This window comes from Podarcis filfolensis (genome assembly GCF_964270895.1).
Source record: "Podarcis filfolensis genome assembly, chromosome: 9".
Taxonomy (NCBI): domain Eukaryota; kingdom Metazoa; phylum Chordata; class Lepidosauria; order Squamata; family Lacertidae; genus Podarcis; species Podarcis filfolensis.
In genome coordinates this window covers 49,791,832-49,863,327 of record NC_139610.1, presented here as the reverse complement: position 1 = coordinate 49,863,327, position 71,496 = coordinate 49,791,832, and the positions used below count along the sequence as shown (strand labels likewise).

The window sequence follows — 71,496 nt, the reverse complement described above, 5'->3', positions numbered from 1 at the left end:
TTTTCTCTTGGGTATAGTCGGCCATTTGGTGCCAAAGAAGGATAGAATCTTTTTTATGTATGCTACAACGGCAGCAAGAATACTTATAGCAAAGCACTGGAAGACTCAAGATTTACCCACTCTGGAAGAATGGCAGATGAAGTTGATTGACTGTATGGGATTAGCAGAAATGACCGGCAGAATCCGCGACCAGGGAGAAAAGTCAGCAGAAGAAGATTGGAAGAAATTTAAGGAATACCTACAGAAATATTATAAAACTAATGAACTTTGAAAAGATGTTGGTTTGAACTTTGGTGGTCTCCAGCTGTTATGATAAAGATAATGGGGATTATAATTGTTTTTGTTACTAAATTTAAAAAAGTTGAGTGGAAAATAAGGTGATATTTTAAAAGGAATGTTAAGAGATTAGGATTTGCTGAACTAACAAATTGAACTAGAGAACAAGAAGGGGAGGTATGAGGAAGTCAAAGAAACATGTGATTGAAAATTGTTATTGATATTGAATTGTTTTTAATTCTTTTCTTTTTCTTTTTCGTTTGTCTTTACATAAAATTGGAAAATTTAATAAATATTCATTTTAAAAAATAACAGAATGGCTTTGCAAGAGCTCTACCTCATTATTCACTGAAAATGCAGGTTCCCAAGTGTTAGTCAAAATACAGGCAAATGCAATGAGTGGCAGAATGGTGCCAAAGCCTCTGTTGTTCATTCCTGGGAGCTGGGAAGGTTTAAAAATCCCTTTGGTTGTGCCTAAGTTGAGGTGGTACTGCTTCCCCTCTCAAGTCCCTGCTCAGTTCAGAAATATGGCCCATTTCTAAAATTAATTATTGACTAGAGCTTTGGGTATTTTTGTTCACTCTGTCTATCGTCCACTGAAATTATTTGAGTTTGTGGCCTTGTGCAACTCCTGACTAAGCAAGAAACATTTGAAGAGGATTGTATTTTAAGGAAGCGTGCAGCAAGTCTCCCCACATTTTATTCCCAATAAAAAGTGAGATTGTGGTATAGCTTGGCCAGAACTGGATACATAAAACAACAACAACAAGGGTTGCAACCCTGCATGCTACCACTCACATTCAATTCACACGGATGTCAGCAGGACTTTGAGGTTTATGTGCCCAAATTGCTAGCATGCCCCAAAATGCTGGTGTGTAATAACAGTTGCACAATCACTGACAGAAACACTACTGATCTGGACCACAACAATCCTAGCAGTTGTCACTTCACTAATTAAAGCTATGTTAACTGGAAAAGATAGAGAAGTGGAAAACAACCCCCCCTCACCAAGACACCTGAGTCAGCCAACATTGCTCCAATCCAGTGATGAAATAAAGTGAGGGCGCTGAGAACAACAGCCTGTTCAAGAGGCAACCAGCCCTGCATCCACAGTGGCTAGCTGAAAGCTTCAAACTTCCCCTAAAGTGTTACAAATATTCAGGAATGTTGAAAGGTATCGTTGTTATTTTAAAAAGAAACGCTTGAATTGGATGTTCAAATTCCACTGAGCACCCTGGCACTTTCCAGCTTGTGTCATTTATACTGTTGTCTCCTGTGAAGGAGGAAACAGCTTGCAATGTGCAAATGAGTGTGGCTGTGTGTCCTGTTTTATAAGACAGTTGTTTATTTAAAGGAGATTTCTGTTCCAAGAAAAGACCCCTTTTGAACCATAAGATACTTTTCTGTCTGGTTAGGTGCTCGCTGCTTGCAGCACTGCAATGGTTCAGTATCTGTGATCAAGGAGCACGCAGAGAACAACTTGGCCACACCCCCATGACCTGTTATTGGACACACCCTTGGGAGACCCTAGCAGACCCACCAGGCCCAGTGGGCAGCAGCCACCACTGGGTATTTTATTTCTATTGCAATATATTAGTATCTATAATATTTTATTATATTACTGTATACTTCAATTACAGTAATTTATTGCATCTATACATATAGCTTATAGGGTTGCAGGTGGTGCTGTGGGTTAAACGACAGAGCCTAGGACTTGCCGATCAGAAGGTCGGCAGTTCAAATCCCTGCGATGGGATGAGCTCCCGTTGCTCGGTCCCAGCTCCTGCCAACCTAGCAGTTTGAAAGCACGTCAAAGTGCAAGTAGATAAATAGGTACTGCTCCGGCAGGAAGGTAAACGGCATTTCCATGCACTGCTCTGGTTCAACAGAAGCGGCTTAGTCATGTTGGCCACATGACCCGGAAGCTGTACGCCGGCTCCCTCAGCCAATAAAGCGAGATGAGTGCCGCAACCCCAGAGTTGGTTACGATTGGACCTAATGGTCAGGGGTCCCTTTACCTTTACATTTATACATATAGCTTAGCATATACCGGTACTAATTATTTGCACACCTGTGCCCTGGGTGTTGCATTTCCTCTCCTTTTTCCTTCAATGTGTATATGTCAGACATGCGTTAAGTTCAGCGTTCACAACCTCCTGGCTTAGCCCACATTTTAGAAGTTTTCTTAAGAGATGATGCAGGTTGGATAACTCAAAAGATCAGCCACAGCTCTAGTACCACCATACAGCATGCTTCGGCAAATGCTCGAGTCTATGCCACCCCACCGGTGATACCTTCAAGCAGAGGTCACAGCTGCCTAAGCCAGCCCCCACCCCCACTCCAAATTCTTTATCAGCTGTGGTTGCCATCTTTATTTCCACAAAATGCAGTGCACTGGAAGTTCTGGTTCCAGTGCTTTGTGTGTGGGGGGGGGGCTCTATGGCTTCCATCATGATAAATAGGGGCTGCTTTTTTGCAATAACAGCCATGTGCTGTTGTTTTTTTATATATAAAAAACCATAATGCCCTGCAACTAGAACATCCACCCAGCCGGATGCCAAACATTCAAAATCATGGAGCCAGCCCTGATCACTGACGACTGGAAATTATGGGCATGGTTCAACTAAGTGATACTCTTGTACTTCTTGTTTTCCTTGCAGCACTCACTGCTTGCTGATGCGGTGGACCACTTTTTCCACACAGAATGGCATCATCTCTCACAAAGGGAATTGCTGTAGGGAAAACAATGAGCAATGCTGCGTGTCAAGTTCTCTCTAGTGAGCACATTATGCTACACTGGTTCCTGTCCCATAAGTGCAGCTATCAAAAAAAGCCACACAATACAGCCGTACTTGGGTGTTTTTAGCTATGGTGTACAACATAGGAGCAAGGAGCCCTACCACTTATATAGCATGAACATCTGTAGGGAGAGGGTCATCACACATATGATTGCACAGGCCAATGTTCTTCCGGGTTTGGGGTTTTAGATACCAGAGAAACCTTCACATACAACTATATGTGGAAGGCACTCTTCCCTGCACATATTCATGCTGCTATAAACACAGAAGTTGGGGAGGGCAAGCATGCAATGTTGGGGCAGCATGACCCTGTTCCTTGCTCCAATGTTATGGGTTATCTATGGTGATGCATTTTAAAAATAAAAAATGAATTGGATTCCACCAGTTTTAAAAGTCCCTGTGCAAAAACGCAAGCCAGGAAACATCAGAAAGCCGCGGTATCATATTTCTAATCAGATTTGAAAGGCAAGGATGAAGGAATACGCTTGAGCCTAAACAGAACTCTTGATAGTTGCTATAAGTCAAAGGCAGTTAGCATAATTTTGTGGATGGATAGCAGGTGGGAGCATAAATTCCAGTCCAGGGTTTAGTACTGGCTTGGGTTACTTTCAGACTGAATCAACAGGCCGATTTTCGATTACCTTAATAAGCTAGCTATTCTTGGGGGTCAGCTTTAATGTGTCTCTTGCTAAGAATGTAAGATGAGGCTGCTGGATGAGGCCAATGGCCCTTCTAGTCCAGCATCCCGTTCTCACATCCGCCAACCAGATGCCTATGGTAAGCCTGCAAGTAGGACATGAGTGCAACAACACTCTGCCCAGCTGTAGTTCCCAGCAGCTGCCATTCAGAGCCATAATTCTTCTGACCATGGAGGCAAGACATAGCCTTGTCCTCCATTAATTTTTCTAATCCTCTTTTAAAGCCATACAAGCTGGTGGCCATCACTGCGTCCTGTGGTAGTGAGTTAATGTGCTGCATGAAGAACTAATTTCTTTTATCTGTCCAGGTAAAGTGTGCGTATAAATGTATACTGTATTTACTCGAGTCTAATGCGCACCTCAATTTTCAGAACCTTGAAACCCAAAAAAGTATTTGCTGGCAAATGTAAATGTGCCAGCAAATCTAATGTGCACCTTAATTTTCACAACATAATTTGGCCAAAAAAGATGAGCATTAGATTTGAGTAAATATGGTATATCCATGGGGGGGAAATAGGGGGAAAGGTTTTGCAAAAAATATGCTGATTAGGAAAAATCCAGACACAAAAACATGTATGTTAGGGTAAATTCACTCTAAAATGGTGACGAATTTCATTGAGGATTTAAAAAAAAAATAAAAAAGTTGCAAGCTGATTTTGAAATGATGAAAACTGAACCAAGTATTGGCAAATGAGAGAAACTGACATTGACAAATTTCCCACATCCTAGTGAATCTAGGTCTCCCCAAGCCATCATTTAACACTTCATGAACTGTTCATGAACACAGTCTTTTTGATGAATCCTGTACAACAGGAGTACTTCTCATTGGATTGAGCTCCAAATCTGTCAAAATCCATCAACTCTTGTTTAATATACTGTCCCATTGTGGCGATCACACAGGGCCCCCGGACATTTGACAGTCTATTGACCCTGTGCCACCACTATGATTGCTTACTTCGCTGCCACCACCCCGCTTCTCACGGGGACACACGGAGTCCAGACAGTTAACATTAACAAATAATCAAGTTTATTTTTAAATGCAGGAACAAGCGTATGGTTTCAGTTTATTTTTCTCTTGTCAGTTTCTTAATCTTAGTTCCTAACAACTCCAAACTGATTATTCCAACTATTTATCTGACTCAACCTAACAATTCTTCTCACTCTCTCACAATACAACTCGACCAACCCACTGCCTATTCCTCCCTCTTCCTTCTTCAACTCCCAAACCTCAACTCACTTTCAAAACCTCCCACTCTAACTTTTACTCCCCCTTGCATTCTCACTGGCCAATCACATCACATCCATTTTAACCCTTTCCTTATGACCCATCCTAGGAGGCAAACGCCACACCCATCATTTTTGCTTTCAACTTCAAAATGGAGAAAATCAGTTCCTCAGTACAGCAATTGTAACATTTAACGATTCAAAGGCACAGAGCAAGTAGAAAAAAAAGAGGACTGTTGCCGTTGTCAATGTGCAACTCTACCCCTAATCTGTTCATCTTGTTGCTAGTCTTGAAATGAAGATGGCCAGCCTGCATCTGACAGCGTATTGGCTTACCGTCTCTCCTTCCAAAACAGATGGTCAGGCATAGAGTTGGATAGGAAAACTGCTGTTTAGCTTAATAGTGAAAGTGTTGAATGTGCATTGAAAGCACTACTGTGGTAGTGAGGACACCCCTTTTAAACATCTGTGACCAAAGAGATTGGCTTCTATATATTAAGGTGGTGCTTGTGGATAAGAGAGGCAGACATTTACAGAAAAATATGCAGTTCCTGGATAAGTGATTTAAAGTAGAACTATGCAGCTTATGCAGCTGTTCCTTGCCATTACCAGAGAATCTAAATATCTTAAAACACACACACACACTCTTCAGAAAAAGATGTTATTAAATTCCTGAAGAGACTAGGTGGTGATTCTTAGGAAAGGGGGAAGTTAAAGCCTCCAGAACTATGTAAGAAAAAAAGTGAACCATTTCTGCTTGAAGATAACCATATAAAGTATGGCCACCCAGGAAAAGTTTAACAAAATCCATGATATAAACGAACAGCTTTATCCTTAAATAAAAAATCTAAAAAATCAACATAGCACTGAAAGTGGCTCCCTGTTAAAAAAAAAGGGTTTAAATATGCAGTTTCCAAACCTATTTGCAGTGGATGGGGAAAAACTATTCCTCACATGGTCAGTTTTACATTTTTTTAAAAAAATAATATTTATTGCTTTTAAAGATTACAAAAAAGGAAAAGAAAAGAAAAGAAGACAAGAGAAAAAAACAAAATAGAAAAAAGCAATACAATACAATATATAAACAATACAAAACACAACCTAAACACATTAAACTAAACTAAACAAAATCCTAACCCTAACCCCAACCCTAAACAAAACAAAACAAAAACAATTTAAAAACATACATCACACCTTTTCCATACTCTATCTTTCATTCCCTTGTTTCCTCGACCTCCTCTCACCTCCCTTTTTGTATTCCACTTCTATTAATTGTTTCAGCAAATCCTTTCCATCTTTCTCTATTTTCTATCATATTATAAATATCTCAACATATTTTTAACCTTATTTTCCATTAAGACTAAAATACTTATATATGCTTAACTCCTTATACCATTTCTGCTAAGGCCATAAAATTTCATTCCACCATTTTTCTATCACTCATTAATTTTACAGTATTTCTATATATAAACTTTAAATTTTCCAATCTTCTTCCACCATCTCCTCTCCCTGGTTTCGGATTCTGCCAGTCCTTTCCGTCAATTCCATATAGTCCATCAACCTGGAGATCTTATGTTCGAGGCTCTTAACTCTTTTCCAGGTCACTTCTGCAGGTCTTCTTCATATTCTTTAATGCAAAAGAGCAGATCTCGGGAAGACTCCAACCTAACAATACTTTTATTCCTTCTGGACAGGTCAGCCAAATTTCCATAGTTGAAGCTAAGATCCATAAAGTGTTTCAGGACATGTTTCAAGATTCCTCCAAATCCAAAGGCCCCCAGAACTTCAATCTCCTCCAGACCCAAGTCCATGTCCCAGAAGTCAGTTAATCCCTGCATAGAGGGATCTTTCCAACTTTCCTTCTTCAGTCCAGGCCGGGATCTGATCCTCAGAATCTGACTTTTTCTAGATTCGATCATAAAAGGCCTCAACTTGTAGTCCTCAATTTTCTTCTGTAAGACTGGGGATCCCGCTTGTATTACTTTAGGTTCAACCACAACAGCTTTCTCCTTCTCCTCCACAATTTGTCCTGCCAAAGTAGATTCCTGTACCAAGTCCTGAATTATTTCTGTGTTGGTGCTCACTTTTTGTCTCATATTAGTCACTTTTTGTCCCAAGTTGTCAATTTTAAAAGCCATGTCATCCGTCTTCTTATGAAGCTGTTCCAGCGAATAGCTTATCTTGCATAATACAGTCACTATGGCTTCTCCTGTCAACATTTTTAGATGGTCCAAGGTCAATCTCTGGTTCTCACAATTTCTTATCTTGCAGCTGGAGATTCCCCGGTTACACTCCTGTAACAGTTTCAAAAGCTCCCTCTAGAGGGAAACAGTCTCCACTTGTATCAATCCTTTCAAACACAACTCAAGCCATAAAAGATAGTTTCAATTTTCAGTTACTTTTCCTCCTTTTTAAACGCAGAAGAGGACAATGGAAACAGTATCTTTCTCTTATTTAGCTAACTGTCAAATACTTTCTGTTCACAGTCAATGAACTCTCCCAAAACGTCACTCTTTCTGGCAGCCCTTTACCAGGTTCAGAGCAGTGGTAATTTGATTTTTCACTCTCTCCTGCAGGCTCGCTAGGTCCAAAATTTCCCCCCTCTTCTCCTGCTTCCAAGGGGGTTTTTGTAATTTTAACCAATGGAAATTTAATCCTTTGCCAAAGGCTTTCCAAGACTTTAGCTTGTAACGTCTTTGCTTCAATCTATTTACAAAAGAGGAAGGCGGACTTCCTGTTTAAGACCTTCCCGTTTCGGTGCCAAATTAAGGTATTTAAGGATCCAATTTTCCGTTCTACTCACGGGTAGTTGTTTAAAGTCCAATTGTCCACAGGAAAAAGTCAGCGCTCTCTGGCAACAGCAATGCGGCTTCACTCCGTGAAAGAAGCAGTCAATTCGAAGCACCGCGCCACTCACCCCACGTCGCTCCGGATCCCCAAAACAGGGTTTCCCCGCGAGTAGGGGAGGCGCAAAAGGTGCCAGCTGAATCCCAGGTTCACAAGCTTCTCCCGTTTGTGATTTCAATGGGTCTCTGCCTTCGTCGTGGCGGTCAGACCCTGCTTTCCACGGAGCAAGTTCCTCCCGATCGGAGGAGCTCCGCCATTGCCGGAGGCGCCAACCCGGAAGCACAGTTTTACCAACCGATTTTGTTTCTCCTGAAATCTATTTCTCATACAAGAGTCCATGAGGAATCAGAAGATTCCAGAAAGATGTTTTTCTAGAAAGCTCTTTTCTCATATGTCATTCAGCTGATAATTAGGTACATAACAAATATTATGAATAACAGATTAATCTAAATAAACATATTAAATCTCTTTAGGGCTTATTTTTTCTAGTCACTCTAGCCATAGGCATAAAATGGGTTGTTGTTTGTTTACCTTCATTATGCTACAGGGTTTGCAAGGCAGAAGCTTAAAACAACTAGCACAAATGAGGGATACCAAACTATTTCAAAATACTTTCCTCTATATGAATCTAATTTATGTATAAATCGTGGTGTATTACATGATGTAATTTAAATACAATTTTAGTCTTCCATATTAATACTCATCGTTCTAGAATATTTGGCGTCTGGCTGGTGCTGCACTGGTGTAGTGCACAAAATGCCTACTTAGAAATCTAGGGCTCACAGCTCTCACCACATGGGACATGGATAAATCCCATCAAAAAAGGTGGGGGCAACCTTGTACACTGTTTATTAAAAAATGGTATGAGAAGGTCTGGCAATCTGCAATAAAGGCAGAAACAGCTCACTCAGACTCAAAAGTGGTCAACAGAGACAGGATACCTATAGGATGAAATGGATAAACTTTATTCAGTGCAACAGGTTCAGAAAATATACAGGGAACAACCGATTTACACGTGTCCAATTGACACGTGACCGCACACAAGCACATTGCAGCGACCCAGAAGTTGCCAGCAAAGGGGGCATAACAGGACAGGGGTGTAATGGGGCGGAGTGGGCTTATACATGCTCCACTTTTGCGCAGGATGACCTGGAACGCAGCCCCTGTGAAAATCGGAGATTGCCTGTATATCAAATGTAAACAATGAGTTTACAGTATTTTAAATGTAAATATTCTTCTTTGTTCTTCTGGATCTGTAGTAAAATGTTTTTTACTTTGCTTATTTTTATTTATTTAGGCAATGTAAAAATATTTGTAGGAATGTAGGCAGCTGCCTTATACTGAGTCAGATTTATTGGCCTATCTAGCACACTAATGTCTGCACTGGCACAATAGCTTTCAGGGTTTCAGATAGGGGACATTCCCAGCCCTATCTGAAGATGCTAGGGATTGAATTGGGTACCATCTGCTTGCAAAGCAGATCCTTGACCACTAAACTACAATCATTTCCTATTACTACTACTCAGTGCAATTTTTCTATATAAATAGTTGCCAGAACTCACCACGAATGCCTCCCTTTTTCTCTTATAATGGCAAAGGTGCTCACCTGAGAGGTGAGTTCCGGTGAGTTCCAGATGAAAAAAAGCCCCACTACCACGACTACGACTACAGTGGTACCTCAGGTTACATACGCTTCAGGTTACATACACTACAGGTTACAGACTCCGCTAACCCAAAAATAGTGCTTCAGGTTAAGAACTTTGCTTCAGGAAGAGAACAGAAATCATGGTCCGGCAGCGTGGCGGCAGCAGGAGGCCCCATTAGCTAAAGTGGTGTTTCAGGTTAAGAACAGTTTCAGGTTAAGAATGGACCTCCGGAACGAATTAAGTACTTAACCCGAGGTACCACTGTACTACCATAAGCCCATTGTTCCTACAGAACTGGGGAGAGAAACAGAGCTCACCAACACCTCTTACCAACAGTCACATCCATGTGTTTTCTCTGGTGCAGCAATTATTAGCTCTGGAAGGCGATTTACATCAGAAAAACTGTGTGCAGAGCGCATCTGAATACCCTGTTCCTGGTGCCATAGTGCTGATCCAATTTGCACACACAAACACACCAGCAGATATTGTTCAAAAGTTATTTAAAGAGATGGGAGATTCAGCCATGGCTCTCTAATATCTTGTCTGGTTTGGCATTTCTGTTTTCACTGTAAAGAATAAAAATCCTTTAAAAGCAAAACACACACACACTCCAGTTATTTTGGGCAACAGAGAGCAAAGAAAGCAAAAGATGAAGGATAAATTTGGCCCACATATATAAACAGACCATGTCAACACTAAGTAACCAAGGTACTAGTTATACAACAGTCCTAGGCTATTACTGATCTAAGAATGCTTATATAAGGGACTGTAATAAAGTTAAGATGGTATCTTACATTGGGCCCAAGTTGTTTGGGAGTGACTATTCAAGAGTTCAGCTTTGCAAAAAAATAATGAACAAGTAAAAAAAGCAATAAAGTTGATTTGTAAGAGATCAATCTTGGCCCTCATAAATATCATTTTAGTCATCATCATCCCCCCCCCCCCACTATCATTATTTTCTGGAGGAAAACACTCTCTTAGGGAGTCCAGTAGTCATTTTGATATTTTCTGTAACTGCAGCTCTTTTAGTACAACAGTGTTCTTTGCTCAGATGTAGCTTGTCAAAATACAGGATCGTGCCAGAATATTTCTATTTCACTCCTTGTAGATTAATGGGTGATAGTCAGTCCTTTAGGTAAGTAAATCCCATAAATCATAGCAACTCCAGTATGTAACACAGTACGGATTCAGCCCCTCATGCTTCAGGGTGAAGAATAACCCAGGCAAAAGTATAAATCTCCTTCTATGCCAAAGCCAGGTTCTGGCTTCTTGCTCCTGTCTAGAAATACCACAATTTAACTCTGCCTGTGCCACAAATCCAACTCAATGGTGCAACGTTGGAAAATGTCGATCACTTCTCCTACCTAGGCAGTTATCTTTCCACAAGGGCCAACACTGATGCCGAAATCCAGCATTGCCTGAGCTCTGTGAGTGTGGCTTTCTCCCGACTGAAATGCAGAGTGTTTGAGGACATTCACAGGGAAACCAAAATGCTCGTTTACAAAGCTATTGTACTACCAACCTTACTATATGCTTGTGAAACATGGACCACTTATAAACACCATCTCCAACTCCTCGAAAGATTCCATCAACGGTGTCTCCGAAAATTTTTTACACATCACTTGGGAAGATAGGCAAACTAATATCAGTGTACTGGAAGAAGCAAAGATCACCAGTGTTGAAGCAATGATTCTTCAACATCAACTGCGTTGGACTGGTCATGTTGTGTGGATGCCTGATGATCGTCTGCCAAAGCAACTACTCTATTCCAAACTTAAAAATGGAAAGCGTAATGTTGGTGGTCAACAAAAGACGTTTAAAGACTGTCTCAAGGGAAATCTTAAAAAATGTAGTATAAATATTGACAACTGGGAAACACTGGCCTGCGAGCGCTCCAGTTGGAGAACAGCCTTTACCAAAGGTGTCATGGGCTTTGAAGACACTCGAACTCAGGACGCAAGGGAGAAACATGCTAAGAGGAAGGTACACTTGGCAAATCCACACCATGATCAACTCCCACCTGGAAACCAATGTCCCCACTGTGGAAGGACGTGTGAATCCAGAATTGGCTTCCACAGTCACTTACGGACTCATTGTTAAAACCGTGTTTATGGAAGACAATCTTACTCACCTATGAGTGGTCGCCAAAGAAGAAGAAGAAGAAGAGCTCCTTGGAGCACTGATGGTGCAGGTTTGCCATCCTGCAGAACTCCTTACAACACAACTGAACTAGAAAAGGATACTTGAGTACTAGGAAATATGAATGCCTTCTTCTAAAGGTGTACCCCTACAAGCACTCATTTGGATAGTAATGTATGCCCTCTAATAATATATTTATTTCTTTTAGGGCTCAGCTAAAAGCTGCAACATACAGGCATGTGATTTCTGGCATTCTTTCTTTTTTTCCCTCTTCACATTTTAGTTTTTCCATTAATGGATAGCTGTGATCAGAACAGCATGTTTATTTCTCTCTCCCCGGTTAGATTCTGCCTCCAGCAGAGCAGAATGTCCTGATGTGGCCATTAGAACAAAAGATACAGTTTTGCAATGCTTTATTGGTTCTCCCTCCCCTCCTTTTGTAATCTGTCCTTATTGGGAGAAGAGTGGGATAGAAATATGTGGTGGTGGTGGTGGCAGTGCTGGTGGTATCTTCTTTCCCTTGTGTACCCTTTATACTCTTTTATCAAATGGCCAGCTTCTCTCATTTGGCCTTACAGCTTCCTTCTGTCTTCACTAAACTGGCCATCAAGGTTAAGATAGTGTGGCAGGAGTTGCCTTGTCCTCCTGGCCTTAAAATTCTCTTATGCTCTTGAAAAGGAAGTGTTTCAAGGGAAGGCAGAGGAGCCAATATGCTACTGATACCACCAAGGGGAGGGAAAGATAACTTCATCAAGCCCATCTCCCATCATGGGCTTACCATATGCACAGAATTTGCTGAAACCTTGCCAAAAAAAGCTCATAAATTTTTGTGTCTGGATTTTCACTTTTTGAAATATGGTAACCCTACATCAGATAGGAACAAATAAACCTACATTTCTCAGTTATTCCCTTTAACCTTCAGCCTTCGCCAAGGGTTTAACATTCCTGGTATGCAGCCAAATGCACATCTTTGCAATACTACAAAGTCAGCTTCTCCCCTACAGACAGGCAATTGCTCCATCAGAGCATGGGTGTAGCCAGGACTTTTGTTTGGGGGGGGGCAAGTCTTTTGTTGGAGGGGGCAGAACCTCAGTTAGCTATATTGATTTATATTGATTTTTATTGATGGGGGGGGGCAGCTGCCCCTCCCTGCACCACTTGTCTACGCCCATGCATTAGAGCCCTCTTCTCTCACTAGGAACTTCCTGTAATTTGCCTATTTCCTGTGTGTTCTTTGTTTTTCTGCAAAGAAGGAGTTCAGAGGACTGTTATGCAACATCACAACTAGCAGCAAGCTGGCCTGGGGATCCACTGCTGCCATCATTGCCACTCTGGATGAAAAGTTGGCCCAGGTAAGCCAGTAGAAGCAGGTTGCCAGGTTAGCCACAACTTCTGGCCACCAGGTTCACGGCATTAACATTCCCACAGCCTCTGCTCCCTATTAGGGGTTGGGGGCCCTGCATTGCTGTAGAATTGGATCCAGCATAGAGTGCAAGATTGGCCTCGCTGTCTCTTTTCAGATCCAATCCCAACACTGGTGATCCTTTGTTCTCATACCAACATGGACACCTCACAGGTACCACCTCCACCCACGATTGGGAAGGGAAAGGCATGTTCAACTTCCAGAAATACCTTTATGCCTTATCTAATAGTTTCTGTGATAACCCATTACGAAGAAGATACTTAACTGACCCAGCTAAGCTATTTATTTTAGAAAAACTCATTTGACCACCTTAGCAGACCACTCCCCCCCCAAATCCCATGTAAGTAAAGGTAACGGGACACCTGACCATTAGGTCCAGTTGTGGCCGACTCTGGGGTTGCTGCGCTTTTCTTGCTTTATTGGCCGAGGGAGCCGGCGTACAGCTTCCGGGTCATGTGGCCAGCATGACTAAGCCGCTTCTGGCGAACGAGTGCAGCACACAGAAACACCGTTTACCTTCCCACTGGAGTGGTACCTATTTATCTACTTGCACTTTGACGTGCTTTCAAACTGCTAGGTTGGCAGGAGCAGGGACCGAGCAATGGGAGCTCACCCCGTCGCGGGGATTCGAACCGCTGACCTTCTGATCGGCAAGTCCTAGGCTCTGTGGTCCCCAAATCCCATGTAGTTATATATAAAAAATGGCCCTCTTCAGACATTTCAGAAATGTATAGGATTACACCTCCAACCAATTTAGGGAAAATCTTTGATGGAACAGCTGCTAGCCCATTGAAACCCAGGGTAGATTAGAAATTATCCCAGGAGAGTCTTATTTTGAAATCTTGTTTTCTTTTGGATAGTAAAGGAATGTGCTTTGAACTGCTTCCATGTTGTAGTCTTTGGAAGCTCAGTGTTATTCTATGTTGTTCATCTTGTTACGAGTTCATGACAAAGAGTTCTTCTAAACAGGAAGGCTGTTTTATTTCTGTCTCCTGAACAATGATAACTGAACCGAATTCTCTTTTTATAAAAAAAAACACCTCTTGAATATCTTTCTTAATCATTGACATCAGGGAAGGTGTACCAGGTTGACAGCAATTTGTTTGTGTTCGACTTTGGGAACTTCTTAAGGGTGCTGGAAAATTACCACTGCAGACCTACAAGAAGGCAATGAGAAAGAAACCAGTAGTGATGGTGATGGGGAGACATAATCCACCCACATTTTGTCACTTGGATTATTAAGATAAAGACTTTGCCCATCACTGCATTCATTCAAATGAAAGGAACTGTGGTCATTAAACAATTACTTTTGAAGAAAATGATGATAAATCAAAAAAGTATTGCCAGTGACATGGAAATTATGGATTCAGTTAAAAGTTGTCCAGTGGCTCAAGCAGGACCATACAAAGATATTTTAAAGCACACACAACAGGGTTATGAAAAGGATAAACATCTATCGTTGAGGAAGATTAATGTGCAGGGACAGGCAACATAAACAACAATCCCCATCGCCCCTAAAATAGATTGAACTCATGAGAAGGTAAATTTACACATTCAGTTTTTTCATGCATTGGCCATGATGTCCAGGAAATCTCCCAGGGAAAGGTGTTACACCTCACTAATTGGCATGAAGCTTACAAAGCGGAACTAAAGTGCTTTGTTAAGGTACAAGCAGAAGAAAGAAGTGGAAAAAATGCATGTGAAAAAAGATTTAGGCCATAGGGGGAAAAGAAGAAGCTGACCTGTTTCTCTAAGGTATGGGGCATTTGATTAATTCTGGACACGGGCACACACACACAAATACGGACACACACACACAAATACACACACACACATATACATACATACATATATATTCACAAACTTCAAGAAGATTGAAAGGTTTCTTCATGTAATTTGGAACAACTCTCCCTCTATAAATTTGGTTATATCAAAGATTTAAGTGCATACAACCCTGCCACCCTTTGCAGTAGTGCAATCCTATGTAACTCGGATCACAGACTTAGGGTGACTCAAATACTGTCCCCCCAAAAAGCTGTCCACAGTAAACAGCAAGAGTATCTAGGAAGCACGGAGACTTAGGAACAAATTGAAGTTGCTAAAGTTCATACTCTAGACCCTGCCATCTTGGGAGCTTCTGGCTGGGCAATTAAGCCTGTGTAGTCTTCTTTCAGGAAGCCTATATTGAACATAACAGCAGCAAAGGAGCTGAGAAAGTGCAAATGTCACAAAATTGTTTTGGAAACTACTGAATATATTTTTAAATGTTCATTGCAAGGAGTTGGACTAGATGACCCTTATGGTCCCTTCCAACTTTACAATTCTATGATCTGAAAATACGAACAGATTCAAATTTGTTTATTTGCATTTAATCATCAGACCATTATAAAACAAAGGTTTAACAGAATGAAAGTAACACAAAGTAACATCAAGAGACATTTAACTCAGACTCAAATAAACTACAACATAAACAAGCTTGAAATGCTGGATTTGCCTGGCAAATCACAGCATGCTCCGTTAAAGAGGGAAAATTGTTCCTTTTCAAACAAATATTAAAATGCAACAAAGTACAATGACAACCTGAATCAAATTACATAAACCCTAAATGAGTGAAAGCATAAAACAAACCTAGAATTCTGAATTCCTGTCTCCATGGCAGGACATATCATTCTTTCTTAAGAATTTTCTCCTCTCATTTGTTAGTGTCAAAAAGTGTTTATTTCTCTTGTCCACCCAGTAGATCAATTATAGACTCAAAGTCTCCCCATCTCTTGTATAAAAATAGTTAAAGCAATTATGTATATAATGACAGCTAATTACATATATGAAAACAATTTCAAATCCAAAATAGAAACCAGATGGTGTCTAACAGTTTGCTAGAGAATTCTCCAGCTTTGAAAATCATTAGTATTTGGCTCTTCCTGGATAAAAGAATTTAATAATAATTTCCAGCTGATTTTGATAAGGTCTGGCAGTACACCTCGCTGAATACTTATTGCTGGGTATTGCAAGTGGAAAGAATGCTATTGCACCGAAGTCCTGCTTGTGGACTTCCCATAGGCTTCTACTTTGCCACTATGCTAGGGTGTATGGGATGTTAGAGGAGGGGCAATACCTCTGGTGGGGGACATGTCATGCTCCTTCTGGGGTAGCTTGTCCACCCTGCACTCAGCTCATCTGTGGCTCCTAGAAGCTGTCAACATGTAGCAGCAGCCACACCCCAGGAAATGGCCTTGACTGGCCGGCTAAACCAGATGAGGGTAGCTGATGGATCTTCTGCAGCCAAACTGGTGCCAAATGCATTGCACTGTTTCCTTTGGAGCACATCAGTGAGGCTGAGAGACTTGTCATCTGGGCAGCCCAAGACCACTATATATACTGCTAGGGCTTGTGTCCCAGAGAGGTGATGCTAATGCAGCGGTTTGACTTCACCCCCAGAGGCACACTCCAATGTTTCTCAAGACAGATGAATGCCACTGAAAAAGAGAGAACATGATGCTGGACTAGATGGGCCTCTGGCTTAGGGTTACCAGACGTCCCCGTTTCCCGGGGACAGTCCCTGGATTTGCAAATAAGTCCCTGGACAAATTCCATCCCCGGAATGTCCCTGGATTTCATCTAATGTCCCCGGGAAACACAGCAGCGGCAGTCTCAGCACCCTGGAGCAGTTGGCTCTGGCTGGCTTCAGGAGCTGCTCGGAAGTCCCATTATGATGGTGGTGCAGGGGCTCTAAGATGCAGCTTCCGGGCTGCCTCCACCTTCCTTGACCCCAGCAACTAAGCTGTGAAGGGAGGCTTCATGCTGCCTATCGGAGCAGCCACCCAACTCCTACTTGCGTGCAAGCAGGAGCAGGGCAGGGATCTCTCAGCTGTGAAGAGAGGCTTCCAGCTGCCTATCAGAGCTTGTGTGCAAGCAGGAGGGGGCAGGGATCTCTCAGTTAGGCAATGGGAAACCTCGCTTCCCAGCTGAGGGATCCCTGCCCCCTCCTGCTTGCACGCAAGTAGGAATGGGATGGGGCTGCTCCGATGGGAAGGGAGGCATCGTGCTGCCTGGGCCTCACCACTGCCGCTCTCGGCCCTCCTTCTCCGCCTTCCATGCTTGACCCACCGCACACCGCTTCCCCACCACCACCACTGAAGAACCAACAACTCAGGGGCTGCCCAGGCTCATGGAGAAAGCAGATAGAAGCCTCGGAGGAAGGGGAAACATGGCGGTTGAGGTCAAGGCGGCGGCCGCCCCTCTGCCACCGCCATTGCTGCAGCATCGTCCCAAACATGTATTATTTATTTGTTTGTTTATTTATTTATTTGTTTCATTGAAAAAAATCTGGTAACCTTACTCTGGCTTATTTATTTAAAGTGTCCCCGGATTCATTGAAAAAAATCTGGTAACCTTACTCAGCCAGGTTTATCTTACATTCTTTAGCCCATCCGAGTGAGCTTCACTACCATAGGACAAGCCAGTCACGGGGAGGCATCCAGTGTTGTTGCTGCTTGAGTGAAAGGAGAGCTGTAGTCATGGAATGCAAATCTGTCTGTCTAGCGATCTTCCTTTGAAGAGAATTTATAAATGGCCATTTCTCTAGTACGAATCTTACATGGCAAACTGTTGCCTCCTGTTTACAGAAAGTTGTACCAGCATTAAAGCAGAGAATTGCAACAGCCATCATTGTAGGGATGGCACGTTAATTCTGAAAAAAAGAGCATTAATTAAAATAAACAAGCTGAAAACATGTTCAGACTGGAATGCTATGTGATTAGAAAAAAAAATTGAGAATCAGCACTACACAACTGGGCTTCCTACTGCTATAATCCATATGGTCCTTTATCAGGAACATCAAGTGTGCAGCACAGTATCGAAGCAACACAGCAGGAAGATTCTAACTGTTGAGTTCCCCACAATTTTACTTCGGTATGTTTCATCCATACTCATATTAATTTTAATTTTAATTAGAGCTGGACAAAGGCCATGGAAAATATTCTCAAACATTTGTTCAGATAAAAAGCACACAGATGCTTTGATGATATTTCCAACTACAAAAGCTACTGCAAATATTCACACCAACAGATGTTTATTCTGGGACAGGACAATATACTGATATGGCCTCACGATTATGTATATTTGGTAAAGAACTGTTAATATATTTTATTTGACCTTAGTGCACAGCAATTCATACAAAACACCATCACTTGAAGCAATTGTCCAAATACAATAGTACAGGAAGAGGCATATGGTTTGTATGTATAGCACTAAGAAGAAGAGCAGCTAACTTTAATTGTAATTCCTTATGGATGTATTTGATTTTAGAAGGTAAGCTAGAAACCACATTTTCTTCTCTAACTATCACTTGCTCAATCATCATTATAATACAGTTAGTTACATACTTAGGCATTTTTTAACATATTCTGCTCCTCTGTGGCTGCTGTGCTTTGCTAAGCCGTGGTTTAGCAATCTCCAGACAAACCATGAGCTAACCAAGGTATACAGCATGGGTAGGCAAACTAAGGCCCGGGGGCCGGATTTGGCCCAATCGCCTTCTAAATCCAGCCCATGGATGGTCCGGGAATCAGCGTGTTTTTACATGAGTAGAATGTGTCCTTTTATTTAAAATGCATCTCTGGGTTATTTGTGGGGCTTGCCTGGTGTTTTTACATGAGTAGAATGTGTCCTTTTATTTAAAATGCATCTCTGGGTTATTTGTGGGGCCTGCCTGGTGTTTTTACATGGGTAGAATGTGTCCTTTTATTTAAAATGCATCTCTGTCTTCTTTGTGGGGCATAGGAATTTGTTCATTCCCCCCCCAAAAAAAAACTATAGTCCACCCCCCACAAGGTCTGAGGGTCAGTGGACTGGTCCCCTGCTGAAAAAGTTTGCTGACCCCAGCTTTGTTTTGTCTGAGAGAGTTAAACCAGGCATAGGCAAACTCGGCCCTCCAGATGTTTTGGGACAACTCCCAACATCCCTGACCCCTGGTCCTGTTAGCTAGGGATGATGGGAGTTGCAGTCCCAAAACATCTGGAGGGCCGAGTTTGCCTATGCCTGAGTTAAACCCACGAGGCCAGATTTGGACAACCACATAGCACAGCAGCAGTCTCCTCTCTGGGAGCCCACTTGTTTGCTTGTTCATGATAAACCAAGGTTTGGCTGAGCACTACATGTGAACCAGACCATTGGTTGTTACAGCTCATAATAGAGAACCCATACTTTTAATATAAATATGTATTTTAATTATGGACTTCAGAGACAACCTTTTAACACTACTCTTATTTCCAGTTTAAACAAAGCTGATTCTATGGGAATGTTTCTAATACTAATATCCCTGTAAAAAGATGAACTGAAAATTAATCTTAGTCTCTTTACAAAGCGCTTGCACAGACACTTGAATATGCCTGGAACAGAAATATAATATGCTTGGCTGCAGGCCAGAGCACAATTATGCATGCTTAAACCTCATGCTCATATAACTATATAATGAATCGCAGCCTTCGTCAATTATAAATAAAGCCATTTCCCTTTCTAATTATGTTAGGCAGGCATAGACTTCTAACTTTGTCAATTACAGGGGCAGGAATGGTTTCCCTTTTAACTAGATTAGCTAGCAGCAGTCTTCTAAGATTGAGGCCCGTGTATGATGCAAACATTGGAGCCTCCAATATAGAAGAATTTGGTTTTGTAAAAAGGCTGTGCTATTATTTCAGTCTCACTTTCAACAAATATATTGTGTCCTGTAACATGTTAAAAGTTGGGCAGAGGGCCTGGCAGACCTTGGGCAAGGGGTGCGTGGGAAACATTGCCTGATCTATAATGTCAAAAGCCTGTAGGGTCTGTTACCCAGGAGAACTCACTGTGTAGATTTGAACCACCACAGACCGCATGGGTTCAGGCAACCCTCCCACCTATACACATGGTGAAAGAAATGTAGGAGGAGAGCTGGAGGGTGCATGAACTGGCCCTACCACCTGACAATATGTGCCACAGCATGTATACTCCTCTAGCCACCCATTTGACTGGCATGGCAAAGGAATGTGTGCAGCATAAGAGAGATGCAAATGCATGTTGTACCCAATAGCCCTTCAGTCCACAGCCCTGCTGACAGCACAACTTGTGAGCCCTTCCTGGTGAAAAGGATTTCCCTTTCATTGACATCAATAAAAGGAGGGGAATAAAAAATAGCCATCCCCATGTCAACTATACATGTGCATATATGTAAATATATATCTATATATCTGAATGCATTTTTTGAGGATTTGTAACTGCATAAATATGAATGCCATAAGGTCTGCACTTCTTTTAAACAGGTTCGGGTTCTATGTAAAACCGTGCACTTTCTTTAGTGTTGTAATATAACTACAAGTGTCTTACATAAGGGTATATCACCTTATGACCGATGTTCCAGTAACATCAAGTGAAACCATTTTGTAGTTAATTTCCTGTATTCAGACACCCAAAGAACTAAACTTGATTTATTTTGCTATGTTCTGATGTGGAATACTCTATGAAGAAAAACACCTTGTGAACTTCAATTATAACCACTTTTGGTCATTTATGAGAGGTGAGTTTATATAATTTGTAAGGAGACCTACCGACAGCTATATACACAAAAACATGCCAGTGGATTAATTGAGAGATAGACTGGGTGGTCCATGTCTCCGTTTACAAGAAGAAAACAATCATCAGGAGATGAAGTATCTTCTAATATAAACCTTCCCGCAAAATGCCACGGATCCATGCATTTTCTCTTTCTTTTACCCTGCAAAATTATTAGAATTGAATACAGGCTTGCTTTCCCCAGTAATCTCCATAAGTCCTCAACAAATAAAGGAAGGCAGTCCTTTGATGTGGAAGAAAACAAAACAAAATGAAAAACCTAAACAATCTGAATCCTCAGCCTCTGGATTTTACAAATATGCTCTTTCACAACCCAATTGCCATCAAGCTAGAAGAAATCCATATAATCCAGATTTCAACCATTTCCCGAGCCTTGTGCATCATGTGTTTCACACGTGACATGGAAGGCTTGGTGTTCCTGAATTCACTCCATTATGGTAAGCAAGGCATATTGTTGAACGCTCTGCATTAACTTTACAAAGCACTTACGTTTACCTCATAATGGATAATTCCACTCATAGCAGCTGAGTTGTTAAATTGCAAAGGATGTTAGAAATTACTCACCAGAGGCAAGCACCACACCCAGCATAACGTGGCAGTATCTCTAGGGTACAATTATTTTTTCCTGGCCCGAGGCTGCTAACAATATGTAGAAGAAAGCTTAAAGCAAAGGAACCCATAACAACAGTAGTCATTGTCCTAGAATTGGGACTGTTAGGTTGTGGGTGAACATATCAGACGACACAGCGATTCTTCAGACAGCTCTTGTTTATTCACAGGCCAGAACAGAACTGGGCTGAAGGATTCAGCCAACCTGCTTATATAGAGCTCAACTACAAAGCAACAGTAACAACTTTCTGTAACTATCCAATCACTGAACGTCACTTTCAATTCCTTCTTTGCATATGTGGACCTGAGTGAAAACTATCTACAGTGTCCCCCTGCTGGCCCAGGGTGAGAACAGTACATAACAGGGACTAATTCAGTTTTGGTGGTCTTCAGCCTAGGCTGTTTGGGGACTTTACTATGCTTTGGTGGTTGTAGTGCCACTGCAACCTATCTTAGGTCAGGTAGCAGCCCAGTAATGGGTAATGGGTGAGACTAGACGATTATGGGAAAATAACTTTGAAGAACATCATTTGCATATATTGGAGTAAAAGACAACATTTTAACATTTCATCAAGTTCTTGGAAAGCTGAGGCAGCCAACCTGTGGTCTCAGCCGAATTCCATGAAGTCCTCTTGGCACAATTTCATGGTGAAGAGGAGGAAAAGGAGATGGCAGAAAGGGAGAGAGGAAGTGAATAAAGAGATAGAAAAGGGCCCATTTCTCTTAACTCCCTCCCAAGTTTTGTTGGCAGCCCTGCTCATTTGACTCCAGCCCTGCTCACTGTAGGTAACTTGCCCCTGTCAAATTACTCCTGAGGGATAGTGTTCCTCAACAACAACAAAAAGATTGTCCACCTCTGCACATATTAACCATAGTTTGAAACTTTTTGCTAGTATGGGTCAGAGGTGTTCTAAGCACTTGTAATTAATTCTCCCCTAAAGTGCCAAGTACCAGCATGTCCTCACAACTCATTTCCTTTGTTAATTGGCACCAAACTGCTAATGATGATTTATTTCACACAGTACCAAAGTCACACTTTTGAAGAGCACATCATACTTCCTTAACCTTCTATTTCAGAATAATAAAAATGAACACCGTGGATTTCCTTTCTACTTCCTCAGCTTTAGAAGCATTCAATGCATCTCATCCTAAGCACTTGTTTACTGGTTCAGAAAATCTTGTGAGTAGCCCATTAGTGCCATAGCTCTAGTCAAAGCAGAATGCAAGTCCAACTCACATTGAAATTGCAAATTGGTTTAATGATGGCTAAAATAGAATAAAATATAGACAGGCAGACAAAAATATTGCTCCAGAAAGCATAAACTCACCATTCTTGTTATCTTAGGCCTTAAATAGAGGACAAAGTACTACCAATGGTGGTAATGAATAGTAGCAATGCTATTCTAAAAATCTCCTCCAGTAAGTCCTTAAAAGAGATCCTACTGCCTTCAGATGGCAGGCTACCGAAGAGTTTTTTTATGTGGGGGCACACATTTGTGAACTTCCTTCCCATGGCAAATTTGCTTGGTGCTGTCATTTTGGGCGCCAAGTGAAACCTGATCTGTTCACCTGTTTGTTTTAACAGATTTACTAATTTGGATTTACATGATTTGAACAGATCTAATATAAAGAGTAGAATTTCTTATTAATGTACTGCATGCAAAGAGCAAACTTCTCTTTTCTCCCCAAAAGAAATGCAGCCACCCTCAATATTCTCTGCTGAATGACAGGTCCAAATCCTTGCTTATTAAAGCAGCATCAAATTTATGGGGTTGAACTTATATAACTCTGCAGCTGCAGGGTAATCACTTCAGCTGTCTGTAGCTTCAGAGTAGTTTCTGGCAAGAGAGGGGGCGAACCTCAAAGGTATCCAAAGAATTGTTCTGTATATTAATCAAAAGAAACTAGAAAGTATGACCATTTTTGGAGAAACAGAAGGAAAGGTATGGATAAGAACCTAAGTCTACAATCCTAGGTATATTGATCTGGGAGGAGACTCGCAGTACAACATACTTCTGTGTAAATATGAACAAAGCTCCACCCCAATGATAAATTTCAGCCTAAAGTCCTAAGAACTCTTTCGAGTATGGCCCATTTGACTCTGTGGGGCTTACTTAGGAGCAAGCATATCTGATTTGCTAGTCACTCTGTTCTGTATTTTGTCCATCAAAAATATATTCTTTGAGATGGGGTAACCAAAACTGTGTACATTATTATCCTATACACCAAATCGAAGAATCACAGAATTGTGGAGTTGGAAGGCGATTCCAAGGGTTATCCCAACTCCCTGCAATGCAGGAATCACAGCTAAAGAATTCCTGACAGATGGCCATCCAACCGCCACTTTAAAACGTCCAATGAAGTAGAGCCTACCACCTTCCTACGTAGGTAGTCTGTTCCACAGTTGAAAAGCTCTTACCGTCAGAAAGTTCTTCCTAGTATTTGGTCGGAATCTGCTTTCTTGCAATTTGAATCAATTGGCTTGGGTCCTACCCTCTGGAGCAGCAGAAAACAAGCTCACCCCATCATCCATGTGACAGCCCTTCAACCATTTGAAGATGGCTATTATTATTCTCTTCTCCAGACTAAACATACCCAGCTCCGTCAATCATTTATCATAAAGCTTGGTTTCCACCCCATTTATCATCTTGGTCACCTTCCGCACACATCCCAACTTCTCAATATCCTTCTCGGCAGTGGCGCCCTCCTTGTAGAATGCCCTCCAATCAGATGTCAGGGAGATAAAGAATTACACAACTATTAGAAAACATCTGAAGGCAGCACAGTTCAGGGAAGCTTTTAATGCCTGACATTTTATTATTTTTTATATTTTGCTGGAAGCCGCCCAGAGTGGCTGGGGAAACCCAGTCAGATGGACGGGGAAGAAACATTATTATTATTATCATTATCATCATCATCATCATCATCAAACTGTGATGCCGAGAACCGAACACACTGCTCTATGTAGAGTCTGGCCAAGGCAGAATACAATGGTACTATTACTTCCCTTGACACTATACTTAGAGATTTTTTAAGGGGAAGGGTTGTATTCAGTTCACATTTAAGCTGAATTCATACTTTCTGAAGCAAGATGAGAACCAAATAAATCCAAATTTTGCAGTGCATTAATGAACGTATTAGTGAAATTATCATACAAAGTACATTTGTATGCTAGGATAAATTGCTAGCAATAAATGTGTTTATTAAGAGAAATTCACACTAAAATGCTGAATAATTTTTATGAGGATTAAAAAATAACAATTCACAAGCTGCTGCAGAAATTTGGAGAACTGAATTTGAGGCTGGAAAAATGAAAAACAGAACTGAAATGAACGTGGCCTTCCATCCTTAGTGATGACTGGGGAGCTTTTAGTACGGGTTTCTTTTTCTCAGGAATTCAGGTGAGTGGAGAGGTGGTGGCAGACACAAGCTGGGATATAGCCAGCTGGCCGTGTCCTTAAGGCAGCCTGGGCATATTCACATCCTCTACATTAGATGTCAGAAAAGCCTGCCTCATTTGGCAGATCTTCGTGCACATGGGTGGAAAGTGAGAGAAATGTGAGCAGGGAGGTGAGATAGTAGACTGTGAAAAGTTTTCTGGGTTGGTTGAAGTTCTGAGCAACAGCTCAAAAGTTCTTAAAGTTCTTCTGCCCCCTTAAAGCTTCTGGAAACAATTGCTGGCAAAAAGATATGATGTGCATGCATTGTAAATTATGAAACGAAAATTTGTCAGGACTTTAATGTTTGTAGAGGGAGCCACCTAATGGATACATCCTATGCAACCCCATGCGTATATACACATATATGTATAACAAAGCCCCCCTGCAACCCTACACGTCCAGTAAGCCCCACACTAGCAACCCCACTCTGTAAGAAACAAACAGGCACCAATCAACTCTACAAATTACTTACACCTTATGTACTCAGGCAACAGAACTACGTGATGCAGGTAACACAGGTGAATGTACATGTTCAGATCCTTGGTCTATCTAGCCAAGTACTGCACTGCTTATGTTCTCTGGTATCAGCTATTGAAGGTTTTAGGAAGAAATCTTTCTCAGTTCTGCCATCAGAGAACCTCCTAAACTGGAGATGGTGATGAGTATTATGATTACGGTATCTGTTTTTCACCAGCAGGTTCCAGCCAGAGTGGGTTACAATGAGTTAAAAACAGGAATTGAATAGAAGAACTTGCACATGCAACGCGTCTGTTCCAGCTTTGCCTTCAAATATTTGGCTATCTGCTGTCTAGTTGGTGCACATATTTGACTGGTCATGTAGCCTTATTGGAGTTCACTGATTGGGTCTGCACAGAAACCCATTCCTTCAGTCAACCGCCCCCCCCCCAAGAGAACTCCTTACCTGCTCATGGAGAAGGCAACCATGTACTTATTTTAATACGGGTCTTCCATGATTAGTTTTCTATCAGCTTCCCTAGATTTTAAAATATGCAAAGCAAAAAGAAATGTATTGATTCAAGTTTACTTAGGATGAGTTTAAAAATGCCCTGACTCAAGATTCTCTGATGCTATTGCTTTTAATTTTTAAATATTTAGTATTTGTCATTTCTGTCTCTTTTTGGCATTTACACCAAATCCTGATGGCTTTCAAACCAATGGGAGATTTTGTAATTGTTTTACAGTGATTACGCCCTGCCAATGCATTAATATATTATATTCAAAACCATATTTTAATGTGGATTATATATGTTCACAAACATTAGCCAGATACTATTGCCTGTTTAGCTCTCCTGTGAGAATCAATACCTAAACTCTTGTCCCACAAAACAAAGGATATGAGCTTACTTGCACAGCATGGAAGAATAACTTAAGATGAAGGAAACACTACAGACTGAAACTATTAATTTTCATAACATAGCACATGTATTGTTGCCAAAAAAAATTGCTCAATGAATATCACAGATTTGTTGGAAGGAGCAGAAATATATACACAGTTGTGCAAATGACCCTGATACCTGCATTGACTATAACATCAATATTTGTAATATAATATTTATATTATGATTACATGTCTCTAAGGATAAAGTTACTTTATGGCAGAGCTCTTACACCAGATATGTTTATACAAATTTACATCAATTAATCAAAGAGACCGGGAATATGTAATCAAATCAAATCCTACTTAAAGCAAAATTGTTAAGGAGAGAAATTCTCTCAGCTCCCAACAAAACCCCATGGTAGTTTGCTAACTGCTATCACTGCTCACCCTGTTTCAAAATTATCCAAGATGGGAATTTTGAAGATGAATACTGCAGACATAACTAAAGCCATACTCCAGCACAAGAGTTAAGTATATTTAAGTCAATTGATTTTAATGGACTTAAGCATATCTAATTCTACCATTTGATTAAAGTATATTTTATGAGTCTAACTGCACAAGCATTTAATCTCATCGCATGAGGCTACTATGGTCACATTTATGGAGATTCAAATTTTCCTTAGTTACATATACTGTGAGAGGAGACATTGCAGAGAGCAACTGGATTTAATTTGCACCTGCAAAGTGAGATATTGAACCTCATTAACATTTTAGGGTAGAAACAATGCTTGGAAAACACATCTCTAAGTGTTAAAAAAATAAAGGTGGAACACCCGCAAGTCAACCTTTCTTAAAGCTAATTTAAAAGGTGTGGCCATGATTAAAATACATTCCTAGGAAGAAGCATATAGCACAAGCAAGAGAGATCTAACCATTATAGTGCTTAATGCTCCCAGCAGTTACCATAATGAGATGGGGATAATTTTTTAATTTTTTTTAAATTTTTTGGTCATTTGTTAAGTCACTGGGATGACTTGCAGATGGTTTCGGTAGAAAATCCACTGGTTATGGCAAAGTTTGCCCAATTATATTTCATAATATAATGTTCAAAATGTTCATAATTACTTGTTTTTTTTAAAAAAAAGTTTGACACAGTTCAAGCTCTCCATAAGATTGTAATGTACAGCATGTACAGGATTCTGATTGCTGTTGCATTGCATCAAGGATATTGTGGTTTTAAAGTTCAGTTGCCTATTTGGAATGATGCTGCACTGCATCACAGCTTTTCTGCCCATAAAGCTGCATCAGCAACGAATCATTATCACATTTGTTTATTTGGCTGTGATATAAGAAGAGTTATTATGAGATTACATAATGTGGTCTAACATAATAGGATAAAAATACCCTTTAGCCAATATGAATATGTGAGAGCACCAGTCTGGTCCACTGCATGGAGTTGGCATGTTGTCCTAGTCTTCACCATGGCCAGCCATCCAGCAGTCCATCAGTCTACAGAAAACGCATAAAGGTAAAGGTAAAGGGACCCCTGACCATTAGGTCCAGTCATGACTGACTCTGGGGTTGCGGCGCTCATCTCGCTTTATTGGCCGAGGGAGCCAACGTATAGCTTCCGGGTCATATGGCCACCATGACTAAGCTGCTTCTGGTGAACCAGAGCAGCGCACGGAAACACCGTTTACCTTCCCGGCGGAGCAGTACCTATTTATCTACTTGCAGTTTGACGTGCTTTCGAACTGCTAGGTTGGCAGGAGCAGGGACCAAACAATAGGAGCTCACCCTGTCGCGGGGATTCGAACCGCCGACCTTCTGATCGGCAAGTCCTAGGCTCTGTGGTTTAACCCACAGCATCACCCGCGTCCCTCTCAAGATCCCGTTACACACACACACACATATAAAATGACCGTCAATCAATAAACATAGCTGTCAACTTTCCCTTTTTTTGCGGGAAATTCCCTTATTCCAGCGCGTTTCCCACTGCTTCCCTCTGCTATCCCGGATTGTTAGATATCCTGTAGACTGTCCCCGGACAAGCTGAGGCTGCTGATCCCTTGTTTTCAAATCTGAAAGTTGACAGCTATGTCAATAAAAATAAATTGGGCCTCAAGTGTTAAAATAATCATCACTCCTGTTTTCTCCAATGAAATGAGATATTCCACTTCCAAGTCCAATAACTTAGTTCCCCAGAATGCTGTCCTGGCAGGAGCCACACCACAATGTTCAAATCACAATTTGGGCGCCACAGCATTGAACCCTTCTCTCCGATTCACCTCCCTCCCTCCCTGGGATGTTGCCTGGTGGATGACCACGAGGAGGACAGCTCCCCATTTTAATAATCACCTGCCCGCCCGGCAACTCTCCGAGAGTTGCGAATGGACATCCATGGAAAACGCTCTCATTTTACAAGCCCCCTTCTCCGATGCAGCAAAGGCAGCAGCAAAACTCAGGAATTTTCTTTATTCTTATAATTCAGCTCTTCTTTCGTGTAAACAGTAGTGGGGAGCTTGGAGGGGTATGTTTTAACATGCATAAACGGAACATATCCATACTAGACTACATTACAAGGCGGCTGTAAAACACGTGCCATTCACCGCCCCTCGCCCCACTCTCGCATGGCATCAGCATGAACATTTAAAAAGGGGTTTAAAACTGAAGATCATTTTTTCAACACGAAATAAGACACGAAGGGAAGGGAACTGCATTTTCCACTTTTTTTTCTTATTCTGAGCGCTGCTGCTTTATGACAGCTACCCTAAAACCCTGGAATTCTCCGCGTATTTCCTTTTATGGGCAGCTCTCACTGCTCTCCCCAGGATGGAACCTATGTTTAAAAATGAACCCGGAAGTTAGGTTACTAAATTTTCTTAGCTCTATGTTTCTAAGGTTACCGTATATCTCTTGAGGACGAGAACCATAGAGATAGATTCTAGAGCGGATTAAACCATGCCATTTAAGGGCAGCGCCTCCACGCGCCTGTGCGTGAAATGCGAAACGCTTCCTTCCGGAAGGGGTACGCATGCGTAGTGGATCGAAACGGGACACAGGTGGCGAGGAAACATGGCGGAGCCTGAGTGAGTTTTCGAGGGGGGAAGAAGTAGATCGGGAGAGAATCCATGTCCATCCTCCGGGAGGGCTTGGGCTTCTGCTTTTTTTGTTGGATGGAGGCATAGTCAGAGGCCTGTAAGAACAATAGATACTGGTCACAGTTCTTTGTACTGGATCGGTGGAGGGAGATCGTACGATATGGAAACCGACCGCTTCTAGGAGGCTGTGTGTATGTTTTCTAGAACGAATTAAGTCCTTGAATAGGAACCATTTGTGCAACGCATTATGTATATGAATGTGTGAAAATCGCCTTCCATTAGACCTGTTTTTGTGTTCTCTCTGACCCGTTCAAACTCTTGTGTTTTAGACCACCAAAGAAGATTCCCCGGGTGCCAGAAAATCTACTGAAAAAAAGAAAGGCATATCAAGCAATCAAAGCCACCCAAGCAAAGCAGGCGCTGCTGGACAAAAGAAAGGTAGGGGAGGCATATTGTAGGTCAGGACACTGTATGTTCACCTGATCAGCTCAGGCAGGAATTCCCTTGATCAGGTCAGCTGAAATAAATGTTAGATAAATGAGGCATGTAATGTAAAATCAGGTTTCAGTTAAAATCCTTGGGAAAAGAGAAGTGGTAGAAATCAAGGGTGTATATCTTTTTGCTTTAGAAGGATGTAGTCTTGCTTACTTCGATTTGTAGGAAACATTATCACCCTCTTCACCTCTCCAGTATTGTAAGTATAGGTACTCCCTCACAACTTATTCTTAGAATGACTTTTTTTGTCCTTCATCAAACCTTTTTCTTGAAGTTCCTCTGTATGACCGTAACCAAGACTTGCTTGAACTCTTTTGTGACTGAATCAAACTAGGATGCTATTTTTGATACAAAGTTCCAAATTCTATCACATCCCATCTACTTTTCCATGGTAACTTGCCTGCCCCAATTGTAGATTAAGCTCCTTAAACTGAAATCCAGCCCTTTTTCTAAAAGGAAAAGGAAGTAACCACATAAGTATTTCAGTTCAGAGAGCAGAAATAAGGTTAGGTTACATTAAGATAATCTGTTGCTATACTGTTTCCAACAAACTTTGTGGTTAAACATTGCCCTGTAACTTATTGTATTGATACGTATTGAAAATGCTCAGTTTTTCAATAATTTTTTTTGACCTTTACATTATCAGTCACTCAGGTGTGCTTGCTCCCATATTCTTATTCTGTCATCCAGGAAGGAAGTAAGTGCTTTTTCCAGTTATAACAGTAGGCCACGTTAGCCAGGTATATTATGTGTTTTGTGGCTGCTAATAAAACACATTATGGATAGATATATTGGAAGTTCATATCCTGTTATTACTTTATTTCATTTATAACAGTTTCCCTGTATTTTAGGGCATAACCCCAAAGATACAAAACTGTGATACTATTGACTGCTGTACAACAGTTGGCATGTCATTGTACTGAACATTTTGTACTGAAAAAACATGCTGAGCATGTTTACCATTATGTACTGAACTGAGTAGCATGCAGATAGTGACTTAAAATAAAGGCATGTCTTTTAAAATTTAATTTCCTTATTGTAGCATCAGAAAGGAAAACAAATCAGATTCAAACGTCTTGAGACATTTTTGCGGGATTCTCATCGGAAACACAGAGATGATGTCCGTCTGAGGCGCATGGAACATAAGCCCCGGTTGCTGCTAATGCCTGAGGGACACAAACTGGCTTTCGCAGTACGGATTGCAGAGTAAGCATCTGTTTGTCATCTGTAACTTAGTTTTCCAGCAATCTGCTGGTTTTCACTGCTTTGCTCATTCTAGTTTTCCAATTTGCACAGATTATGTGGATTGTTTTGTTGTTGTTTTAAAAAAATTACCATCCATGGATATATTTGCAGAACAGTGAATTGGTGTACAGTGGTACCTTGGGTTACATACGCTTCAGGTTACAGACTCCGCTAAGCCAGAAATAGTACCTCGGGTTAAGAATTTTGCTTCAGGATGACAACAGAAATTGTGCTGCGGTGGCAGCGGGAGGCCCTGTTAGCTAAAGTGGTGCTTCAGGTTAAGAACAGTTTCAGATTAAGTACGGACCTCAGGAACGAATTAAGTACTTAACCCAAGGTACCACTGTACTGTCTTGATGAATTATGACAAAACAAAAAACCTTCTTGAACTGAACACTGAATAAAAGCAGTAAGAGCAAACCTTAGCTTCCTGCTTTTGGTTTGTTTGTGTGAAGCAAACCATGAGCATTGGTTTGGACATTATGCTAAGCCCAAGGGTAGGGAATTTGATCCAACGATGTGACGGGTTCCTAATGTCCCCTCTCTCACACCCATAGTGCACTTCAAAATGTAGGCAGGGGCACCCATTGGACGTCATTATGACACTAGGTGAAGCTTTTTCCTTTACAGAATGGCTTGATTGCAAAGGACCTTTGGGCAACAAAGCACTTCTTGCTTTGTCAGTTGGGGCTTGCACTTACTGTCAAATCTGGTTTGCAGAGAAACAGGCCACTTATGGTCCCTTTACAGCTATGATTTTACCCACCCCACAACTGATGTCAAAGGAGTGGCTCTAGCTAGAGAAAAACAGCCTTGTGGGCCAAATATGACCTGTGGGCTGGAGGTTCCCTATGCCTCTGCTAAGCCAGGGCTCATAGTTTGTTGCTTCCTGCTGAAGGGAGAAATGAAAGATCAGGCTGTAGCTTTAGGACACAACTTTCAAGAAAATGTTAAAAGGTGATTGTTGATGCATATCTATATTTGTTTCCGCTTACTATGGAGCTTTATGTCCAAGGGGAGAATTTGGCTGATTTCTCCTACTTTGCTTTAGAATTAAAGGTGTGAGCCTACGCGTGCGGCATGTCATACATAGGCTACGGTTGAGAAAGATTTACAGTGGCACGTTTGTTAAATTGTCGCCAACATCTCTGAAAATGCTGCGAACTGTGGAGCCTTATGTGGCATGGGGGTTAGTACAACTTTTATTTTTGTGTGTGGGAGGGATGGTTAAAGGCAATGAAATGAATATAAAAGGCATCATAACTTTGAACTTTCTTTTTTGCATGCTAATACTGGCATGTCAGGAAAGATGAACTGGCAAGTACAAAACTGCTCTCAATCTATTTTTCTGTGAGCTTTTTGAGGATGGGGACGGGATCTCTCTACGTGTGTGTTACTGCTGCCTTTGGAAATGGTACAATCATCCAGGGCCTATTAGCCTGACTTGAAATATAGCTATATATACATTTAATATATTTAGTGTGGGTCTTTTTATCTGTTCACATCAATAGACGTTTTGCATGAAGGTGGGTTAACAGCATAATATACATTTGTGCAGGGGGTTAATCGTGTGACACGATTGGGCTCAGATCAGGCGGCGTTGGCAGGCTGCTTCAAATAAGATTTTGTGCATTTGTCTTCTGAAAACAATTTAGGCATGAATCTGCTGCAATAATCCACTTCATAACTTAACTATAACATAGGCTGTTAATACAGTAACAAAACTTTGATAATAAAAATACATGCCACAATGCATTCTGTCTTGGAGCAGTAGTTTGCACAAATCTTGATTAGTTCTATACCTTGTGTCCCATTGAGAAGAGGTATGTTCTAAGGATGGCGGAGTATTAAAAACAAGCAGGAAACTGTTACATACTGTGCTTTAAAATGACTAGTGTTGTGGCCATTCTCTGGGAGCTAAATAGCAGTTACTTACCAAACAAGTTGCCATTTTGGAAGGATCTTGTAGTTTTTGAAAAATTCTCCAGCAGCATCACCACTAATTTTGTTTACACAGTTATCCGAACCTGAAATCTATTCGAGAGTTGATCCTGAAACGAGGCCATGCAAAGGTCAATAAGAAAAAGCTTGCTTTGACAGACAACATTCTGATAGAGGAACATTTGGGTAAGAGATTAAATGTAGGGGAGGACACTAAGCTTTGGGGCAGCATGTGCTTTATTGTGATCTAGGAAAAGGGCAGTGAAATGACCAAAGAAATTGGATGCTACTATGTTTCTAAAATCATTTCTCCCGCTTAGGAAACTCTGGTATTATTTGTTTGGAAGATCTTATTCATGAAATTTACTCAGCTGGGAAACATTTTCATGAAGTCAACAACTTCTTGTGGCCATTCCACCTGTCAGTAGCTCGCCATGCCGCACGCAATAAAGCGGGGTTCCACAAAGAGATTGGCGATACTGGATTTCGAGGTAGTGGAATCAACAAACTCATTCGTCATTTGAACTAGGCTCAGGTGGGTGCTCTTAACACCGGCTTTTATGGATTTCAATCACTGCTTAGTTATATGTTAAAAAATTGTCTTGGAGTTCCTTATGAAGAATGGCCATAGTTCGAAAAAGTGGACCGCATCTGCTGTTGGATTGTGAAATTATAGGAAGATAAGGAAGCCAAAACCATCAAGTTTCAATCTCTGGGTATAAAACCAGAAGATGGGAGTGATCTGAAGTTTGACCCCTCAGCATCTTAAATTTGCAAGATTGGGTAGCAGAAATGGAAAATACTTTTTCTTGGACCTCCTGTAGTGTAGGTGGTAGAGATGGTTGAGCTGATGGTCAGGGCCAGAATGATACAAGTTCATGTGACTTCATATTCAGCTGTCCTCATGTTTGGCAGCTTCTGGTAGATTCCAGTAAGTTGTATGCAAAAAACAGAGAAGGACTAAAAGTTTACTCTGCAGTGGATCATACTTTATAAAAATCCACATGGTTTGTGTATATTATGTCATATGCTTCAGAGAAAGGTGGAGAAAATTCCTGTCAGTAGTAATAGTAATAGTAATAGTAATAGTAGTAGTTTAGGTTCTTACATACTATGAAAACATAACTAACTGGCAATTCATAAACCCAATTCATTTAAAGAGCAGTTAATTCCAAGCACCATCTTAAGTTCTCAGTGTTTTGAGGTGTTTTTTTAAAAACTGTTCAGGATTCCATCTCCAGTTACACTGCATGTTTGTCTGCTAGGCAGTAATGAGTTTAACTCTCAACAGCAACTTCCTTGTATACTTTTTTCCAGCTTAGTCATAAAAATAACATTTGCTCTTAATATTTTTCCAACAGCTTTCTTCAGTAGGCACTGAACATAATTATAGTGATTTCTTTTTACTTTTTCTAACAGGTTATGAACGCTATTAAGGATGTTCTGGAAGATATTTATTTGTACTCCATGATGTACATTGGCTCTTCAGAGACTCCCGAGTCTGCAACATGACATTACTTCTGTTCCTTTCTCTCTGTGTGATGGTGAAACTACACTTCCATAGTTGAGTTGAAAGAGATCCAAGATGTGATTTAAATGTTATCCTGCGCATAGAATAGAATGGAAGAACTCCTAAAATTTCACTTGCACAGCCCTCTGAAATTAATATATTGCTTACAAAGACAGCGGAGATGTTTTGAAACCCAGCACTGCTTTTTGCATGGAGTTTCATTATGCATTTTGAATACAAAAGTGGGAAAACTTGGCATTTTTAAGATGCACACTTGGAATAGGAAACCTAATATGATCTAAACCTGGTGATCACCTGCAGGAATATCCTGAACATGTCAGGATCCTCTTCCCAGATTGCTTGAATTGGCTGGCAACTAGTTGATGCCTTAAATTCTCCTGTCAAACCCTTTGGTCAGCCCATGTCTAAAATAGCCACTTTGAACGTAATCCTCAAACTTCTTTTGTATGTAAAGTCTAGAATAAAAAAGATTTATTAAATTTTTGCTTTGTGGGGCTTGCTTATATACCGGACAAATGCAAGAACTATTAGCTTTTGAAGCTTATAAGCTATTGACTGAAAAGATAGGCAGTTGTTCCTGTTGGAAGTATTTGGAGCTTGTTTCTGAAAGAATCCCCCCCTCTTCCCATTGATGGGCACATTTCCTTCAGGGTATTGAGGGATACAGCAAAAGGTGAGCCATGCCCACCCCAGTTCATACACTTCTCACCATATGTACTATCTCCCCTAGTCCACCCTCCTAGTCCACCATATGTACTGTCTCCCCTAGTCCACCCTCCATCCATGAACTTGGAAAAAATATGATTCTTTCATTAGCCAATATAGCCATGCCTCTTGTTACGTTTGCTTCATGATATATTTTTTCAGGTTGCGTCCCGCAGCGACCCAGAAGTACTAGAAAGGGTTACTTTTGGGTTTCGATGCATGCACAGAAGTGGCGAATTGCGACCTGTGCGCAGATGCGGGTTGCAGTCCTTTCAGGTTGCGAACGGGGCTCCAGAACGGATCCTGTTCACAACCAGAGGTACCACTGTAGTAGAGCTGCAGAGGGAAAAATTAAGCTAGAGCCAATTTGTCAGAATGGCAGTACAGCTGTACCTTGGTTGTTGAATGCCTTGAGAAGCGAACGTTTTGGCTCCCGAATACCGCAAACCCGGAAGTGAGTGTTCCGTTTTGCAAACATTCTTTGGAATGCGAATGTCTGATGCTGCTTCCAGTTGAGTGCAGGAAGCTCTTGCAGCCAATCGGAAGCCACGCCTTCATTTTTGAAAGTCGAATAGATTCAGTTCAAGAACCAAGGTATGGCTGTGTATATATAGATGCCAATATTCTAGTGAAAACGCTCCACAGCAATTAAAATCAGTAGGAAAAACTTCCATTGGTGCCAATCCTAGGTGTCCTAAGCCTAACAGCTATGTGCAGGGCTGTGAGCCAGATCAAGCTGATGTTTCCAGTCCCGAAGGTCTTGTAATATTTTGCTAACTTTAGCCACAACCACAACAAAGACAAAATTAAGTAGTTTATTGGCAGTAGACTCACATTTAAGTAAATATAGGCAGTTATACAGGACACTTATGATACAAAGACCAGTTAAAGTTTTACTTTATTTTTTTATCCTACAAAATACAATTAAAAACATTCAGTCCACACTCCTGTAATAACCAGAATGAGGAAATTCAGTCGCATATCAAAGAACAGGATTTCAGTATTCATTCTTAGAAATACATCCACAGTATATTCAAGCTATGTACAAAGTATGTTTTCCCTGTTAGTTTTACTGGAACGCAAAGGATCTATGCAGAATGTAATTACTATTTGCTAAAGAAGTTAAGAGGAAGCTTATGTACAGTCTAATTTGCACAGTCAGGGGAAGCTGTCCTTTTTGTAGGCCACCATACTGTTGACTTTGTGTATTGTAGTTGTGAAGGAACGAAGACGAACTTCTTCAGAGTTAGCAATGAACTGTGGACCAGACTCTTCCCATTTTTCTGGAACAGCTAAGTCTTTGTCTGTGAAAATCAGCAGGTCAAATGCACCTGCAAGGAAAAACCCAGTGTTACTAGATTTATATTGCATGCCTATATTCTAAATTCATTTTTAAGGGTAGAATAAAATTGTATGCTTGTATTTAAAATTCAAGCACATTCATACTTTTTCTGTATTAATGCTGCAATAATACATTAATTGAACCAAATTAGGACTGGATCATTCATTCATATCCATCACTTGATGGCTAACTACAATATGTTGAAACTGGATTATCAGAACTGCAGTTTACTGAACGAGTGTTAACCAGATTTAGGGTCATTGTCATACTACTAGTTTTAATGCCTCCAAACAATTTTACTGATGCAGCCCACTACACTTACAGCCTTCCTTCCCATGAAAGACCCCATCTATGTTATGTCAACTTAAAGTGAGCTTACAAGGAACCAGACAGAGGGCCTTCTCGGTAGTGGCGCCCGCCCTGTGGAACGCCCTCCCTTCAGATGTGAAGGAAATAAGCAGCTATCTTCTTTTTAAAAGACATCTGAAGGCAGCCCTGTTTAGGGAAGTTTTTAATATTTAATGCTGTATTGTTTTTAACACTTGATTGGAAGCCATCCAGAGTGGCTGGGGAAACTCAGCCAGATGGGCGGGGTATAAATAATAAAATTATTATTATTACTAATGTGAATCACTTTCATTGAACTTTTGACAGCATTTTCTGCAAACAGCAGCAGTCTGCTTTGTTTGAATTGCTGTGAAGTGTGAGTAAGCGGGTGGGATGAGGGTGATAAACCTCTTCCCTTCCACCCTATAACTGTTCCTGCTATCCCACCCTATTTTCTTTCCAACAGGTGTTACACCTGATCTCAGAGCACCACTGAGAAAAGGCTGGGGAGAGCATGGGCAGGGAAAGGATACAGCACCATCTAGTTTGAAGACACTATTTTGGAGCTGTTCAGCCCACTCAGATTTTATAAAATAATATGGCATCATCTGAAAATGAACTCATTATTCACCTTATTTCAGATAAATTGTTTACATTCCTTAAACGCTTGGCAATGCACTTCTTTACAGAAATTAGGTTGTATGTGAAAATGTATTAAGTTGCAGTACTCATTTCCTTGCTTTGTAGCCTATACTATGAATAAGCCCCCAAACAGATTTGCTGCATTCTATCAAGAGCATCAAGTGACAAGATACTTACATGTTGTTTCGAGTAAAGGAAGAAAAGTTACTGTGGCTGTTATCTGTCTGATAACAGATTTTATTTCATCCTGTATAGCTTTCTGAGATTTCTCTCTCGGTGCACTAAAATAGCAATCAAAAGCTGTCGTTAAACAAGTCTGATATCATAAATTAACAAAGCTATTAGTATTTTACATAGTAAATAACCACTGGTCCAACTTACATGCCATGTTTGGTGTGGTTGCTTTGCAGGTTTCCATTGCCTATGCCAGGGAGGAAGAACCATTGGCTTACAGGCCAAGTTAGGCCTGGCAGGCCCTAAACCTACTCCACATCTGATGTAATACACAACATCAGAGGTGGGACAGGAACAATTAGCAGCCTTACAGTTACACTTATGGCAAGCCCACTTCAGGCAGGTATGTGCTAGACTATAGAATTTTGGACTCTTGCTTTACTCCAAGCGCAGCCAATAGCTGACTATAAATTGTGGCTTGGTGAATTCAGAGCAGTGATGAAAGGGAAAAGCTTATTTTGGGTGACTTGATGTCATGCAATTGACAGGACACGCCAGAATGGTCCACGGGAGTGGGGTAGGGTGGTGGAGGTCAGGAGCTGGTCTGCCCGTCAAATCTTTTTCCCCACTCCTGACCTACATCTATAGCATTTTACTTGTGTGCATTTGCTGCTGACACCCCAGGCCTTAGAATGGACTGGCTGACCACTTTGCAAGCACAACCCTTGCTTTACTCATTTGCAAGCCATGTCTCCCCCTTTGGAAGTCCCCATTTTGAAGGAGGCAACTACGTATCTCTATATCCACAAGCATATCCATATCATCCATCTCTCCAAGACAATTATGTTGTCACCACAATTTGCCATATGCTTTTTTTGTACCTGGGGTGAGGGAGGAGCACAATTTGAATACAAAGCTGAATAAATGCCTACATTTTGCACTGTTTGAAACAATGGTGTTTGAATGCACTTACCTTTCATCCTTTGCAGCTTTGTCACATTCAATGTCAAACTGCCACCTTTCCAGAACTTCACTGGTTTCTTTACTGGAGATCACCACTACTAGCCGCTGAACTAGGCATTCATAGAGCCATTCTGAAAAAAAGCAAGACAAAAAATAGCTTCCCAGAAGTCCCTTAAAACATTTTAAACCACCTGAAATAAACACTACCACTGTCTTTCTGCAAACTATTAACCATACAGACAACCTGCAGTTTATAGGATACACATGGTACACTTGATTTAGGAAGCCTGATGTGCAAGAATTATGCCAGAACATCAACTAAATAGAAATTTCAAATAGTATTCCTATACCATCAAACCTCGGCTCCCAAACGCCAAAAACCCGGAAGTAACTGCTCCGGTTTTCTCCATTGACTTTGCCCTTTGATCCTCGGATGTCAAATGTTTCGGAAGTCAAAAGGTCTTCTGGAACGGATTACGTTCGACAACTGAGGTTTCACTGGACATAAATGAGGTGACTTAATTTTATACATGAGGAATGGCCAACTTCTGTATTCTTGGTAGTGGATCTGTTTTTCTAAATTGCTTGGGAGTCCACAGTATGTTTTGCCACACAAACTGATCTTATTATATGGCTTCAGGCTTTACCAGTTGCTTGTGGTATGACAAGGTTAAAGCACATAAAAGTTTCAAAAATCATATTGTCAGAAAAGCACTATTAAATGTCTGGGTCAGATATAAAGACTTGCTGGAAAATAAAACTCCAAGGTGGCTGTCGCCAATGGAAGCTAAGGCAGTTAAAAAGTCAAATATGGAGTCCAAGTGGCCAAGATACTGGGAAATTTTGGAAAAGGAAGGGGACAAATTGAGATTGCAGAGTTTTGAGAAATTAAAAGGGAAGGTGAGAGACTGGTTGCACTATCATCAAATAAATGAAGCGTTTAAACTGGACAGTAAAATTGGCTTCCAGGTGGAAAAATCAAAATTGGAGACAGAACTGTTAGAACCCAGTACTAAGAATTTGTCCAAAATGTACAATTTACTGCTGAAATGGAATACACAAGATGAAACGGTTAAATCGGTCATGATTAAATGGGCTCAGGACATTGGTCATAATATTTTGTTTGCTGATTGGGAAAAGTTGTGGACCACCGGGATGAAATTTACGGCATGTAATGCCTTAAGAGAAAACATTATGAAAATGATATATAGGTGGTACATAACCCCAGTCAAGCTTGCAAAGATTTACCATGTGCCTGACAATAAATGTTGGAAATGTAAAGAAACTGAAGGTACATTTTTTCATCTTTGGTGGACTTGCCCGAAGATTAAGGCATTCTGGGAAATGATCTATAATGAACTTAAAAAGGTATTTAAATATACTTTCCCCAAGAAACCAGAGGCCTTTCTCTTGGGTATTGTCGGCCAAGGGGTGTTAAAGACGGATATAACTTTCTTTATGTATGCTACAACAGCAGCTAGAATACTCATTGCGAAGTACTGGAAGACGCAAGAGCTACCCACACTGGAAGAATGGCAGATGAAGGTGATAGACTACATGGGCTTGGCAGAAATGACGAGCAGAATCCGAAACCAGGGAAGAGAGGCAGCGCAAGAAGAATGGAAAAAATTCAAGGACTATTTAAAGAAATATTACAAAGTTAATGAAAGTTAGAATGATGTTGGACTGGAAAGTAAATGGTTACTATTAGCAATGGTTAAGACAAGGAGAATAAGGAAGAATAGTCTAAATTTAAATTAAAATAAGGGAAGATTTGCTGAACAATCGATAAGAATTTGGAATACAGAAAGGGGAGGCATGAGGAAGTCGGGGAAGAAAGGTATATGAAATTAGGATATGAAATGATACATGTTTTTTGTTATGTTTTTGTCTTTGTATGTTTATGTTTGTTGTGTTGTGTTTATATGGAAAAAATAAAAATATTATAAAAAAAAAAAAGGCTTTACCAGTTGCTCTCATCTAGCAGTAGTGATTTCAGAGTTCTGGAACATATATGAAAGGTATATACAAATTACAAAGGTAATACAAATGTATTACCAACACCCATTATTGAGGTTGCTGCTAACTGCTCCCATGATGAAAAAGGACTCTAAGAATAAAGGAGTGTTTACCTTTGTACTATCTTCTGGAGACTGCAGAAACAGCACTTCACTGATACAAAAGCCCAATAAAGATGAGTTTATCTACCTTTCCATTTCTTTAAAAAAGAAGTGTCTGCTCAGCTTCAACTGATTCTCCAGTTATGTCCCTTCCTAAAGAACACAAATCTGGCCAATTGCTGCATCCAGGTTAGATTACTGAAAGGAGCTGCCCTTATAAGAGCATTTAGAAACTACAATCAGTGCAAAATTTGGTGGCCAGAATGCTTTCTGGTGCTCACTATTCAGATCATGTTACCAGTCTTGTTCCATCAGCACTGCTTCCAGTTTGTTTCTATGTCCAATTCAAGGTGCTGGCTATTACCGTATTTTTCGCCCTATAGGACGCACTTTTCCCCTCCAAAAATGAAGGGGAAATGTGTGTGCGTCCTATGGGGCGAATGCAGGCTTTCGCTGAAGCCTGGAGAGCGAGGGGGGTTGGTGCGCACCGACCCCTCTTGTTCTCCAGGCTTCAGGAAGCTATCCGCTAGCCGTGGGAGACCCAGCTCTCCCAGGGCTAGCGGAGACCTTGCCGGCACCCAGACGTTTGGGGCGCGCTGAGCTCCGCACGCCCCAAGCTTCGGGATTAGTGCAGCGCACCGGGGGGGGGGGGAATAATTTCCCCCCTTTATTCCCCCCCCAAAAAAACTAGGTGCGTCCTATGGGGCGAAAAATACGGTACCTATAAAGTCCTGGTTTGAGGGCAGGGTATCTGAAGGGCCTCCTGCTTCCATATGAACCAGGACCTCAGTTGTAGTAATCAATCACCCTGGGTTCCTTTGGAAGGAATATAAATTTAATAAATGAACCACCAGAAGGCCTGTTCTGAGCTACACAACCAAGGAGGGAATGTTTGGCTGTAAAAGGTAACAAAGGTTTTTTCACTGGCAGGACCCCAGTTGTGGAACCCTCTCCCACGTAAGTCTAACTGAACCTATATTTTATGGTTTTTAGGCAGGCAGACAATACATTTTTCTTCTGTTATGATTTTAAAGGTTAGTAATCCTGCTTTTCTGATGTCTGCACTTTAAATGATTGAATAGAAAAGAAACAAGAGGTGGCATAAGATTTTGCTGAGACCACATAGGCACTGTCATCCAAAGAAAGATCTTGTATTCATCTACTTTGTGCAATTTTGACAACAATATTTTCTTTAAGGGAAACTGCTGAAAGTTTTAAAACTACGTTTTGTCCAATTTGTTGAGCTATTAGGGTCATTTTAAATTATTGTAAGTCTGAGGACAGGGACTGTGTTGTTTTCTTAATTTCTATGCAGTAATAAGAAAACTGTCAGGAAATCATAAAAAAATACCTTTTAGCTGTCCCACCACATTGTTCAGATAATTTTTAAGTTCAGAGTCTGCAGTCACAAGCATAGTAAGTCCATATTTCTGAACACGTGTAAATGTTTCAGCAGGATAGATCCCACGTTGGTATAAGATACTGTTGATACCATATGCTAGAAGGGAAAAAATATTCAAGTGTTAACAATACAAGGACCATCACCTTACTTTTTAAATTCCTTCAGTTGCTTCCAGCAGAAAGCATAGCATGTGCCTGTTTTTATAAGTGGCAATCTTCTCTGCAGGACAGAGATAATGGCTCAAGGGGCAGAGTTCATGCCAGGTGCCAAAGCTATTGGCTGACAAAATTGGAATTAGCAGTCTATTATTTTATTGTGGCTACAAACCAGTAACACACATAGCATGCTTATTTTAAAGAGTCATCCTTTTTTCGACATACAGTTTAAAATGAAAGCAGATAAGGACTCTAATAATGCACATGTGCTTTTATTTTGGTCAGTGCAACTTCTGTTTTAATACTACAGTGGGAGGTTAAAGCTACACTTGCCAAAAATGTTACATTGTTACATTTAAAACATAACTTCACATTGTTTTATTATTTAACGAAAACAATCATCTTTAGACCTAAGTTTGTGTGGTAGGTTATTTGTACACCTCCAAATTTATGTTTGCTCTCCGTATCATAATTTTACCCAACACCTAGAACTGAAATTCCACAGTTCATAGAATACTCGATTAAATGATATCAGGTGGACTTACGCAAAATGCAAAACAGGTAATGCTGCTCTCTCACAATACTTCAATTAGATGAAGTAATATGGCAAGAGTTTGTAAATCAATGTCTACAAGGGCTTATGGCTGAGGGATTCTAACTTGAAGGGAAGCTTAAACCAAACCACAAATGCTCATAACTGGTCCAAGAGTGGACAAATTGGAATAAGCATGCTTATTTTAAAGAGTCACCCTTTTCCGATATAAAGTTTAAAATGAAAGCAGATAAAGACTCTAAGGAGAACAGGCAGTGCGATCCAGTGCTTTGTCCACAAAGCTGGGAAACCTCACCAGCGCGGTGCTACCGACGTGTGTGTGACTATCAACATCTAAATCAACGAAGTCTTGTGGTACCTTAACACTAATATATTTATTATAACTACAAGCTTCTGTGAGCTACAGAACCAACAAGGAAGTTGACAGCGCAGTACTACAGGTGCCTGCTCAGAAGCACGTTCTTTTCAAGGGCGCTTACTCCCGGGCAAACGAGTGCTGGATTGCAGCCTGGAGCAATTTACCTTGGAAAGCTACTCCACGCACAGCCAGTAAGGTGTTTTTTCTTTTTCTTTTATATTGCGATGCAAACTTTTGCTGGCACGCTGTGGGGCGCTATACCCTCAGCGACAGGATGTTTGTGTAAAGCAAATAAATCAACGTGGGGGAAAGTAAAGGAAAAGAGAAGAAAGGATGGCTGGCCTATGCTGCATCCCGCTCCTTCCCCTCCAGCTCGGGCGCCATCATTCCCTCGCAGCATTATCCCCTCCTCCCGATCCTAGGCGGGCACCCCTACTCGGAAGTAAAGCCTCTTGGATTCAGCGGGGCTTACTCCAGAGTAAGCGGCTCCCCTAGGAGCAGCCCGCCCAACCGAGTCCCTCCACTCTCCTTTCCCGACTAACTCACAGAAAAACTCGGCGACGATCTCGGCGCTGCCCCGCAAGGTGATGCCCTGCTCCCGGCTCTGCTGCTTCGCCATTCGAAGAGGACGAGGCGACGGGGGTTGAGCTCGGACTCCGGACGATCTTCCCGCCACCTGATTCAAAATCCAGTTCCGCCTCCTTCGCGTCGCGCGAGAGTACGAGGCCACAGAGGGCGCTCCCCCGTTGCGCGTGCGCAGCAGGAAAGGGGGTGGGGCCAACAGCAAGGCAAGCGTCGTTATCCCCGAAGCCTATGGGCCGTAAAGCGTTCTGGTGCCACTAGCCTATGGAAACGCGCATGCGTGAAATCTTTGAGCGTTTCCGCCCCCCACGCTCGTTCACGGTGGTTGATTAGGGAGCTCCGTGGGTTTTTGTTAATTACGGGGAGAAGCGTGGATCGATTCTTGTTTCTCATAAGGAGAGGTTTATATTTTTGGGGGTGTATTTTTTTCTCTAGGGAAGAGGTTGCTGCAAACTAAAATCTTAACTTGAAAGATGCAGGCGTTTCAGCTTTAAAAGTTAGAGCGCTGGAGCACGTGGCAAAAAAAGAAAGAAAATACGCTGAGGCTTATTAGCAAAGAAAATTAATGTAAACTTATGTGCAGTGTGATCGCCACTTCCCCTTTTTAGATTTCAATTAAATTCCATTCATACCTTTTATGATTTTTAAAAAACCTACTTTTTGAACCAGGCATTGTTCTAGGAGCGAGGTTGGTCTCCGGTATCTTCTGTGCAAATCTTTATCCTTGCTTTTGCTACTGGAGATGTGTATTTTAGGAGCCCGCTTTATTTTTCTGTGTTAAATCATTTGCAACATGGGGTCTTTTTTTGTCGTTGGATCCCACCTGGGACCTTATCGTTAAGGGTGGGTAACTAATAAACATAAAGGTCAGCTAATTTATTATTAACAACAATTATATTATTTGCCACTTTTTATTTAGAGGCTGAAAGGCTGCTGAAGTATTTTGGGGCTTCATGATGTCTTTTGGGGGGGGGGGAAATTCTGTACCTAAAGGGGTACACGAAAGGGTTTCAAAAGGATATATGGCAGAATTTAGGCTGGATAAAATAGTATTTAAAACAATCCCCAATTAATCTTCCAAGAAGAGGTACACCATTAAGTCTAAACTTTCAAAAGGAGTATATGGTTATTTTAAGTTTGGGAAACACTGCATTAGCAACAACAACAACAAATTTGTACCACACCCATCTGACTGGGTTGCCATAGTAAAGGCCAGGTATTCAGCCACAGCCCCTAAAATCTCAGGAATTAAAAATGCCCCAGGAATACTTAGTGGATTGATTAAAAATACAAAATGAAAACAGGCGATACTTCTCTATATGTTCAAAATGCAGTAACATAGAATAAAAAGGAAACTAGGCTTGAGAGCCTCGTGTGGAGTAGCAGAATGTTTATTTTTTAAAAGCTCTTCAATGGGTTCCAGAGTTGTGTTTAATAGATTTCTAGATAAAAATATTAAGAGTATTTGTAGTCCACCAAGGGGTTTTACATTCTTCAAGTAAGAGTGCATATTGGGTGCATTTGGAAGGCATAACTAATACTCTGGGAAGAGAGTTCTTGCCATTTAACAACAATAACACAATGCTTAGTATTCAGTGCAAGAATTGTGATCTATCCTTTTCACACCCCAGTAAACAAATGGTAATAGCCTTTTATATCAAGGTTGTTTGGTGCCACAGTTTATTTTCTTTGGGGCTTAAGTGTATATCTAATAACAGGATATGATGATGTGGGCTTTAATCAACAAAAAGTCCACCTTTGGTAAAAGAAATCGAGTCTGTAAGGTACTATGAGGCTCATTGCTGCAAGAGTATCTAACATGGCTGCCCATTGACAGTTTGGGCAGTGGTTTTGAAATATATTGAAGAAAATAATTTTTTAATGGTCATGGGCATTTAGACCACACTAATCAATATAGATGGGACGCGGGTGGCGCTGTGGGTTAAACCACTGAGCCTAGGGCTTGCCGATCAGAAGGTCGGCGGTTTGAATCCCTGCAACGGGGTGAGCTCCCGTTGCTCAGTCCCAGCTCTTGCCAACCTAGCAGTTCGCAAGCACATCAAAGTGCAAGTAGATAAATAGGTACTGCTACGGTGGGAAGGTAAACGGTGTTTCCGTGCGCTGCTCTGGTTTGCCAGAAGCGGCTTAGTCATGCTGGCCACATGACCCGGAAGCTGTACACTGGCTCCCTTGGCCAATAAAGCGAGATGAGTGCCGCAACCCCAGAGTCGGTCACGGCTGGACCTAATGGTCAGGGGTCCCTTTACCCTTTACCTTTAATCAATATAGAAATCACAATGAGTCTGTCTGTTTTCTGCTTTATCTCAATGGTCCTGGTGGAAGATTGAGAACATACTGTGAATTGGGGAAATTCTGTATTTTTTCCTGAAGGATTTTTTCCTCTACATAGTGAATAGAAAGAATAGTAACTGCAGAATTAGCTGAATTAGTATTACAGTTAAGTCATTAATATTATTACAGTTAAGTCATTAATCAAACACAGTCAGAAAGTGATTTATCCAAAAATATTTGCCATTTCAATTAGTATGATTTTTTTGGTAGCTTCCCCTTTGAATTACCCACAAGATGGCAGTGCTTACCTAGAAGTTCTTGTCTACCATGTTCCCTCAATATTATGAGATGCTTTTCTGTAATTTCTGAGCTGTTTCTAGTTACATATTGTTCCTACATTATTATATCCAAATACCATTTCATACAGAAATAACACTAGTAGTGTTGCTTATTAGACTTGGCTTCTTGAAGCAAGTCAACACAGTCTTTGCTGACTTCACTGCACTGCCACAAGATAGATTAAGTGATGAGCTCTCACCAGTGTTTGATTGTATTTGAATGGATTTTCATCTGCTTGTATTCAAGCTATCTCCCAGCTTGTTTCTTTGCCTAAAGGCCAGGAGTATACCAAGGAGCCTAACGGGCTCCATCAAGTGGGAGATGTGCTCAACAGCCTGAGCCATTTGGATGTCCCAGAGGTTGGCCACGTCTTAGACAGGAGCACCAGTTATATCAGCCAGAAAATCCCCAAGAACTGTTTGGAAACCCATTGGATCCATCCGCCTCTGAGGGTAGACCACCCTAATAGTGCTTTTTTGTAGAAAAAAAGGTATCATTACCATGAAGTTCTTGCAGTAAGTGCCACATTTTAAACATATCCTGCAATGTACCTCATCCTTAAATAGCTTCCTGCTTTTTGTATCAACTGCAGAATGACGTTCATGTAGCGACCATGATTCCACATATTGGGTAGGGTTGAACTGAGTAAAAGGGGGTCCTACATCCTGATGAACACCCACGAAGAAATTGTCCTTATAAGCAGAGACAATGAAGTTAGTATAAGATTTACCTGAGAGAATCCTCTTTCATATTCACTCAAAGAAATTTGCTTTACTCAGTTTGTCCTTGACTTAGACACAGACTTTCTGCAATATTATTATTATTGGTTAAAGAGGAACATTTTTGCCTGGCTCCTAAAGGTATATAATGAAGGCTCCAGGCGAACCTCCCTGGGGGAGAGCATTCCACAAACAGGGAGCCAGTGCAGAAAAGGCCCGTTTCATGCTGCCACCCTCTGGACCTGTTGTCTTTGTGCGTTACACAAAGAATGTAACGCACAAACTGTTTTGCTGCTTTCTCGTTAATGCATGTCTTGCCTAGTCTTAAACATTTTTTTCTGGAGTGTACGTATAAAAAAGGCAAGAAAGAGACAACAAGATGTGTTAAATTAAGCAAGGCATGAAGAAAGGGGGTGGAGATTTTTTTACCAGTTGCGGGAAACCTCAGGAGGGGACATCACTCTTGTGCTTGATCCTGCCTGCACGTTTTCTACAAGTGTCTGAGAACAGAATGGGTGTTGGGTTAGATGGCCCATTGGCCTGATCAAGTAGATACTTCTTATATACATGCCCAGCGCACATCCCCATGCACACAGGCCAGATGTTGTACTGTCCCACCACACTGCTCCTTGCTCTGGCTTGTTACAAGGCAGCTTCCTATCTTGGGACTTTCACTTCCTTTCAAACTTCATTATTGCAGAAACAAAGTTGATGAGAAAAATACAGAGATTTTATTCTGAATAATAATAAGATTGAGATGAGCCAGATGTATTGAAGCAAAATAGGGTTGTGCCAATCACTGAGCAAACCCCCTTCCCCCCAATCATTCTAAATACCCTTGTGATGAGAAGTTCTCAATCTGGACAAGGTTTATAACAAGGGAAAGAAACACAATGCTCTCAAGCTCACTTCCCTCCATTAGGGAAAACAGGGTTCTTCAGCCAAAATCTAGTAAGATCATTTAAATAAGATTAAATAATTTAGTAAAAAGGAGAAAAATTGCTCTTGGGAATGGGAAGATTGAAGCTCTATAAATCAAAGAGGAATGTCTGGCAAAGGTCAGCATCTTATTAGCAAGGGGTCGGGGAATGAACATAAACGCATGGGAAGAGTCCAAGAGTAAAAGCATCATGACAAAACCAACTCAAATACCTATGCCAATGAAAGTTAGTATTCCAGATAAAAAGCAATTGGAAACAAGATGTGACAAACATATGACTTAACAAGGTGCAACTGCAGGGAAGAAATGGCATTTCTACTGAACTTTATCAGGAAGTATGTACACAATAAGAGCAAACACACATGATGGGGAAGGCCTTGTGGAATAGGGAGGCACTGGAGCTCCTTATTTTATGAGGCAGTCTTAAATTTAGTGGTCTCTGCACGTGTAAAAGTCAGTATAAGATACAATCTAGAATTTATCAAGAGGCCCATCTCAGTACAGGGAATGGGGGAACCAAAAATGCTTCCACTCCAGATCCTTTCCCCAGTTCTCAGGCTTGAGTAAACTTCTTCAGGACGCTTTCAGCCAACGTGGATACAGTGGTACCTCGGGTTACATACGCTTCAGGTTACAGACTCCGCTAACCCATAAATATCGCTTCAGGTTAAGAACTTTGCTTCAGGATGAGAACAGAAATCGTGCTCCGGCGGCAGGAGGCCCCATTAGCTAAAGTGGTGCTTCAGGTTAAGAACAGTTTCAGGTTAAGTACGGACCTCCGGAACGAATTAAGTACTTAACCCGAGGTACCACCGTACTTCCTTTTCATTCTTTTAGCATACTGTATTTTTCGCTCCATAAGATAAACTACTGGTATATCAGAATAATATTTCAACCATGTAAAGTGAACAGCAGTCAACAGTGGCGTTAAGAACCATCATCACTCATTAACAAATGAAGAGAGACTTTAAGGTTCGAGTACTCTTCTGGTCTTCTGTGAACCCCAAGAACTCATCATTGCTAGAGTCAGAATTTATGAAGCTCAGTTGCTCACAATCACTGACATCACTTTCTTCACTATCTTCATATAAGATACCATCTTCGTTTCCATCCAAATCATTGCTAATGCCACCTTTTTTGAATGACTGGACAATGATTTCCTCCTTCACCAAGTGCCATGATGTTTTCACACATTCACAAACTTGACTGATAGTGGGTCTCTTCATTCGTCCAGTAGGTGTCAGATCATGATTACCAGCAGCCATTCATTTGTTCCACTCTTCTCGCATAAAGACCTTAAATGGCTTGTTGATGGAAATGTCGAGAGGTTGAAACTGGTTGGTAAGACCTCCAGGAATTGCAGCTAGGTGAGTCTTCACTTCTTTAAAGCACTTTTTTGTAGTTTTGTTAATATGTACTCTAAACTGGTCAAGTACTAATAAGGCAGGTTTTTCCAGAAGCCCTCCAGGACGTTTGGACCACACTTTTTCAAGCCATACTCTCATTCCATTTTCATCCATCCATCCTTTCACTGAACATGTACAACAACTCCTCTTGGAATCACTTCTTTTGGAAATGTTTTCCTTTTGAAAATTAACATGGGTGGCAATTTGGTGCCGTCTGCACAGCAAGACAACACAGCTGTGTAATGGGTTTTCTCATGTCCGGAGATTTTCATGGTGATAGTTTTGACACCTTTCAGATCAACAGTCCTATTAGATGGCACATCAAAGGTTAGCGTGTAGCAAACGGTCAGGCCAGTCAAATGACCATGCAGCAACAGAGAAATAAAGCAAGCAGTGGCGTAGTGTGGGTTGTCAGCACCCGGGGCAAGGCAAGTAATTTGCGCCCCCTAACCCGTGGATTTTAGCACTCGAGTCTCTTCCACTAGATTAGTTAAAGAAACCCTTACCCCCTAAGCACATGTATTGTTTGTTGTGAAAATACTGATGTAATTAAAGTAAAATGCATCTAAATACAAGTTTATTTTCAAACACTTTATTGAGTGCGAACATGCATTACACATTCTCCACATTTTCAGCAGGTCTATGAATACAAATCTACAAATGTAGTAACCTAGCATGGGCCATGCTATTATATGTCGTCTCACAACCATCGTAAACGACAAAAAATATCAAGAACAAAAACTAAACATCAAAATGGAACTATTGGGTGATTGATTAGCAGCTTTGCTTGCCCCCGGAGTCCACACGCTTCCTCTGCGTGGCCCTGCTCCCTCTGGGCAGCCTCCAGCCTCCAGCTTCCTTTAGCAGAGTGAAATACACAGCGTCGAAGCAGAAGCGGTAAGCCGTGTGTGCGTAATAAATCAGGCCGACGCACGCTTTCTTCCTTATCTTACAAAGAGCTTTATTTTTGTACAGTTCAACAGGTTACAGCTCCCGGTGACACCGCACTCATTTTCCGCTGCGTTCCATACCGGAGCTAAGCTCACTCTGTGAGACAGAGTAGAAGAACACTCCCCTCAGTGTTCTACGCCACGCCTCAAAGAATGTGAGACGTCACTCAGAACTTCTTAACCCTGTAAGTTCTAACTCTCTCCATACCCTGGAGATGATCCAAGACTGGGCTAGATGGAGCCAACTTCCTCAATCCTGTACCTCTAATTGTAATTCTTTAATAGAAGTGCAAGATATCAATCTGTATATACAGATTAATTTAAATTTGCCTGCTTTTAATTAGCGCAAATTTTTCAACAACGGAATTGAAATCTACATTAAAGTCTCTCTTAATGGACAGTATTACTAGATTACTCAGTCTTTCTTGGCTCGTTGTAGATCTCTGATATATTTTAATTAGTTTAAGTTTTGAGAAACTTCTTTCACAACTCGCTGTAGAAACAGTGATAGTAAGAAAGATTCTTAATGTGACAACAAAGTTAGTTAAACTTTCTTGCAGCTTCCACTTATACACCCAGCGAAGCTGACCAGTTTGCAACCTGCTCCTCAGGATTGACCTCCTTATACAAGATAATGTGGTGCCGAAGTCGAGTTATTTCGGTGAGCATAGATGCAGTTCCTCTGTCCCTCGCCTGACAAGTTCAGTTTTCAAGGTTTCATCCATGGTTTCAGGCCAATAGCCAATATCAGTAAAAACTTTTTGGTCAATATTTTCTGGCAGATTTGGCTGAGTATAAACATCCTTAGATGAAACTGTCTCTGCTTCTAATGCAGGAACAGGAATGTCCACCGACACAGGATCAGGATTATGAGTCTCCTGTGGTGCTGCTGATGGTCCTGCTGTTAATTTCAGCAGTACTCACCAAAAACAAGTGAAGGCTTCCAGCTAACTTAGCTTGTTGCTCTGTCTCTATCTTTCTCCTTTTCCTGCCTTGTGCACCAGATTCTTTTTTGTATGGCATGATATAGGTGGTGTATTCTGCTAAAATTCTAAAAAAAGAAAAAAAGAAAATCACTTTCTTGCCTTGCTGCACTTTTAGCACCCCTTCATTGTATAACCATTTCTTTACTCTTAACATAATGTTTATTCACCTTCATGCCTATTGCTTTACTCTTTCAGCAAAAATAAATAAATAAATTAAAGGTTGCTAGACCCACTGGCTTACATCAACTTATGTTGAGCTGGAACAGCTACATATGGATCGAAATCTGTCTCGTCACTGTTGAACCAACCAAACTTCAATCCATCTGGTCAGCTCAACATGTAGAATGACCAGCGTGCCCCCTTTCAGTGCAGAGAGACCAGCGTGCCCCCTTTCATTGCAGAATGACCAGTGTGCCCCCTTTCAATGCAGAGAGACCAACGTGCCCCCTTTCAGTGCAGAGAGACTTACCTGCAGCAGCGGCTTCTACTCAGTTCCCCGCGTCTCCTCGAGTCCTCCCGCCTCCTGCTTGGCAGCTCAGCCAATTGCATGCATTCGCCTTTCGGCCAATGAGGAAGTGGATCCCACTTCCTGATTGGCTAGGAGGAGGATCCGTGTGACAATAGCGAAATTTTTGCAAAATCCGTGACAGCGCTGAGAGAGAGTGAATGAGGCAGGTAGGGGCAGAGAGCTGCGAGCGCGCGCCCCCCCGATGTTGCACCTGGTGCGGCCGGCCCCCCCTGCACCCCCCACGCTACGCCACTGAAAGCAAGAAAGTTTTAATTGTTTGCCGGCAGCAACCAATGGCACGGAGGAATAAGTTCCGAAGTCCGGCCCTCCCCAACAGGGGAGGCTTCCCTTTATACATTCTTGAATCAGGTCTTTATCCAATCAAAAGTTATAGCATTACACATACTCTGATAGCTACAATAGGTTCTGCCTAGAGACAGGGCATGAGGAGTAGGGCATTACCCTTCCATGTCCTTGTTTGGTAATCCTTATCAGCCTATCTCTGTGTGTGTCTGGGTAATGGGTGTCTTGAGTGTATTTACTGGATATGGGGGCCTGGCCTAGATCAACAAAATGGCTTCCTTGCTTAACATTGTAACTCTCAAAATGGCTTCACTGAGAACGTTGCCACAATGCCTTTCCCTGTCAGTTTCCCAGAATACATAATTGAACAGGGCTATTACTTTATTTATTGAATTTGTTAATTGCTTTTTTGCCACAGAAACCTGCGACTTAAAATTATTGTAAGCAGATAAACCCTCTTCACCCAAAGCTTGAAGACTAGGATTCCACCCAGTGTCTTAACAGCCAAAGCTGTGATATTTTGCTATAGGGAAGGCAAAACCTCTAGACTGGCCAATTTGTCTACAAGCAAATACCTTCCTGGCTCCAAATACAACAAGCATAGCAAGATCAGGAGGCACAAAGAAAAACTGGTTAAACAGAATAAAACCTGTCTTCCTCTTCTCTGGAAGGTTCAAGCTGGGGAGGTGGTCTCCACCATTCCTCCTCTGTCCCGTCCTTGACAGCATTAGTCTGTCATTCCTTGGATGGAGCATGTCAGGTAAAACAACCAATCACTTTCTCATGATAATTTCCACCATGTCTAACATCTTGGGTAGTTATGGTACTCGTGAAAGAGCTTTTTTATTCTTCAAAAGGATTGCTATTTTTAAAAATAAGTTTTTATTAAAGATTTTCTCAGGTTACAAAAGTGCATATACGTATGTTGACAGGTTGCTTATGCTGTTCATTGTGTCATCCAAATATACAATGTCTTCTGCATGCATGTCAGTCTCACTGCTTGGTTATTCTTGTGACCATCCATTACATTACTCCTGCTACTGAAACATCTGCAATTTTGCCTACTCGATGCACAAACCATGCAATCCTGGTCCTGAAACCGTGCACTAGTGGAGGCCAAAAAAAGTGCATATTTTGGTAATACACCTACTCTAATTATGGTGATATATTTGAATTTGTCCGGGTGCTCCCATGATATCTTCAGACTTTGGGCTCCCACCAGCTTGCAGAATCCCCTTGCTAGCTGGCTCTCAACTTATATACCTGATTGTTGGGAGGGTAAGTTGAAGTGGGGGAGAACCCTGAACTCCTTGGGAGGAAAGCTAAAGGCTAAGACAAATGAGTGCATAGCAGAAAATTAGTAGGCGAGCCCTTACCCCCAACTGAGGTGGCAAATCCTCTATACATAACCTCACTGAATATTATTATTAATTGCAATGGGACCCACTTCTGAGTAAACATGCATAGGATTGGGCACAGATAGGGAAGCTTCAAAAGCAGTGAAGTTGTGGGAAGAGGGGGAAAGGAAAGATAACAAAAGAAGCAAAGCCCAGTAATTTCTGGGGACACCAGTGGCATAGCTAGCTGCTAGGGAGCAAGGCAAGCCACCTGTGGGGCAGGGCGCACTACTGAAATCAAAGTGCCTGAGCATAGCTAAGCATTGTGGAGCCTGCAGGGAGTCTGCTGCTGCCTCTGGGCAGAGGCCAGCCCCATGCTGCTTTTTCTGGCCATACGGTACTTGCAGGTGTCCAAGCCAGTGCATCATTCCCAGGAGCGACACCATGGCTCAGATATGCTACGGGGCCAGGACATCCCAGTTGCGTCCTTCTCAGCTGCCCTCAGCAGCTCAGTGCCCTGCAAGCAGAGCCCCAGGCTACACGACTGGGGGACACTAAATCATAAACCCATATCCCCATGTCCTAAACACACCATATTTCCTCCCTCCTTACCACTCAGGACAGTCCATCCCAGTTTTTCTACCTGCTGTTTCCAATCCTTTCCAATTCATGCCACTAGCAGGAGTGCTGCTTTTACAAGAAATCAATTCTTTATAACAAAGGTCAAATTACCCTTCTTTAAAAATGGTTAATGATTCCATACTTCTAGATTTGTGATGCCTCAACGACGCTTTATGCAATATTAAGGCCCTATCTGGAAACACCATAACTTTTCCCATGATGCTACACCCCTACATTTACTACAGACAAACCAAAAATTTACATGACTGAAGAAATATTTGAAAGGCATAGAAATAGAACGTAAATAATCTGTGTTAAAGACAAGAATGAAACAGTTGGGATGTGTTGGGGAAGCTAAGCACTATAAGAAGCGAGGAAATAGAAAGGATTCCAGCCTGCTTTTTCAAATAGTTGTTGTGGAAAATCTTAAAAATATCTTAACACCATCCCTTCTGAGTTCTCAACAGTATCTAACCCTCAGACAGAATAGAGGGATTGCCTTTTGAGGGTGACTTCTCTTTGCTCCTTCAAGAGCCTGTCTTGTCAAGCCACTGTTCATATTTTCAGCAGGCTTTTTGACTGGATGCAGGCCTTCATCTCTTAGGCTTCCTCAGCTGAGGAAATTGCACAGGTTCTGTAAATGGATGTTAGTTCAGGCCTGTGAGACGAAATATGGGAAACGGCTGGGGTATGGATCCAAATCGCTGGGATTTTTTAATTTGGAGGAGGCATATTTTCTAAGAGTTCCCCACCCCCAGGCCTAACCAAGTGCCTCAGCTCCTGACTGCTTTTTTCTTTCTATGAGGCAGCTCTTCTATAATTATGATTTCTGTTGTTAATCTGTTTTGCCTTTCTTGTTTTCTAAACCCATTGAGAAGCCTATTTTTGGACTAAGAAGGCAGCATACAACTTTAATCTGACAATAGAATTGTGTGTGTTTGTAAATAATAGTCAAAAAATGAAACACCCCCACCCCCCCATGAGGCAATGCAGTTGCACATGTGAAGCAATCATTCAAATATACAGTTGCACTGAAGGCCTGCTGTAGGTATTTGGGCATGCTGCCATTGTGCTCCTTTCTTCAAACTGAATTTGAGCCTTGATCTACAATTTGAATATCGCAAAGGGTATTCACAGAGTTGGTAGTACCTTGCACAGAATTTCTGCCATGGCAGACTTTTGAACAAAATAGGGTGGGAAGAGGAGAGAGAAGTGACTTTCTGGGTGGTGGTGGCTTACATGGACAACAATAACTTTTATTACCTCCTTGTTTGTACTTGAAGTCTCTCAAAATTATAACAAGTTGGCTAAACAAAAGTGACATGTGACCCTTAACAAGAAAAACATTTGAGAAGGTTTTAGGAGAATTTTAAAGATGGCTGTGGTTACATAAATTGTTTGTGTTAGAGAACACTAGAATAAAGTTCTGTAATAGTAGCTTGTTGACTTAATACGCATTTCAAAATGATACTTTCATTTCATTTTCTTATAGAAAGTAGCATCAAAAGGAGAGTACGGCAACAGAGCACTGAGTCATAATTTAATGCAAATCAATCAAGTATAGTTTTCTGTTTTATCCATGCTGTCAAAATATTATACATAAATTTTATCATGTGCCAAGTGACCTACAGTTAGTTATTAGCTTGCTCATCCTTAGATTAAAACAGGGTCCAAACTTCAGTTTTAGCCCCACAAACTTCCAGCTTTCCTCAGTTCTGTAATCATTTTATTTCTTTAATCCAGAGGGGATAGGTATCGAAACCTTACAGGCAAATTACAACCTATGTCTCAAACTTTGGGATTGTTAGAATATATGCCAAAAAAAAATTAATCAGTTTGAGTTGTGCAACTCAAACTGGGTCTACTAGTCACAGATTTTTTAAGCAACGTGGACTAAAGTCATTTCTGTGGCCCCCCTCCAGTATTAGGATGGACAGGCTTCATTGGACCATTGCCTAAATCTTACGATCGTGTTGATTTTGGTAGGTTCCCCCATTTTGTGGTTTCCTCTCAAGTGACTGTAGCCTAGAAGATGGCGACAAGCAGCAGTAACAGTCATGGGTGGGTCAGTTGTTTGTTTGTTTGTTTTTAAAAAAATTAATTGATTTTTCTAACAATGTATCTTTAACAATTTTTCATATTTCCACCCTCCTCCCCTGGACTTCCCCCACACTCCCGTCTTGTTTTATTTCCATATTGTTCACCCTGCATATTGTTTCCCCAAAATTGAGTGGGTCAGTTGTGATCCAGCTTCATGCTCTGAAATAGAGCAACCACTGCCAGGCCAAATTCCCGAAACAGAACAGTCACGGGATGCTGCTTCCTGCCTTAACGCTGCAGAATGGATGCTGAAACGTTATGGCACATTCATACCTGGAACATCAGGCAGTTCCTCAGGCTCTTGGAAGGTAAGCTTAATTTAGCTGAGCCTATATGGAGGACCCTGTATGTCAATAAAATATGCCACGCATGCATGTATTTCATTCTCCAAAAGGACACAGACCGTTTGTGTGCTTGGAACTCCATGGGCTCTTGCCACTGCTCGGCTGAGAGAGGGGCAGGCACTAGACTTTTGTAACAATAAACTGTCTGCCCCTGAGCATTGACCTTGAGTCTCAGAGGCTTAACATAAGTAAACAATAGCTGCAGTATGTGTTTTTGAGAAATCTAGAAAGTTCAAGAAAATTCTGCACCTATAAAACTTCAACCTTGTCAATGAATTCTTAGGTGAGTAGTGAGAGTGTCACTGTGGCTGAAGGCCTTTCCATGCATTGATTTGGGTTTTGGTCTGTATGCTTTGATGGGACGCGAGATCATCATTGTGACTGAAATCAATGTTGTACCCTGCTGGGCTACTGTCAAGTGTCTATAATCTAATTTTATTGTAGGCAGGGGTTTTTTTGAGGGGGAACTCATAGGAACTCAGTTCCAGCACCTCTCTTGCCATTGTAAGAGAAAGAGGGAGGTGTTCATGGTGAGTTGCGGCACCTCTTTTTCTAGAAAAATAGCACTGGTTGAAGGTCCTAGATGTGCTACTGCTTAGCATTTGATGGTAAACCTATCAAGCCCTATTTGTGACCTAATCCAGAGACATATGATTGGGCACAGAAATTGGGATGCAGGAAGAAAGGTGGGTTCAGTGGACCTTGGTCCTGATACAGCAAGCTTTATGTTCTTAAGTTAGATTTAAACTTGTTTTTAGTTTCAGAGTTTTGTTCCTTACACCATTCAGTGAAATCTCTAGCATTGAAGTGCAGGCTTCCAGCATGATTTTGGAGCAGACTTTCATCTCTAAGCACCTCTCATGATTTACGAAAGGCTGTCAGACCTAAATAAGAGAAGTTTTCCATTTATTTATTTCTTACTTGCTTCTACACACAAAAGGAATAAAACTACTATGGTTTTTTACAATAGGCACCAATAGATTTAAGTAATTCGTATATGTTGTAAAAATAGCTGCTTTGAAGCAAAAGATATATTCCTCATACACATTGTCTTTTTCATTGTCATTATAAATAAGGTTTTGGAATCGAACAAGGAATCCGGCTTCCTTGTTCTTACCATAGTTATTTCTGGCCATTTCTTCATTTCCAGAGGAAAGGTAGTAATGGTGAGTATTCATTTTCATAAGTAATTGTGTCCATTGAAATTATCCCTTCAGTTTCACAATGTTCATTGTAGGAATGTTATATTGGTTTTACTAAACACTTGCTTAAATGGTTTGCAAGTGTAAGAACTTTGCTAGATGCTTTCAAATTTGCACAAAATGCAAAGAAAGCCATATAGTCCAATTAAAAGTTCACAGTTGGGCAATAATTTGGACAAACCCAGTATCACAAAACAGTGAGAAAGCTTTCAAGCACTCGGAACGGGTGCCCAGCAGATTAGGGGGTGCAGTAGAAAAAACAAAGTTGGCTGGATATTTTAGCCATAGAGTTTGTAATTTAGATCCAGCTGTAAAATAGAATTTACAGAAAGTCTCCCCAATGCCATGGTCCTGATCTGGATGGACTAAATTTTAGCTGGAATACAAAATAAAACAGAATAATGCCCTAGTCACCCACCCCAGGACGCTGTAACCATTTAAGGGCTCTGACCGCTCTGAATACACTTTGATCCAACATCCCTGCAGAATATTCCTAATCATTACTGTATATATGCTAATGCACCTGTCAAACTGTTAATTGTTTATGAGCAACTTCAAGGCCCCTGCTCTTCCGTCTTATGGTTCTTTATCTTTAGGCTGGACTTGGATCAGCTAGCCCTTGAAATAGACTGTAAGATGTATTCCTGCTTCAGAGCTTTTTCTGTAGATAAATTGAGCCATGTTTTCCCCCCCCAGGAAGGTTTTTCATTAATTGATGCTTCTCAATGGCTGAAGATAGTTAGAAATGCAGATTGCATTTTGTTTGGTTCAAAAACAAAGGTATGCTGTTTCAGGTTTCAAAATTCTTTTCTTAGCATGTTTCTATATACAGTATCTCTCTCTCTTTGGTGTTCTCTGACACAGTTGTCTAGATTACTTTCCCCTCGTTATTCTATACTTTAATTATTTGCACTTAATAAACCTTGAATAGTTCCAGGTATGTGTGTGCTTCTTACACATCTATTTTGTTGGCATTTTAAGATTATGTGCACACAAAATCCAATTTAAAGAAAACCCTTCTGTTTTGTGCTGTATGTTGTCTGGTAGGCCCCTCCTTCCTTACCATCCACGGTACCACAGAAAATTTGACAGCTTAAACAGATCTGGAACTGCTGCATTTCTTGCTGAAGAATGCTATCAGATGCTATATGGGAAAAAAACCCTCCATAATTTCTGTACTCTTTGGTTTCCTGCTGCCTGATTATAAATCTACCTTCCTGACAGCTTTATGCCAAAGAAACATGGAAATAATAGGATTACATGCTTTGGAAAAGTTTTATAATAGTTCATCACAAGTATTAGAAGTGGTTTTATTTTATTTTAATAAAAATACAATTAGGAATTCCTACGTGCGATCTGGTACACTCAAGAAATCATTTACTTAGACGTCATATTTTGATGTACTTATTCAGGTGTCATATTTATTTATATATTCAAGTCCTCTTTTTATATATCTGAAGACCTTGCTAAAGAATTGTGCCAGCTGTGAATACTGTTGCAACAATCACCGTTCACAAAATACTTTGCTTCATAAAGTTGTGTGAGTGGTAATTATTGGTATGGCAAAAATGACCATATGAAGCAGCCTACAGTGTTTTTGATTAAGGTCTTAATATAGTGACATTAAATACAACACTGATTTTTAAATAATAAATACCTGAAAAAGAAGCTCTGAGGTTGGAAAAAGCAAGTGACGTTTAAGTTCTTTTCAAATAAATACGATAAGTACTATCAGTATCCCACCCATCAGAGTGTGAGCCAAAAAGACTCCCCACACCCGAGAGTCTATTGTTTCTTATGAAATACTGTGCTTTGATGTGTTTTTCTTCAATCCAGCTTTGATCCAAATTGAAAAAAAGGATGACCTAGCTGGGATTTAAGCAGATAATGCCTATGCAGCTGTAAGGTAGACAAGAAAAAGCAGCATTACCTGTTAATAAATAACACAGGCTCACATGAGATGCACAATTACAACACCTCGTTAAATTTGAATGGTTTGCGAAAGGCTCTTGTGAGAGTTGGGGATTGTAGGCCCAGGCACTGGGTGCATGCTGCCAGGACCCAACTACCACCGGAAGAGTGAAAGATGAACACAGGACAAGATCTTGGGTTTGAATAGGCCACAACTTCATTGTAACTAGGTTTTGGTAGCCCAACTGGTGATTGATGTTTTGGCTGGGTCAACCTTGGATTAAGGGTCACATTATGACATACATCAGATCAGAGCATTCCATCCAGAACTTCCACTCAGGAGGCGTGCCATGGCTAGTTAGCTCCCGTCTGGGTATCAGGACAGGCTTTGCCTCCTGGACCCCTTTATTGGGGTACCTAAATATTTTTAGTGGCAGGGATGGGTTCCCAACACTGCCCCCCCCAAGGATCCAACCCAATGCCTTGCCCATCACCAAATGCACTGGGAGCTTTCCTTTATGAATGATGCAGCCATACTCACTAGCCCATCATTGGCCTGTTCAAACAGGCAGGCTCCCACCCACTTGTGCAGCCACAGGAAGATTTTGTCCCCCAACAACTACACAGGATGCGAAGAGGGTGCCTAGCTCAGCCACAGTTGTGCCAGGCGACCAACCACTGCTCCCAGGGGTCTTACAGTAAGTGGCCATTGTGAGTTGTGTTGTCAATGCTGCATCAATTCAGTAAGATCTAAAAGAAAAGCTTTTCATAAAAAAAATGAGCTATTGGTCAGAAAAAGCAAGTATTAGATGTACAAGCTATTGCTAGCTACTCCTTAGTTTCCACTGGGAAACAATGGTAATATATCACAATATATCACAACTGTAGAAGTATGTATATACCCAGGTTGATTGTTTTAGCACTGCATCTATAGACACCTAGAACAGGCAGGCAGCATGAATTAAATTAAGGAGCTGGAAAGTTAGTTTCATTTTCTCTTTTGTGACTTTGAAATAGACCCAACACCGTATGTTTCGTGTTCAGTTTATTGGAGACTCCAAAACACAGGCAGAGGAGCACTGCAATAACTGTGTGCAGAAGCTTGCTGATTATGTTCCAGTTCAAGTAATGGATGCAGCAAGACAGGAATTGCAGCCAGTTCACAGCCTGCTGCTAGATAATGAGTGTCAGATGAAAGATGCTGAGCAAAATTTACCAACGGAGCACATTGTAAGGTGATGGGGTGTGTGTAGGGGGTGGATTGACAGAAGGAATGGGAAAGTACTGCTTTCACTTTTGTGTATTGTTTACATTTCTTCTATAAAATAGGAATACAGGGTTGGCAAAATAGATTGCCGCCCCCCCACCCCCGCCTCAAGGGGTTGTCTCTGCATGCCTAATGTAAGGGCTGGCCCTACAGGAATAGCCAACTGTTGTCCCATGGGTTTCAGCCAGGAATGCATGTTTGCCTATTCTTTTGATTACCTTTTTATACTTTTATAGCCCTTAGGTATCAAATGTCATGGGATTTTGACCATTTTCAGGTCACCTGGACCCCAGCTGTCTGCTGTGAAATGATGCTTTAGAAGGCTCTTCTGATTTTAGTAATTTTTGGAGCGCACAAATTCTAAATATTTTGGATCACACAAACTGGAAAAAATATTCATTCCATTTTTCTGTTATTTTCGTTCCTTTGGCAATATACATTTTATTGAATTTATCTTCAATACTTTTTAGATTGTAAATCAACCTCCAGCACAAGAAAGAGCATCTGTAGCAGAGCTAGCACAGGTAAATAGTTGAGCACAGGACATATAATGTCTCTGACAGCAGAATAACGAAACTCATGATAACAACACAGACATTCATCTAAGGACACATATAATAACATACCCCCTAATAAGTAATAGGAAAATCAAAACACTGGTGGCAGCTAAAAGGGCAAGAATCACCCCTCCATCTCCAGAACCCCCCTCCTCACTGCGAGCAAGATACCTGTCTGTCTCGCTTTGAGAACATGGTGCACTGAAAAGAGAAAGACAACACTAGACATGCTCACAGATTTTATTATGATTGACTATGGATGGCCATCGCCCTGCCCTATCTTATGTTAAGTTAACCTGGTGCTCTGTAAATGGAGGAGTGGGAAGGGGAGACAAAACTGCCAGCTCAGAGGAACCAGACACCGTAGTAAAAGGCAAAAAAGAGAGCCACATGTTCTTATGAATGCCCCCAGAGACAAAAGGGCTAGACCAACTAAACCCCCTCAAAAAAACACCCAAGAAGAAGACAATATAAAAATACAATTACAAACAAGCAAACAGTATAATAAGACCATAATGCAGAGTTTCTGTCCTCTTGTTTTCTGCATTTTAAGCAGTTTATTATTTTTAATGGCATATTTAGAAGACAAAAGCTTCAATCCTGTGCATGCTTATTTGGAAGTAAACACTGCAGAACACAGTGATACGTATATAGATAGAGATATATACCTATGACCCTGAGATTAAGAGTCTTAAGCTCCAACCACTGAGCTATCTGATTTAATGTTCCTGCATATTAAGGCAGCCCAACATCTAACTGCAGCAAGCGCCTTAATGTTCAAGTGATGCAAACCCTTTATGCACACTGTATATATACGTCTGTAATCTATATAAGAATTAGCTGCAGCAGGCTATGTATTGCAGCCCTTAAGCACAAGAAAGGCCAAGGGGGAAGACCAACTAAGATGTTGTGTCACATTCAGGCAAAAGAGAAGGTGCCGCAACCAGTGCTCACCGGGAGGATGGTAAACAGCCATTCTGAGTAAATAGGGAAAGGATAATTCTGAAAGAGTACGTAAGTTGTTCCAATGCCTTTGGACTTCATCAAGAGAAAGACTTAATTAGGCAGAGCAAAATTGGTAGAAAGCATTGTTATTTTATTTGTAAGCAGTTGACCATATCTTCTTGCTTCTGCAGTATGTGTTGACATCAAACATAGAGCTTCCTCTTGCATATCAACACTCCCAGTGGAATGCTGAAGATCTAGGCAGTTTCATTCGATTGTGTCTCTTGGATCAGAGCTTCCCAGCATTTGTGCAAGAAGTGGAGAACCAGCTGAAAAAAATTACAGATGAGTAGGAAGCAAAGCAATAAATGAAAATGTATTACGATTAGATAAATTCAATATAGATAACTGAGAAAGAGTACCATAGCTAGTGGTTTTATTTTTTAAAAAGGTTATCCATTTATTACACTTCAGAAAATACACACAGGTTTTAGAGGTATGCGTAAAACAACATAACTTTAAATTGTCATGAAAAAAATTGCTTTTTGTTATTGTGGCTGAAAGGACATTAACCCAAAAGGGTCTTTTATAAGAATGTAAAATCTTAATGGAGAAATCCTGCCTCTACCACAATGTCAGGGACCTGGTCCCTCAGCTTCACTTGTCTGAAGTAGCTGTGTCTTGTTTGTTTAAGTTCTTTGCTGCCGCTGGTTCCCTCGGAAGGCTTCAAAACCTCATTGTAAAGGGGTTTATTGGGCTTGGTCATGAGATGGACTGCACCACAAGAGACAGGATAAAAACTGGGGTTATTAAGGGGATTACATCTACATAAGGGGCACCCACATCACAGTTAGGACCCATCACACCAAAAATTGAGCAGTCATATTTCACTCAAACACCTTGTTTCAGAATGGGTGCTCTGCATCCAAATGTAGATGAAGATCACCACCTCCCACACAGGAACCCTCATGTTGAGTTGAGTGACAATATCTTAAGGGGTATCAAAATTGGCACAGGTTGGGCCTGTCGTACAAAATTTGGCAGTGTCCCTTCAGATGCGACAGTATCTTCAGAGGTAACCAAATCAATGCAATGTGGACCTGTCATGCCAAAAGTCGGGCAAAGTCTTGCCAATGTATGTTTTTGTCCACCATCTTAATTTAAAATGGCACCCAGCAGCCCAATATTGACAAAAAAAAAACCCTGCCTCAATCTCATGCCAAGTTTGCAATTGGTGCAGTTTGGACCTATCATGCCATGTCGAAATTCGGGCAAAGTCACTCCAGGCCATATATTGAACTGCCATCTTGATTCAGAATGGCAGCTGGTATCCTAGCATTGGTGAAAACCACTGTGCCTACCTTAGGAACCCTCATGCCAAGTTTGGTAACAACAGTTCAAGAGGCCTCCGAAAAACACAGGGCAAACCATTTTCCAACATATATAGCAGACACGGCATGTAAACTGCTGCTTATCTTCCTGAGATTTTATGAACTGGTTCAACATCTCTCTATAGTAATGATAAGTTCAATTATTTTCAGGAGTATAATGGCTTCAAAATATATGACTTTGATGGAATTGTGCAACATGAAAGACACATCAAAATTTCTATTTCCCATGAAAGGAACTACATTAGGTGCTCCTGTGTGCATTGGTTCAGATAATAAGTGTGTCTGAAATGTATTGAATCAGTGGCTGAGAAACTTTTCATTAAGAGCACATTTCCAATTCACTGATCCCTTGAGAACAGCATTAAAAGTGTTAGTAGCACAGCCCCACTCCCCTCAAAAATGAATCCCATTTTCTTCTAATGGCCAGGTGAAAACTCAAGGCCTCATCCTCATTTGGTATAAACCAGGACAATATGACTTGAATGTCTGATTTTGAGACATCCCAGAAAAAATGACCTGAGTCAGTGGGAAAGGATGATGGAAACCAACAGGCTATTGTTTACAGAGATTGGAAAGTAAAGAAAGTACTATTGATTCTCAGCCACAAACTGGCAAATAATGGATAAATTAACAACACAAGGGCATTCTAAAAACCATGTGTTGCTTCTCCAACATTCTGGTAGTGTTTTATTTTCATTTTGATCTCTGTTTTGTTTTCTATACATCTTTTGAATAAACTGCTTAATTGGATTTCTGGGCTGTACTGGTTTCTGGGCACCCTCAAGGGGTGGTTGAACACACATGCATGTATGGTTGCTGTGAACCATTTGGCCTATGTTACTGGATTTAAATGTGCCTGAGAGATCTGGAGGGGAGACAGGCTGAAGTAGCCAGGTAGGCAGCAGAAATATACTCAGAGTCGAGTGTGAATTTCATGCTCTTTATTCAGCTCATAGTAGCAATGAATGAAATTTTCCCCAAAACATCTAGCTATATATACATTATTTATACAATGAGCCCCGCGTGATTGGCTGATTCCGGGCTGCTCCTGTAGGCCAGTCAGGTTGCAGATTCACCTCCTCCATAAGCCTGATTGGCTGCTCCTGCAGGCCAATCAGGTCACTGATTCACTTCCACCTGGAGCTGCATTGGATGGCTCCTGCGGACCAATCAGACTGCTGCATTCTGGATCCTATTGTTCTAGGATTCAGCTCAGCACATAACAGCAACCAGCAGCCATGCTCGTAAGTGACACATAAGCAAGTGGTGGCAAATAGAGAGAGAAATAGTTGCCTGGTTGGTGTTCAGTTGAAGTGACACTGTCCTCTGCACATAGAACATCTGTAGAATGTCTTTCCCTTATCACTGAGCAGCCACAGCTAGCTCCCACACAGGCAGATGAGGGGAAGCTTGCGTACGTACACAGTACATAAGCTCTAGTACAGAACTTTCCAAACTTTTCATGTTAGTGACACAGTTTATAGACATGCATCATTTCATGACATGGTAATTCAGTTTTACTAGCAAACCAGAAGTTAAACTATCCCTTTTCCAGCCCCAGGAGGAGTGCAGGGAGCATTTGCACGACACACCTACACACTGTAGCTGACACACTAAAGTGTCATGACCCACAGTTTAGAAAGCTTTGCTTTAGTGCCTCATATTAGAAACTTAGAACAGGGAGCAGCATTTTAAAATTTCTCAAATCTATTAACTCCAAAAAATGTTATTTCAAACCTAAATGAGTTGAACGGTTTCACTACAGCACATGAAATTTTATTTACATCAGGATTAGTTTGTTTCCTTTATCCTGTCTAAAATGTATGCAAAGGATATACATTCAAAAGTTCTCAGTCACAACAATGCTGGAATATCTTCCTAAACTTAATTTGATATTTAGCAGACTTCTCAAATCAACTAGGTCTTCCCTAGTTGTTAGTTGCCTTTCATTTTTCTCCATTTCTATAGACAGTTGGGACTTTGAGTTATCAAATACACTCTCCAGGCATTTGAGGAGTGATTTACCACAGACAGGCTGCTGTATCTTGAAAGTCTCTCTGAAAAAGGAGATTGCGTTCTTTACATGAAACAGAAAATGAGATTGCGTTCTTTACATGAAACAAAATGTTTCAAATATAACTGTTGGAAGGACACTTCTAAACTTTCCTTGCTTTCCTAGAGAGAGTTGAATTCCAGACGTTGTTGGCAGAAGGATTTGCCAGGATGAGATAGTTAAAAATACATCACAAGAGGGTCTTTAAGAGATCTGTGAAGGATATTTTAAATCCTGTGTGTAGACATTTTCATGCATGCACATTCATCATTTGATGACTGCAATGCATCATCAAGTAATGACCTGTAAGTTTAAGATAACCATCCCAGATCAAACATTACAATACAGACTTTCATATCACCTGACATTAACTCAAATGCAATACTTTCAAATGCATCCAGTTTGCACGGATAGCTGTGAATTACCAAGTGATGAGAGATCATGTTTATGTATGTGAATGTGTGATTTATCCCAAAGCACTGGGGTTTGGATTTGAAGGCTCCTTCCAGTCCCATAATTCTGATGTGTGTCTGGTCTGGGACTGGTCTGCCTAATTTAAGAAGATTTAGCTTACATGCAGTGTAATTTTTACAATGCCATCTGCCCCACATTTTACTCATGTAAAAACACACTGATTCCCGGACTGTCTGCAGGGCAGATTTAGAAGGTGATTGGACCAGATCTGGCCCCCGAGCCTTAGTTTGCCCAATCGCCTTCTAAATCCAGCCTACAGACGGTCTGGGAATCAGCGTGTTTTTACATGAGTAGAATGTGTCCTTTTATTTAAAATGTATCTCCGGTTATTTGTGGGGCATAGGTATTCGTTCACCCCCCCAAAAAAAATATATAGTCTGGCCCCCCCACCAAGGTCTGAGGGACAGTGGACTGGCCCCCTGCTGAAAAAGTTTGCTGACCCCTGGTCCACCTACCAGACCTTCAATATTAAGGTCAAGGTGCTTGCACCTGAAATCTGGATCAGCACCATTCTTGTGCAGGACTATCTGAGAAATACATTCCTCAATCAGCTTAAAATACTGAGGCCCTAAGGCAGGAGAAAGGAATGGAAAAGAGTGTTAGTGCCGATGTGCAAGAGTGCAGGCTTGCTTAAGTCATCCTGAGACCAAGCCTATAAAGCAGGGATCAACAAACTTTTCCGCCAGCAGGCAGGAGTGCGCGCACACACACCGCTCTTTATGTGCTGGCTTTCAGAGCCATGGGTGGGGAGGCGGCGTTTGCGGCTTCCTATTGGTTGCAGGAAGCTCCTGCAGCCAATAGGAAGCCGCAGACGGTGCCTCCTCCCCCATCGCTCTGAAAGCTGCTCTTTCCCCATTGGGTTTCGGAGCCATGGGGGGGGGGAGGCGGCGTCTGCGGCTTCCTGTTGGCAGCAGGAGCTTCCTGCAGCCAATAGGAAGCCGTGGCTGCTTGCCGGAAGTCAGTCCCCGCATGGAGCTGAACTGCCACCCACGCCGTGCCAGTTTACCATTAAGGGATCTGTTATCCCTTAAGAAATAAAAGGTGCTGCAACTGCTGAAGCAAACTCAGTTGGGGGACTGTAAACAAGATGGTGCTAAAAATTCTTGCAAATCCTGGCCATTTGGGGAAATTGCTGGTCCAGTGCACATCTTCAGCATATTCAAGACAACCCACAGTGCTCTCACTTCTTTCACATTTCAAACAAAGCACTGAGAGATCAGATGTCCCTAAAAACAGCAACACCTGGCAGCAGAAAAGATAGATGTGCCCCACCTTGAGGATCTGCTGGAGTCCAGAACGCATGAGTTCACTGTGGATGTGAACTCTGAAGTCAAGTTCATCTCATGGAATGATTAGGGCATTGATCAACTGTAGGCAGGCAACCTAAGAAATACTGAAGAGAGATTCCGTGTCAGATCTAACCAAGCATTCTCAGAAATAGCAGGCTAAGCCCTTGAAGTAAACCTGACAAATAAGTTTGCCAATTAAGACTGTCTGCAGTGTGTGTGTGTGTTTACACACACACAAACAAACAAACAAACAAACACACTCACTCCTTAACTCATACCAAAGCTGTACAAAAAAGTCCAAGAAGCTGGTATAATAAGTAGCAAATTCAAGACATAAGTACCAGTGGCTATATGGACAAAATGAGGACTGAGAAATAATAAAGAGGTATCAGCAGAACCTTGAGGTCTGCAGAAGTACAGAAAAACCTTTTTTTGCTGCAGGCCCTACTTGTTACCTTTAATGGCACTGAGGTGTCACTCTTCAGGCCATCCAAGATGGGTTTGAATCATTCCATTTCATCCATTTCTGCTTGTGTCAATGCTGCCAGAACCTGCTCATGCCTATGTAAGAGTAAGGAAAACAAATCTTATGTACTGATGTTCTCATCCTGGGCCAGCAGGGGGATACTGTAGATAGTTATGCAAATGAAGGATCGAAAGTGACGTTCTGTGATTGGATAGTTTGTATGCAAATGAAGGATCGACAAGTGACGTTCTGTGATTAGATAGTTTTAGAAAGTGGCAACAGTTACAATTGTTCTGGAGCTCTATATAAGCGGGCTGACTGAGCTCCTCAGTTCTGTTCTGGCATCTGAATAAAGAAGAGCTGTTTGAAGAATCGCTGTGTCGTCTGATATGTTCACCCACAACCTAACACTGGCGACGAAGGTGGGATCAATGGACATCAGAGCACAACCAGATGCAGCCACCCTCTGAGCAGAGCTGAATCACTGAGCTGAATCACTGAGCGAAATCACTGAACAGAACCAATTCAAAGCTGACTGTTCTGGCTAGAGCACGGTGTTCCATCCATCGCCCTTCACGCTGGCATCAGAATCATGACTTCACTTGTGCCTCTACCACCGTTTGCGCCAGCCTCTGAATCATGGGACTCCTACCTCGCTCGGTTCAACTGCTACCTCCCAGCCAACGAGCTGACAGAAGTATCAAAGGAGCGGAAGCGGGGCCTATTCCTCAGCCTCTGTGGGCCTGAGGTGTTTTGAGACGGCGTGAGCATTGGTTGCGCCTGAAGCAGTCCAGGCAACACCGTGGGACACGATCCAAGAGAAGCTCCGCAACCACTACGCGCCAAAGCCGTCCAAGATTGCTGCCCGCCATGCGTTTTACCACCGGAACCAGGCAGAGGGGGAGTCAATCAACAACTACACCACCGCCCTGCGACAGGCTGCAATTTACTGCGAGTTCCGAGACTTAGACGATGCCCTGATGGATCGAATCGTCTGCGGGGTCCGGGACACCCATCTGCAACGGCGTCTCCTCGCCAAGCCAGACCTCACGCTGCAGAAAGCCATTGAGGAGGCTGTGGCCTCGGAAGCTGCTAAACGCTCCGCCCAGGAGATTCGCAAAGCCAGCAGCCTGCGTCTTGCTAGGAAGCCAGTTCCAGTGCATCACGAAGAGGCCAGCAGTGATGAGGCATCCTCCAGTGAAGACGATGACGTGCACCAGACAAAGCGGGAGCACAGGAAGTTCCAACAGAAGTCCAAGGGCCAACCGGAATGTGCCGGCTGCGGAGGCAACCATTCCCATGCCAAGTGTCGATTCAGAGACGCCATCTGTCGGATGTGTTCCAGAAGGGGCCACATCGCTAAGGTCTGCCGATCGGCTCCGTCTGACACCCCCCCTTCACCGACTCGCAAGCCCAAGTCTTCACTCCAGTCTGCCAAGGAAAGCTGTTTCGCTCTCACCAACTGCTGCTGCCCATCTGGAACCACGATTGGCCAAACCGACTCACCTACGCGACGCAAGCTGAACGTCACGGTGCTCATTGAAGGAGCTCCATGTGACATGGAGATGGACACCAGGTCTGCCCTGTCCATCGTGTCTTGGAGCACCATCAAAAGACTGGTACCCAGAGTGTCCAAAAGGCAACTCGACTCTCACCACGTACACCTGAGAGACTACCAGGGAAACGACATTCCCGTGGTAGGCGTTGGCCGGTTCCGGATCGCCTTCAAGGATTTTTCGGGCCTGCTCCGACTGGTGGTGGTCGAAGGTCAGCAGCCAAGCCTCCTAGGGCTAGACCACAACCTAACAAAATCAGTAACAGATTATCTGACAGTGCAGTACTAGCCATGTCTACTTGCTAGTCCCAGTGAGTTCAATGAGGTGTACTCCCAGGTGCTTTAAAGATGGCAGTCTGACTTTCATACGCTCGCAACAGGAAACTATGTAAGAGTTTGATCAATTGTACATCTGTTAAAATTTCTAAAAACTGTTAAGAACCAGTGTTGCCTTGGATCCAGGGGAACCAAAAACTCTCCTAAGCAATATGGAATAAGATGTGGTGCTTCAAAGCAGGGATGACCCCCAAACCTTACACAAGCTTTGTTCAGCTTGTGCTTCTTAGGCTTCAGGCCGTTGTGCAGATTGCATGCACATTAAAACTTGGAATTTAGATGTAGCCTTCCAGTTTTTAATGTATTTTTAAAAGGATCCCAAGTGCTAGACTGCCCACCTATGAAATACAACTAAACCAAAAGATAAATCACCTATAGTCGCTTACATATCCACAGGCTGAGGCAGAATACAGAGGGCAGACAGTAGCGTGATAGCATCAATCATCATGGATGGGACTTTGGGGTCAACTGCCCTTGCCAAAAGCAGAATCCCCTCCTCCGTTTAAAGCATCGTCTTAATTCCAAACTAAAAAAAAGGGGGGGGACACACATTGAGTGCATGCACATTCAGAAAGGTTGCCAATGCCACTGGAAGAGAGTAATGCAACTGTCTAACCTGGGAAATGGGGGGGGGCCAAGCCCCCCAAAGCTGACATGTGCAAAAGTGCTATGGGGAATAGCCCGTAAGAGTGCAAGTTTAAGAAGGAGAGCATCTCAACTGACAGTAATCAAACTGGAGGTTTCTCATCCTTAATCTAGAAGTTCATTTACAATTCATCTCTTCTCTCCTCAAAGTATTGATGTGCTTTAACCTATATACATTTTAGATTAGAAATAGGGTTACCAGACGTTCCCGGGGACATCCCCCGGATTTGCAAATCTGTCCCCGGACAAATTCCACCCCCAGAATGTCCCCAGATTTCATTAAATGTCCCCGGGAAACATGGGAGCAGCAGCGGCAGTCTCAGCAACCTGGAGCCAGCCTGGTAGTGCACTTGGCTCTGGAGTCTGGCTGGCTTCAGGAGCTGCTTGCGGCGCCCGCCATTTTTCCTCACCGGAAGTCCCCATATGATGTATTGCGCACAAGACACATGATGTGGGGACTTCCGGCGAGGAAAAATGGCAGGCGCCGCAAGCAGCTCCTGAAGCCAGCCAGACTCCAGAGCCAAGTGCACTACCAGGCTGGCTCCAGGTTGCTGAGACTGCCGCTGCTGCTCCCATGTTTCCCGGGGCATTTAATGAAATCCGGGGACATTCCAGGGATTGAATTTGTCCGGGGACAGATTTGCAAATCCAGGGACTGTCCCCGGGAAACAGGGATGTCTGGTAACCCTAGTCTTGTCGCATTGCTTGGCATGTCAAAAAATATGGGCGTCTTGTCAGCATTACCGATTGGTGTAATGGGTATGAGTGACGCTGCCGCATTTTGATGACGTACTGCTGGAAATTAGTCCGTTTCTCCTCAAAATGTGCTGGCAGTCTCTGTGCTAATGCAGTGCTTCGTCAAAGAGCGAGACCATTT

The 71,496-nt window shown here is 41.7% G+C and overlaps 3 protein-coding genes and 1 long non-coding RNA gene across 29 annotated transcripts; 2 read left to right on the top strand and 2 right to left on the bottom strand.

Annotated features, from left to right (window-relative positions):
- Window positions 1–14,085: 14,085 nt before the first annotated feature.
- Window positions 14,086–27,554, bottom strand: LOC310742618. The gene is made up of 3 exons (XR_014538616.1): window positions 27,452–27,554; window positions 25,631–25,702; window positions 14,086–14,208 (listed from the first exon to the last, which is right to left on the bottom strand). It is a non-coding gene; the product is annotated as an uncharacterized lncRNA (long non-coding RNA).
- Window positions 27,555–29,005: 1,451 nt separating this feature from the next.
- RPL7L1 (ribosomal protein L7 like 1) lies at window positions 29,006–34,843 on the top strand. Its single transcript, XM_083571928.1, has 7 exons — window positions 29,006–29,136; window positions 29,478–29,586; window positions 30,686–30,849; window positions 31,940–32,077; window positions 32,906–33,015; window positions 33,150–33,364; window positions 34,249–34,843. The coding sequence occupies exons 1-6, from the start codon at window positions 29,123–29,125 to the stop codon at window positions 33,356–33,358; spliced, it is 744 nt and encodes a 247-aa protein (XP_083428054.1). The 5' UTR covers window positions 29,006–29,122; the 3' UTR covers window positions 33,359–33,364; window positions 34,249–34,843.
- A 1,023-nt stretch (window positions 34,844–35,866) lies between these two features.
- On the bottom strand, window positions 35,867–43,782 carry MAD2L1 (mitotic arrest deficient 2 like 1). Its single transcript, XM_083571973.1, has 5 exons — window positions 43,648–43,782; window positions 41,985–42,131; window positions 38,524–38,644; window positions 37,554–37,657; window positions 35,867–36,396 (listed from the first exon to the last, which is right to left on the bottom strand). Exons 1-5 carry the CDS (start codon window positions 43,718–43,720, stop codon window positions 36,224–36,226), a joined length of 618 nt encoding a protein of 205 aa, XP_083428099.1. The 5' UTR covers window positions 43,721–43,782; the 3' UTR covers window positions 35,867–36,223.
- Window positions 43,783–44,399: 617 nt separating this feature from the next.
- Window positions 44,400–64,551, top strand: REC114 (REC114 meiotic recombination protein). 26 transcript variants are annotated; one of them, XM_083571830.1, is made up of 9 exons: window positions 54,391–54,715; window positions 55,577–55,605; window positions 56,071–56,145; window positions 56,324–56,492; window positions 57,605–57,694; window positions 58,427–58,510; window positions 60,659–60,871; window positions 61,379–61,432; window positions 62,602–64,551. In XM_083571830.1, the coding sequence occupies exons 3-9, from the start codon at window positions 56,117–56,119 to the stop codon at window positions 62,761–62,763; spliced, it is 801 nt and encodes a 266-aa protein (XP_083427956.1). In that variant the 5' UTR covers window positions 54,391–54,715; window positions 55,577–55,605; window positions 56,071–56,116; the 3' UTR covers window positions 62,764–64,551. The 26 variants fall into 26 exon arrangements, with proteins under 26 accessions (XP_083427975.1, XP_083427969.1, XP_083427968.1 ...); XM_083571849.1 differs by lacking the exons at window positions 54,391–54,715; window positions 55,577–55,605 and adding an exon at window positions 44,400–44,526; XM_083571847.1 differs by lacking the exons at window positions 54,391–54,715; window positions 55,577–55,605 and adding an exon at window positions 44,465–44,549.
- Window positions 64,552–71,496: the final 6,945 nt, after the last annotated feature.

Bases quoted from the DNA above. Each gene is read 5' to 3' on its own strand.
- RPL7L1 (XM_083571928.1), top strand. The intron at 29,587-30,685 runs GTAGGGGAGGCA...TCCTTATTGTAG, and splicing joins CGCTGCTGGACAAAAGAAAG to CATCAGAAAGGAAAACAAAT. The intron at 30,850-31,939 runs GTAAGCATCTGT...ACTTTGCTTTAG, and splicing joins TTCGCAGTACGGATTGCAGA to AATTAAAGGTGTGAGCCTAC.
- MAD2L1 (XM_083571973.1), bottom strand. From the start codon at position 43,720: ATGGCGAAGCAGCAGAGCCGGGAGCAGGGCATCACCTTGCGGGGCAGC. The intron at 38,645-41,984 runs GTATTTTTTTAT...GCTTTTTTTCAG, and splicing joins TGTGGTGGGACAGCTAAAAG to AATGGCTCTATGAATGCCTA. The intron at 37,658-38,523 runs GTAAGTGCATTC...TTGCTATTTTAG, and splicing joins AAAGCTGCAAAGGATGAAAG to TGCACCGAGAGAGAAATCTC.
- REC114 (XM_083571827.1), top strand. From the start codon at position 55,043: ATGAAACACCCCCACCCCCCCATGAGGCAATGCAGTTGCACATGTGAA. The intron at 56,493-57,604 runs GTAAGCTTAATT...ATTATAAATAAG, and splicing joins GTTCCTCAGGCTCTTGGAAG to GTTTTGGAATCGAACAAGGA. The intron at 61,433-62,601 runs GTAAATAGTTGA...TTGCTTCTGCAG, and splicing joins CTGTAGCAGAGCTAGCACAG to TATGTGTTGACATCAAACAT.